We start from the raw sequence: 71,635 nt of genomic DNA, 5'->3' as shown, positions 1-71,635 counted from the left end.
AATAATAATCGGAAAGGGTAAATTACAATGTAATCTTTGTAGTTTAGTGAAACATACACATTAGTCCATTTATGTTTAAAAGCTACCTATCTAGTCTTTGTAATTTTAAAAAACCAAAAAACTAGTCTCTGCTATGAGAAATACAGCTAGAATTCTTTTATTTCATTCACATTTTAGTTCCTATAACGTCATGCAGTCCAAAAATTTAGTCCATGTAGGTTAAAAGCATACAAGAAGTTAGTTCCTAACTAAGTTACATAGTAGTGGCCGCTTAACTGTATTTCTCATGGTGGGGACTAATTAGTTTTTTTTTTTTTTGTTACAAGGACTAAATAGGTGACTTCTGACTAAATTATAATTTATATAAAAAGTTCGGTTCTTTATAAGGAGTCAATTATGCCATTGTGTGCATGGAATGTAGTCTGGAATTATTATAACTATTTTGATAGCCTAAGTACCCTGTTTAGTTATCCTAGCACTTGAATGCCTGCACACTGATAATGAGGACACACATGTGCAAGGGTCTTCGCTTTTTTTTTTCTTCTTCTTCTTTTTCCCTCTCCCCTTTGTTGCTGCAAAAATATTGGTCAGTGTTCCATCAGCATATGTCAATTTTGTCATATGCTTATTCAAATTTTAGGGGTTTTTTTTCTGAAAAGATTATGTCAAATGAAAAGGTTATAGATTTACAGGACTAACTGGAATACCCAAAAGAATGATTGATATGCAAATGACTAGGACATTAAAAACTTGTTGAAGAATGATAGGTAGGAATATACTTTGATTATACTTTAAGAGTGTAAGTGTCTATTTCTTTGGCAATTTTCAAATGTATTGCCAATAAATTAGTGCTAAAGCTTTGCTTGAGTCAACATTGTGATGAATTGATGGAAGTGGCAACTGTATATGGTTTTGACTAGTTGACGTTAGTATAGTATCCTTTCGTTTTTCCAAAAATAGTGTTGTACTTGGGTGTTAGAATAAATATGTGAATGCAATTTTTGGTTGATGTTTTCTGCAGGCTCTTTGATTCAGTTGTGCTTGTTACACTATGCTTGTCATTGTATAGAACTAACTAAATAGATCATTCCTGCCTTTAGCATCCATCATAATATTTCTAAGTTCTGTGATTTATTAAAAGTTCTTTTTAGAAAAGGTTCCCCAGTACTTTGGATCAATGTTAACCCACCATGAATAGATTTGTGTTTCTGAATTTCATTATCTCTATTGAGATGAAAGTTTGTGTTTATTTTTAAGCAGTATTTCTTATTTAATTATCAGTGTGCTGCCTTACTCAGGAATCCATTATTGCATAAAGTCAAGATGTGTTAGTACTTACAGTCTGCATCTGTTTTGATCCAGTATTCCCCATTTCCATTGATGTTACTTCCACTCAGACCATACTGGAAATCGTTCTTGTAGCGTTGTATCCTTTCCATTGACTTCGATTCTGTAAGAAATTTTCTGTTATCTTCATTCTCGCTTGCTAAGTCTGCATTGTGACCCAGAGCCTTAATATTCTCTTTATGGAACTCAATGAACTCTTCTTCGGCTAAAGAGTTTTCAGGATGCACTTGTCTATGTAACATTCTTAGTACCTGCATGCCAAATTTGAGCAAAATCAGAACTCTTGTGGAAAATGTGTCATTTAATATATTTTATGCAATATTGAAAGTTTATACTCATAGTTCAGGATCCCATTGACAACATATTTTTATGGTGGTGAATTTGTTGCCTACTGGAGTTTTTTGTTTAAAAGTATACTGGTTGATCATGAATACAGGTTACCAGATGGTCTTGATTGGTGATTAAGAAAATTTCTTGAGACAAGTATTTTGTAATTTAAGATGTAGCCTATGCACATAGATGATGCTTTTCAACAGGTACGTAATGTACTCAACCCTTAATTTCTTTTTCTTGCACAGATCCCTTGGGTTAAGTTGAAAAAGAAATCTGCACCATCCTATTCTTGTGCTTGAAAACCAGTTGGCCAGATATTCTGGCAGCATGCTTCAAAGAAAACAAATCAGTATTCAGCCTATTCAACTGTTGGTCATGAGAATATAGCAATATTGGTCACAGAATTATAGATAGACTCGCCGGGTCCGTGATTACGTTTTCTGAGGAACCTAGAGCTGGTAAACTCACCTTATTAAGCTTTTTCTTGGTTGAAACAGAACTGGCAGCTTCATTAGTGGATGGAGGAGCAGGACTCCTTGAAGGATGAAACTTTCTTAGTATTTTTTTGATGAGATGTTTAGCAGATTTATGTGCTTGCTTGGCATGCATTTCTCGTTTCCCTTCAGTTTCGGCAGAAGTTTCATCTGTAAGCTTTTTCCTTTGAAACACCTCCCCAGGTGATGCTTTTTCCTTTTCTAATTCGACTGTTGTTTCTGGCAGTTCTCTCAATGAACCAAATAGATATCCTTGAAGTGGACATGGTGCAACCTTTACATAATCATCAGCTTTGGCTCCCTTCATTTGCATGCCTCCGAGTGTAATAGTGCTAATGCAACTGTTCCTTCCCAATGATTCATTGCAATCTTCTTTGGCTTCAGCTTCAGTGTCAAGAAACTTTCTTGTTTCGTCTTTGAGGACTTTCAAGTCATTATCTGTCACCTCTATTTTTTCATCCGCTATGTTCTCCAAAGACCTGGGAAATGTTGGTGTTGCTGGCTCACTGGTGCCGTATTCTGAACCGAGTGTTCCAATTGCAAGAAAACCATGAAAAAGGTCGGGTATGACCATGGATGTTTCATCTTCACAATTACCTTCTGCTTTCTTGGCTTCAACTTCAGATAAATTATTTTCACGTGCCTCATGTCTGGAGTCAAACCTTGGTCTTATATGGGACACTTGGTCATCAAGAGGTGTCTTTGCTGAAAGGCAAGCACAATAGTTCCCTGAAGCAGGAGTAATGAGAAAAATTAAGGCAACATGGAAGAACATTTTAATTGGCTTTTTGGGCATGCAGTTATAATAGATTTCTATACTTGAAAATGCAAACATGTACGATCTTATAAGTGTCATACCAAATTCCATTAATTGGATGAGGCAAGCCTCAGATGAATGAACAATGTAGGTTAGAGAATCATTGACTTGTGCAACAGTGTGGTAGTACTGCATACAGCACATTATTTGAATTACAAGGTGGATGCTATATTTGTTCTGATCTACCTATTTCTAGCATGCTCACCGAAGACAGTTTCAGTTGCACTATAAGGACAAGAGATCTTCTGGTCTCAAGACTCGATTAATGTTGGAAAATCTTAAAAAAGTCAGATGCAACACTTGTACTGAGCTGCTTACTCTTTCTCTAGCCTTCTACTTTATTTTATTTTGGCTAAGCTGAAAAAACTAGACAAGTGAAATGATTTGATAATAAAGCTAATGTTTTCATAAACTAATTTCGCGTGGACAGGAACAGCTGGTTCTATGGCAACAGGATACAAGCAGGCTCAGGCAGTCTTGGTATATCTTTAAAGTTGAGATGTTTCTGCCACAAAATGATCTGCCTGAGACTCAATATTTTGAGTGTCGGTTTTGCCAATTGATGTGATGGTAGGTAAATGATGCTCAGGGAAGTTTTGTGTTTTTATCTGACAATTTATGTATAAGTAGAAGAAGAAGAAGAAGAGGAGGAGGAGAGTTGGAATACCTATTTTAAAGTCCTTGAATGGCTCAATGTTAGTATCCCGTATTTTATTGTGCATCCAACCTAGAAACTGCAAAAATGAAATATAGAGATGAAGTTGAAAGATCATTGATATTTGTTCTATTTTAAATTTGGTAAGAGCATGGAGTATGGACTCACCCTCATTTTGATCTGTCTGAAGGTTTTGATATTGCGAGTCACAAGAGCGATTTGATAGACTTAGGTAATAAATATGCAGGGTAAGCAGGACCTTAAAAGAAGATATTAGGGTCACTAAAGAGCATAAGATTCTGGATTTTTTTAATCATGATTGTTCAATGAGTTGGAAGTCAGTGGATGCTAGGAGGGATATTTTGGCTCCTGTTAGAGAGAAACATTTAGATAGAAACAAGCTTCTTGTTGGCTGTTCTTTGTCAAGCTTAAATCAATTAGAAGGATTTGGGATTAGTTATGAGACCCTCAAACCCAAGTTGGGTTGAAAATTTTGCTTGCATGCTTGAGGTGGTTCTATGTATACTTAAATCAATTGGATGCACATTAACCACGAATCAAAATAGGTGCAATTTGTTTTCACATGCATCCATTATGTTGGCCATATATTAATGATATGTGCATCTTTTTATGGATTCATACGTTGAATGAGAGTGGACATATGAACACAATCAAATCTCCATAAATATTAACTCTCTCTCTCTCTCTCCCCATATAAATGTGTGTTGTGTGTGTGTGTGTGTATTGCTTCATGACTTTTTTGCACATGGTAATTTGTGAAATGTAGAAGGGCACCATTGCTTGTAGGACCAAAAAATGTTGTGGGTGAAATGTGATTACATTATAATTGTTGTGGGTCAAAAAGTGATTACATTATAAGTTATGCTCTACATGGATCCCAAAGGGAAACGATGAATTCTTTTAGCTCTTTAGCAAATGCTTTTGGTTGAGATACTTCTAACTGAATGATTCTTATCTAGTACCAATTACCACTGTGCTTCTTTTAGCTCTTCGGCAAATGCTTTTGGTTGAGATGCTTCTAACTGAATGATTCTTATCTAGTACCAAATACCACTGTGCTTCTTTTAGCTCTTCAGCAAATGCTTCTGCTTGAGATACTTCTAACTGAATGATTCTCATCTGGAACACAATTACCACTGTGCTTGCGACATGAAATATCTGTGCTAATAGTACTGAAAGATTAGGCTGGGCCATTGTGTATTGATCTTTAGAAGTGGTTTGTAACTTTTTAGCTATTCTCTTATTCATATTATTTTTGACATTATTATTATTAATCACCACTGTGGCATCAGTATAATATTAAAGTTACTCTATTTATAACCCAAGTCCACGAGTTTAATCCACATGAACAGCCTCTTTGAATTAGGGTTTAGGGTTTGTGAAGCAAGGCTAAGGTGGCATACATCAACCGTTCCCGGGGTTCACAAATGTTGGATGGCTAGCGAGTCGCACCTTTTTTTTTGTTTTCATTAATCACCATTCTTGCTTACCCTACTAGCTCTCTTATTTTGTGAAATTTATGTTTCTTCTGTGTGTTTTTTGTTGTGTTGTGGGTAATTTTGTTTCACTACGGAGGATATATATCTGAAGTGAGAGATGTACAGTTGACAGCAATTTTTTGCACTTCTCACAAAGAGACTGTGTTCATTGCAATGTGCCAAAAACATTGAGCTGTGATTTGTTGATGGTCACTTGTCAGGGAAGCACAAACTTGATGCAGGCTTATTGTGACATCATTAGTGACTTTAGTTGAACTTTTCAGATTGCATCAATCATCTTTTTCTGTTCAAACATTATTAGCGCAACCTGACAGAGTTGCTGGCTTTTTTTTTTTTTGGTCTGCAAGTTGCTGGCTCTGCTATCTTAGCATATACCCCACAAATATCTACCTTACTGTATGATGAATAGCTGGATGATGTTGATGCTCTGTTGACAAAATTCAGGAGGCAATCTTCGATTATGTATGACATTAGTCCATATGGGTTTGGCTAAGAGTGTGTAATCGAGCCAAATTAAACTGAAAAAATGGGTTTAGTTCGGTTATAATTGATTGGTTTTCCCCAAAATCAACATGAATCAATTCACATCGAAAAATTTAATCGTTTCTCCCAGTTTACACAAGTGTGTATATATATAATTACCAAAACTACAACATTTTGAATTGGACTTGTAAAATCTTTATCGTTCAGTTTTTTGGAATTGGACTTGTAAAATCCTTTTGGTTAACTGAAACAAATAGAGAAATTGAGAATTTTTCAAGTTAAAAACTGAATCAAACCACCGAAAATTGAATTAATATCTATTTAATTTGATTTTTAAGTTTTAGGTTCTAATGTCTGTTTGACGTTAACAACTGGGAGATTCATTACAAGCATCACACTGAAAAGTGCTGAAATTATTGTGGAATATGATTGAAATGGTAACAGTATGTCTGATCATGACAGCTTATCTATGCTTTTCTTTTCTTTTCTTTTTTTTGGTTATTTGTTTAGCTGCTGAAAGTATCATTTATCTCTAGACTCTTTTTTCTTTATATACAAAAAATCTCTCTGACACTTTCATCTTAATTTAATCAATATTTTAATAATGAAATTTAAAAAAGTATACTTTGCAATTGCTTTGATGTAGACATTAATAATTAGAATTTGAAGTAAATAACAAGACATGAAATAAGGTTTAAAGGCCAAACAGCTTGATGTACTGTTACATTCTCTAAATTTGTGTACTGTTGTTGTAAATTACCCATTAAACAGCTTGTCCCCATTGGTTCCTTGAAAACATAATACCTGAGGCAGGCTTTTGCTAAATAAAAGCCTCAAACAGGTGGATGTTCTCAACTACGAAACAAATGAAATTTTACCATAGGCAAAATAAAATTTCATACCAAAAACAAATACTAGAGGTGTAAGCTTGTGGGGCATGTGTTTAGCACGTGCAGATAATGACTTCTCATTGGCACAAAGGTAACTATTACCAATCTCATCAGTCTCTTCTTTATGTTTAGCTTTGTAATGCTTTCCAAATATATATGTCCATTTTGTTCAATAGTATTCACCAAATTTAAAGCCATTTACCCTTTGTATGTACTATTTTCAAATAGTGATACCCTTTTTCAGATCCTTCAATTTTAAATTTTTATCTTTTTGATTTTTATTTTTGCTGTTTATGATATTTTTAATGCTCAAAAAATTAATAATTAATAAAAAATATTTTGTTAATCAATCATTTGACGTCTCTCTGATGTATTCTGGTTAGTCATATGCTCATTAGTTCTTTTTGTATGATTTTGCTCTTTGATTTTGTTCCCTTGAGTCATTCATATGCTTGTTAAAAGTTAATAATGGTTTGGACTATGTAAGAAAAATAATTAATAGAAAATAGTTTCTATTAATCTATTTTTTAAGAATTTTTTTAATAAAGAAGTTATTTTCTGGATTTTAATAATTTTTTTTCTTGAATTTTCCTTTAAAAATATTTTTTGTACTACCTTTCAATTATTTAATGCTTTATTTGTTTACAGAAAAGAAAATCACTTATAGCTAGAAAATGTTTTTTTATGAAAAATATCTGACATGAAAAAGATTTTCCAAAAAAACTAATTTCTTTTCAATTTGATTGTAGTGTTAAAAAATAAACAAATATTAATATAGTAGCATCAATACTTTTAAAATACAAATGATTTTATTTAAAAAATAATAATTTTCCTTAATTTCGTTTTATTAAAAAATATTTTACATTGATAATTTTTTTGAATGGTTAGATATTAAAAAATTAAAATTTTTTTTATAAAATAAATGGATTCTAAAGCTAAATAATCCAAGATATTTATATCCTTTCATTATCCCTTACTCTGTGACAAACTATGGCGGATTGGTGATGGTATAGCATGAAATTTAAGTCAGGGTTTAATTTTAATTTTTCAGTAAAATTATTAATTTTATTTTTTTTATTAATATAGATATTAAAAATAAAGTTTTTAAGTTGAGAGTCAAAATAATAAAAAAAATTTTACATAGATAAAATTTTATAAATTGAATGAATTTTTTTCATTTATTTATTTTTAATTTGAATAATTTAATTTATTATCCACATAAATACTATTTAATTTTATCTATATTAATAATTTATTTTTAAAAAAATTTAATCCAACTCATAACTTATTAAACTCATTTTTTATTTATTATTTTTATATCTAAATAATTTATAAAAATATTAAATAATTTAATCATTACTCATAGATTTTTTTAAAAAAATTCAAAATTTATTTTTTATAAATTTAAATAATTTAATATATAATTTTAATTGCATAAATAAAAATAATTATTATTAAAAAGTGATTGTAAAAAATGAATATGAATAATTTAGCTTATAAATATTTTTTAAAAAAAGAAAAATATTAATATACTTAAAGTTAAAATATGAAAAATTAAAAGTAATTTTTTTAGATTGAAATAAAATGAAATAATTTATTATTATAAAAATAATATTTACCTTTGTGATTTTGTTTAAAAAAATGACTATATAAATTTTTGAGTTTTTAGAAATTTATTAGTTATCTTTATATTAAAATTATACGAGTAGAAATATTTTTATATTTTATAAAATTAAATTATTTATCAATTTATTAATAAAATATTATCAGTAAATTTATTTAATTTTTAATAAAAAATTAAATAATATGAATATTTAAATTTATACATACTAAATAATATATATATTTAAAATTATATAAATTAAAAATATAAAAAATCTTCTTCGCCATAAACTTTCTTTGCGTTTTCTTCTTCGCCACGGCAACTCGTCCTCCTCCGGCGCCGGCCTTGGCCGGTCTGGAAATCCGATCTTACGCTGTGGTTTTGAAAGATGAAAATTCCACTCCTATTGATCGGTCTTTTGAATCGATGAAATCCGTTTCACTAACTTCTAAAAAACCATCTCGGTTTAAAGGTGCTCCTTCAATTTCATTCTCTCTTGATGAGATTGATTTCTTGGTGGAAGATTTTAAATATGCTTTGATTGGTTATTTTGATTCTGGTCGTCCTAATATGAAAACCTTGCAAAAGTGTTTCGATTCTGTTGGTTTTTCAGGACCTTTTAAATTGGGTCTCTTAGATTCTAAACATATTCTTATTCACTTTGTTAGAGAAGATGATTATCATCGCTGTTGGCTTCGACAGACTTGGTATTTTTTGGGATTCTCGATGCGGGTCTCTAAATGGACCCCAAACTTTCGCCCTAATATGGATTGCCCAATAATTCCTATTTGGATTACTCTTGAGGGGCTTCCCATTCATTTCTTTAAGAAGGAAGCTTTGTTTCCTATAGCTAATCTTATTGGGAATCCTTTAAAGGTGGATGCTGCCACATCAACAAGATGTCGTCCTTCGGCGGCTCGAGTATGTGTTGAACTTGATTTGTCTAAAGATTTAGAACCTAGAATTTGGATTGATGATTGTTATGGGGTTTTTTCCAGCACATTCTATATGAAAACTTGCCGGATTATTGTTTGTCATGCTGTAGGTTGGGGCATAAAACACAATCTTGTATTTCGGTGCATAATCATCCAGAGGACATCATAAAGGTCGATGAGGCTCAGGTTAAACCACCAGCAAAAATTTGGGTTCCTAAAGGAAAAAATCAATGTTGAGTCTAATCCTGCAGAAAATGAACTGAAACATGCTGCAGTAGATACAACCGAGGGTAATATTGTGGACAATAAAGCTGGTTCTCAGATTGCATCCCCATTACTTGTTGCGGGAATTAATTCATTGGCTTCTGTTCATAATGATCCTATTGTCATCTCTGATACTTTGAACACCTCTATGAATTATCGGACTAGTTTGACGAATGAAGCTCCTTTGCCTTCTAGCTCTGAGATTGACTCTTTAATTGCAGCGGGGAAAATGATTGCTGATTCTATAAAGACACTTTCTGATCATGCCGACTACACTTCGGAGGTTGAGTTGACTGCGTATCATTCGGATAACAATTTGCCCATCAAGTTTGAGAACCATAGCTGTGAAGAGTGGCAGGAGATTAGCAATAATTTAACTAAGAGGATTAACTTGCTAACTATTCCAACAAATTCAGAGAGACCCATAGAAGCGGGCTTCACCATTGTCCGTAAGAAGAAGTCTAAACAGAAAAAGCTTCCATCATCTGCTGGTCTTCGATGATCAACTCGCACTTCAACTGTTCCAAAAAAGTTTTCTCAATGAATGTTCTGAGTTGGAATTTGCGAGGTATAAATTCTTCCTTTTCTCGTCTTCATAAGCTGTGTATTGATAATCAACTTGTTATTCTTATTATCTTAGAGCCTATGGTTGATCAGAATACTAAGATTTCTTGGGCTTCAAAGTTGGGTTTTTCTGATGTTTTTTCCTTCTTTGGATAATAAGATATGGATTATGTGGAGAGCTTCTTTTGTTTCTCTGTCTGGCTTTCATGATGTGTCACAAATGCTTACTTGCACTGTTCGCTACCTTTCGCTTTCCCTCTCACTTACGCTGGTAGCTGTTTATGGTTACCACACTCGAGAGGCTCGCTTGTCTCTTTGGAGAAATCTTTGTGATTTGGCAGAGCAAATTTCTGGGCCTTGGTTGGTAGGCGGGGATTTTAATGTGATAAAAAATTTATCTGAATATAAAGGGAATGGTACTCCTAATTTAAATGGCATGCAAGATTTTAGTACCTGCTCTGATAGTTGTGAACTGATTGATATTCCCTTTACTGGATGCTCTTTTACTTGGACTGGAGTTCGCAGAAATGGGCGTGTCTGGAAGAGGCTTGATCGTTTTCTTGCAAATGTTTCTTTTTATGACTTTTTTGATGACATTGCTTTGAGACATTTGGGGAAATCTACTTCAGACCATTCTCCGTTATTATTAAAATGCAAGGCTACATCATTCAATGCGCCAAAAACTTTTAAATTTCAGCCTATGTGGTTGTCACATGAGTCCTTTATTCCGCTAGTTAAGGATAACTGGTCTTCTTCTTTTCATGGAGGTGGCATGAGAGCTTTATTCATTAAATTAAAAAAATTAAAATTTGCCATTCGTACTTGGAACTCGGAGGTGTTTGGTAACATTTTTGATAACATCTCCAAGGCAGAAAAATATGCGGAGGAGGCTGAAAATGCTTTTCATAAGGATCCTTCATCGATAAATAGGACTACTTGGAATAAAAGACAAGCTGATTTAATTTAAAAATTGAATTTCGAGGAGACATTTTGGAGGCAAAAATCGCGTATTAAGTGGCTCAGCGAAGGGGATGCTAGTACAAAATTTTTTCATAACTATGTAAAAGTCACTCGGAGGATGCACAGGATTGCTGAAATTAAAAATTCTCATGGGATCTGGATCTCTGAGCAAGCGGAAATTGGTCAAGAGGCAGTGAACTTTTACTCGGCTCTTTTTGATTGTGAGCCTTCAAGGAATATTGATAGAATGACTGACTTTCTTCCAACAATTGTTTCCGTTAAGCAAAATTCTATGTTGGAGCAGGTTCCTACAGATTCTGAAATTAAGTCGGCAGTTTGGCAGCTAGATCCAAACAGCTCTCCAGATCCGGACGGGTTTGATGGTGCTTTCTTTCGAGCATGTTGGGATATAGTAGGATGGGATGTTTGTAGTGCAATTAAAGAGTTTTATTTGGTGTTCCTATTCCGAAGGCTCTTAGCAGTGCTCGTATTGTTCTTATCCCTAAGGTGGATAATCCGGATTCGTTCAGTAAATTTAGGCCAATTTGTCTTGCTACCTTTATTAGTAAGGTTTGTACCAGAATTCTAGCTAATAGGTTATCTTCTTTCTTAGGTGAGCTTATTTCGCTTGAACAAGCTGGATTTATGAAGGGAAGGTCCATTCATTCTCATATTCTTTTAGCTAATGAGATGGTTCATGAGATTGATAGGACGACAAGAGGTCACAATTTGGCGATTAAATTAGATATGGCAAAGGCATTTGATCGAGTCTCTTGGGAGTATATCAAAGTTGTGCTACTTAAATTCGGTTTCTCTAATCAGGTAGTGGAATTAATCATGTCTAATTTGGCAGCTACTCGGTTATCGGTAATGGTTAATGGCATCAATTATGGATTCTTTCAACCATTGCGCGGAGTGAAACAAGGTGACCCGCTTTCTCCTCTTCTCTTTATCCTAGCCTCAGAATGCTTTACTAGAGGTCTTAAACAACTTATTCATCAAGGGAAAATATTGCCTTATAAGCTTGGCAGGAATTGTCCAATTGTGTCTCAGCTATCTTTTGCTGATGATCTTCTTATCTTTATAAATGGAGATGACAAAAGCATTCGTAATTTCAGGAACTTTTTGCTTGATTATCAGACAGCTTCGGGCCAATTAATTAATTTTGAAAAGTGTTCCTTTTATTGTACCAAAAAGGCGACTCCAGCCACTATTTCAAAATTTGAACAATTGTTGGGTATCAAGAGAAAATCGTTACCTTTTATCTACCTTGGGGCTCCTATTTACCAAGGGATAAATCGGGCAATTTATTGCAAGGAGCTGCTTCAGAAAGTTGATGCTAAATTAATGGGGTGGACAAAAAAATTTCTTTCTCCTGGGGGTCGATTAATTTTGATCAAGCATGTTTTAAACTCTATCCCTATACACACCATGGGATCTATGCTCTTGCCGAAATCTATTATGAACTCTCTGGAGGGCAAATTTGCAGATTTTTTCTGAAACTCAACATCGGCGCAACCAAAGCATCATTGGGTAAGGTACTCGGAATTCTGTCTGCCTAAGGAGGAGGGGGGTCTTGGATTACGCTCCCTACTCTCTCTACAAGAAGCTTATTCTCTGAAAATGTGGTGGTTGTACCTTTCGAAAGATTCTCTTTGGTCTGCTTATATGCACAGTAAGTATCATCGGCAAGGAGAGATGATATATAAATCACCGGATTCTTGTTCTTGGAAGCGCATCTGCCATGCAAGTTCAATTGGTGCTGAGTTAATTGAAATTGAAAATGGAACGATGAGATGGAAAAATAGTCATATGGGTAATTTCACGTTAGCTGCAGCATATAGCGAAGTTCGACAGCGTCGAGGAGCTTCTTTATCTCATCGAATGATTTGGGACAATAGTATACCACTGAAGTTCTCAATCCTAGTTTGGAAAATATTGAGAAATGTCATTCCTTTGCCATCTCAACTGCAAAAACTTGGTATACAGACCGCATCAGCTTGCCCCTTTTGTCAATCGGCAGAAGCTTCGGTCAACCATGTTTTTTATCTCTGTAACCCTGTTCAGCAGATTTGGAAAGTGTTTGGTTCTTATGTGCTGCCTGATATATCGACTAAAGGTACCTTGAGCTAGGGCTCATGACTTGGTGGCTATCTTTTTCACAAAATTCTTTTGCAGGCCGAATTTGTAGATTGGTACCAGTGGTAATTTTGTTCTATATTTGGCAAGCTTACTGCGACATAACCTGGGGAGATACTGCTATTTTCTTTCTAGCAATTAAGCATCAGATTGCCACTTTTATACTTAATTGGGGAATAGCTAATTCAACGAAGAAATTTGCTCGACCATTTCCACAATTGTCAGATATTCTTCCTGATGGATTCGGTTTGCAGAATTTGAAGCCCATGCTGGTTTATTGGAAAAAACCAGCAACTGGTTTTTTGAAACTTAATATCGATGCTTCCTTCACTCCTTCTTTCTTGTCAGGAGGTGCAATTATAAGAGATGAATTTAGTTCCTTTGTTGCAGCTATCTCATTTCCTTTAGAGGCAACTAACGCTCTTGCTGCAGAGATGTGTGCTTTGAAAGTTAGTTTGGAGTGGTGTCATAGCCAACAATTATTTAATTTGCAAGTGGAAACAGACTCAATGGCCTTAATATCAGCTCTGAACTGCTCATCCTCAACAACGAACAAGACGATTGAAGATATTAGACTACTTATTAATTCTTTTTCGATCCATCATAATTTCAGAGAGGGCAACAAGGCGGCTCATTATTTGGCTCTTTTGAGCAGATTATCCAGGAGATCTATTTGTTTTTTTTCCTTTAAATCTCTGCCTCAGTTGTTGAAATGCATTGTACTTTCTGACTGTATGGGTACGCCCTACATTCGTTTCAAATAAATAAAAAATAATGGTGGCCTGCCCACCTTCACAAAAAAAAAAAATAAATTTTCATAAAAAAAAATATAAATATAAATATTCAATATAGATTAATATAATTTCTAAATAAAAGTAAACTATTAAAGTTTTTTAAAAATTTAAAAACTTAATAATAATTTTTTTATTTATTTAAAATTAAAAAAAATTACTTAAATGCTAAATAATTAAAAATTTTCAGGACCGTCCCTTGGTCCCCTTTGATCCGTCAATGCCCTTCCTCTTAACCATCTCACCTCCCTGCGCAAAAAGCTATAAATCATTTCCTGTTTTTATATATAATAATAAACATTTAAGCTCCATTTATTTAAAAAATAATAATTGTTATAAAATAAGTTACGAGCTATCACTTCAAAATAAGATCATAAAATTAGAGGACATGTAGTTCTATCCTAGTAATGGAAAATCCAAATACAGTAATACTCGATTCCTTATCAAAATTATTTCTATTAAAAAAATATCGAATTTGCACATAAAATTATTGTCAACGGATATCATCTAGTAAATTTTCATTATGTCTGTAATTACAAAATTTTCGGTGAAATTTCTGATTAATTAGCCAATAATATTTTTTATCAATCAGCCAGCTGAATTTTTAATAAATATTATAATTAATTTAATTTTCTTATAATATAAGAATTATAAATCATAAAGACAAAGAGATCCAATACAGATACAATTAATTTTGAATTCTAAACCATTTATTATATTCTTTTTTTTTCAGCTTACTGACTTACTTAAATATCGGAATGATTAACGTAGGCACCATCCACCCCATTTTCTCTTTCTTACGGGTTGGCTAATTACAATATAATTATGTTTCGGCTACCTCATTTATTTTTATTTTTATTATAATTTTAAAAATAAAAATTAATAAATTTATATATAATAATACTAGTAAGATTTTTTAATAAATAAAATGATTATATTTTAGATTTAATTAAGAAAATATTTTTCATTATTAAATTTTTTAAAAGTGTTGAATGTAAAAAATAAAAAATAATATTTTATGTGAAACAAACGAATGCTTCATTTTTAAAATATAATAATTTAGATTAAATAATCAAAAACTAAAATACAATGCTTTACCACAATGAAAATGATTAAATTGATGAGAAAATATTTCTTTTTATTTATATGTTTCTTTTTTTTTTTTTAATTTTTAAACTCACATTAATGAATTTCTCAATTCTTTTTTACTTATTCCATTAAATAAATTCTTCAATATGGTTATTGAAAATTTGAACAGCACAATAATATGTACTTACAAAAAATTATAAATCACTCCATTTAATAATTTAATATAGTTGATCAAACTAACTGGTAATCAGAATCGTGTTATTCACTGCTCAAATAAAAAAAAAAATTCATCAAAACCTTTATGGTAAATCATTGTTAAATTCTTAAATTTTATTAAAATTTAATTATTTAATTCATATTTTTAAATTAAATGAAAATATCATTATATTGTTAATTGAATTTTTAGTCCTTATATATCAAAACAATGTTAGTTAACTTTATAAAGATTTAGATAATATAAATAGTTAAAATCGAAGAGATTGAATTATATAGATTGTTAAAAACTTAAATCAATTAAATAATATGAAAATATAAATGATATTGTTTGCACCATATTTATTTGATATAAACCTATAAAATAAAAAATAATATCGGGTGGGTTGGCTTATCTATCTCTCCGATATTTAATTTATGAGTAAATTATAAAATTGGCTTTTAGAGAGAATAGTATATCTGGTTATGGAGGCCGTATACTTTTTTTTTATATAGTGTGGGATAACCGGTTTCTCACCTTCCGGGTTGGGGCGAGGCCCATAGGGACAGAACATACCTCGAAATAGGCTTCAAGCCCGGAGCGCCCTTCGGCAGGCCTGTCTAACTGCTTTCGCCCGGATTCCAGTACAAGCAATAGGTTGAGTCGCCAAAAAGTCCAAGCCCGAAAAGCAGAAATTCGGCTATGTGATCTGACAAGAGAAACACAGCAAGTCCAGTCACTTCGCAGCCCTGTCCACTTGCGCGCCGATGGAAATTAAATGGCCGCCTGACATGGAGAGGGTCTCTATGGTATCCATACGTACGGATCAGTGTGACAGAAAAGGTAGCAGAGATACCGTTACATGTCGCTATCGGACAAAGGAGAAATGGCATAAAGAAAGAGGCACACCTTCTTCTAAGGATAAACTTACACACACTAAAAAAATCTATTTTCTGAATTTCAGAATATCAGTGTATAAAGTAGAATTTGGATATAATATATAATCTTATAAAAGATAGAATAAAAAATTCTGAATAAGATAAAATATGAAATTTTATTAAATAAAAATAATATTTTGATATGGATAATATTGTATTGTGATTAGTATAATATTTAATTCGTATTTATCATTTCATCACTATTTAATGGTCAAACATTAATCAATGTATGGTTGCTAAGATTTTTTTGAAAATCAAGTATTGCTATTTAGCAATTAAAATATTTGATTATTAAAATTAGTCATTATTTTATTATTATTTTATAGTATATATCACCTTATTCAAAGTTATAAAATATTTAAATAATTAATGTAATTTAAATTATTAATATTTAAATTTAATATATTTTAATATTGAACAATCTCCTTTACAATAATCGAAGTTTTAGGTTTGATACCAAATCATTACCAAATCATTTCCATTCATAAACTTTTCATTTTACGAGAATTTGATGATAAATCACGTTAATGATGCTTTGAGTTTTTAAGGCTCTAGTAATGATTTGCTTAAATTTTTTTTTTTCTAACGAATTTGCCACCATCTTGCAATAAGATACTGTGCATACAAAATTAAATAAATTATTATATTCTCATATAATATTTATATTTTTTAAAATTAATTTTTTGTAATTTAAATATAAAATTAAAAAAAATCGATGAAATTAAAATTTATACTTTAAATTCCATTTATAATAATAAAATATTATTTTTAATAATATCAATATTTTTATATAATAAAATTTCATGTTTATAATTTTAAAAATAATTTATTATATTTATATATTTAAAAATTTTTTATATTAATTAAAATATTAAATTTTTAATATTTTAAATTATAAAAATAATATTTTATTGTTAAAAATAATATTATATTATATTAAAATATATTTAACCCAATATAAAAATTTAATTAGACTTATTTCCATATTAAAATTTTGTATAACTCTTAGTTCCGAAAGGTACAGGGCTATTCACAGAATTACAAGAACAACCCTGTCTTTGTAGCCAAAAAGTCGCAAATATTCGTTCGGAACATGGCAATCCGCGTAGCCAAACAGTTGGCTTATAGATGGGCAGCATAACGAAGCGATACCATCGACTACCTTGGAGAGAAAAAACATAGAAAATAGCCGAGTGAAGAACGAAGAAAGACTGAAGAGAAAGGAAAATGGGAGGAGGAATGGAGGCTAACAAGAATCGGTTCATAGAAGAGTGGAGCTCTGCTCGAGAGAATCTCGAGTACAACTTTCGCTGGACTCGTCGCAACTTCGCCCTTGTTGGCCTTTTCGGAATAGCAGTTCCCATCTTCATCTACAAGGGCATCGTCAAAGAATTCGTAAGTCCTCTTTTCTCTCGCTCTTCCCACTTATAATCTATAATTTCAATTATCTACGATCCTTCTTGCTAATTTATTTCGATTTAGTTGAACCCAGATTGTAATAGTGATGCATACCCATTTTGATTTGGTTTTATTAATTAGCTTCTGGTATGATCTGTGAAATGAGTATTATTGTGCTTAATTTTCTCGTTTTGATTTTGTTCTTGAAATCTGTTAGTGTGGTTCTTTTCGGGGATAAGAGAACACTTCGACTTTGATTTTAGAGTATTAGGTTAGAAACGAGTAGGCTTGCATTTGATAATTTGGATGCTTCCTGCATGGTTTTTAGTCATTGTTCCTGATTTTTTTTATTGGCTTAGTTCTGGGACGATTAGTAAGCCAGGTGAATTAATCATTCAGTTTCTACAAAAATATTTCAGTTGAAGTTTCTTTCTTCAGAAACAGTAATAAGATTCAGAACTTTGTTTTTTTGGTTGTTGTTTTGATAATTAGTTGGAGTCCTTCATTTACAAGAATCATATAGGTTTTTGCTGGAGATTATTGTACATTGGATTGCATTAATTTGTTTGTAACTGTGTACTCCGTTTGAAAGCAAGATGCCTTTGATTTTGATAGTGAAACTGAAATACTCATCTTTTTTGGAAGCAGAAAAAATTTGGTTTTTTTTTTCTTTTGGTTTTTGTGGTCTCCAGATGCTTGTAAATTATGTATATATGTATATTTTCTGATTATGTTGGTTTTATGAGCATGATTAGGTTCTACGTACTGACCACTAGTAATGGACCTCATTAAATATCATATTTGCTGCTTTACTTTTTTTTTTTTTTTTAAATGTAATTAGATTTCAAAATTCTAAGCTACTTTTATTTTGCTGGTAAAATTTTACATTGGTTTAGCTTATTGGAGTATTTGTGAGACTACTTAAGGTAAGAAGTAAATTGAAAGCAAGATGCCTTTCATTTTATGGATGGAACTGAAGTACTAAAATATTTTTTAGACGCAGAATTTTTTTTTTTTTTTTGGGTTTTTGTGATTTCCAGATGCTTGTCAATTATTGTTTTTCTCACTAGGTTCGTTTTGTGAGCATTGGTAGGTGATGCAATCTGGGTACTGTTTCTGACCTGGTATACTACCATATTTGCTAGTTTACCCTTTTTTATCTAACTAGCTTTCAAAATCTTAAGATAGTTATTATTTTGTTGGTAAAATTTTACATTGGCTTAGCACTATGGAATATCTCTGGGACTAAAAAGAAGTAAATCCTATTGAAATGTATGCTTATTTGTCCTCTCTGACTGATGATTTTTTAAAAGCAAGATACCTTCATTTTGATAGTGAAAATGAAATTCTAAAAAATTCTTAGAAGCAGAAGAAATTTGACGTCCTTTTGGTTTTTGTGGTTTCCAGATGCTTGTAAATTATTGTTTTTTTATTGTGTTTGGTGAGCATGAGTAGGTTTTGCATTCTGGGATCTAATAAGATCTTTTTAAATGATTGCTACCTTTTTCTGTCTGACTAGATTGCAAAAATTTAAAGATAGTTTTATTTTGTTGGTAAAATTTTACATTGGCTTAGCACACTCCACAAATTATATCTCATTGTGCTTATGTGTCCTGGTTAATACTCATATTGGTGGAAAAAAAGGATTTTGTTGTCAATTTTATATGTCTTACACACTTCGACCTTAATTCAATAGAATGTGGAGAAACATACTCATAGCTTGGTTTTTGAGTAGGGAATTGGGGGAGTAGGTTCGAACCTACTCAGGTGAATAATATATCTTTAATCACTGTATTAAGTCAGGCTAGGCTTTAATAGCTTGGTTGATTACTTGTAGAATAGTTTATTGTTATCATAATTTATTTGGCTGTAGAGACGCATAGATTCTTGGTCTTAGTTGATTATTTTGTAGTTCCTTTGATATTGTGAATCCTCCCATTGTTGAGAAGTGATTTGCAGTTCTTCCTTATTTTGTTTGTTAAACTTGTTAACTATGTTGAGATATTCGTTATATGTAATGGCAGAATATGCAAGATGAAGATGCAGGCAGGCCATACAGGAAATTCCTTTGAACTTTCTTCTTTAAATTGTTAGTGTGTGGATAATAATTGCCCCTGAAGTAAAACTTTAGGACCTCTTCTACCATATCTGGGAATTGCTTGATTTTGTTTGTTGATCAATGGTATTGCGTTTCCTAAGAAGTCTCTTTCAATTGCACCCGAGGCAAAACGTTTTCAATTAGAACCTCTTTGTACCAAGTTGCTGAGAATGCTGAATGTTGTGTGGTTGTTGGCTTGGTTGTACTATAATCATGTTTGATTCGGCATGTCTGCTTTGATAGGGCTGTCTGAACATAGGAAAATTGATAACCCATTTCGCCTATTCCTGATGCCAAAATCTCCAGGTTGAGTTATTTCAAATATTTCAGTTTGATTATTTAGCTTTTGTTTATTTAAAATGAATCTTTACCAACCATTTGAACGAACATAATTTGATTTTTTTTTCTTTTAATTTTTCCGGTGGTGAATTTTTTTTTTTTTGGTCTGTCTTGTTAGTTGATAATTATTGAGCATCACCTAAAGTTTAAGATCAGCCTAGGTTAATTAACATTAACAACTCAGTAAACATAATGAACTCAAATTCTATCCATAAACCCGAACTTGGTGACCAAGCAACCGAACATCCCCTAACCTAACTTGGTAACTGATGATCTGAGATCCAATGGAATAGGGTTTTACAAGGGTTTTGTATTACTGAATAAGGCCTTTTTTCCTGAGGAGGGGACTCCTCTTTTATACATTGTCTTGCTTGCCGGTGGCGTGTGAAGGTCTCTCCAGGATTGGGCCACGCGTCTCTGCCATGCGGATTCGGAGGTACTAGGGTATCAGCCGCCTGCTCCATGCGTAACGGCCTCTGATTCTCCTCGTGCGTACGTTCGAGCGGATCTGCCAGGCTGTCTGGTGAATATTATTCCGGATCCTGGGCTGGGCTGAGAGTTGGGCCGGATGCTAAGCCTGAGTGGGGAGGGTCTGCTTCGTGCGGGCCGGGCCGGCTTGAGTGAGGAAGATGGGCCGAGCCCGGCCTTGAAGGTTGGATGAGCCAGGCTTGTTATGTACATCAGGTGCGTGGGCCCCTACGTCGTGGGCCTTGGGCTGTGGTCAAGCCCCTGGTCCGGGGTGAAGGAATCCAGCGGTCATCATCTGCCCCTTCACCTTCTCGGCCGTTATTGCTCCAACTGCCGAGGGGGTGAATATCAAGAACTATTATGATCGCGTCTGTTCGGGTTCAGGTGCCTTAATAACATCCTTTCATCTTTCAGTCGTTGCGCAGTTTCTGAATTCTATCTGCTCTTTCCTCTTTCTGTCTTTTCTCTATTTTTCTTGTCCTCTGCCGCCTTTACTTTCTTGTCATCATTATCTGGACATCTCCTTTCTTTCCTTTTCTGTGAATATCTTTTAGAAATCTGACACCATTAGCTTAGAGTCTAGTGTAGTTCTGCCCCGTGCTAAGTCCTCAGGCTCCGAGTATATATCAGCGCCAGCTTTTCTTCATTCTTGAGCCTTCTGTTGAAGCGAGAAATTCTTGTTTTATCTGTGGCAGGTCTATCCGACGCCTTCTTCAAACAGGTTGTCTTGTGCCCCAGAGGTTTGCCTTGATTGTGCTCTTATCATCTTAAGGGAGAACTGTTTCTGACTTGTCCCTGTTTTGAAACTTTTTGCAGCTCCTGAGATAAATATGGGTCAGTTTAAAATTCTTGGAAATTTGATGTTACCTCTAAGGCGTCTGGAGGGTGCATTGAAGATCTTTCGGGTATGGCAGGCGAAGGGCGGGACCATTCAGCAAGCTGCTGAAACTGCTTTACCCAGGTCGTCTGGTCGGCCTCCTCCTCTGCTTGTTGTCCGGGCTCTAGAGAAGTTCTGGACTGTTAAGGGGTTCGCTCTAACTTCGCCTTTTTCCGCAGAGAAACATGGAATTTCCTCGATGCCCCTGTTGTCCTCTTTTGATATAAATGGTAGTGGCGCCGGCGCTCAGCTTGTTGTTCTTTTTGGTGTGAAGTACCAGTATTATTATTCCCTTTGGTGTGAAGTACCAGTATTACGTGAGACTGGGATCTGCTGCACTCAGTCAGGTCTCCAGCGATTTTTTCGAATGTGTACTTCGCGATCTCTTCGGGGCCATAGCCTTGAAGACTTATGTTTTTCATGTGTGATGCACGGCCGGCATACCATATCTGAGTTTGTTCGAATGTACCGTGCATCACATTTGGGTAACCGGACGTTCGCCCAGGGGAACAGTGAGAAATGCTTATGGGAATCAACTTGTTTAGTTCCCCTGTAATAGCGAGACAGATCTTGGCCTTTTCTGAAAAATTCTCATTCCGAGCTACGAGAAGTCCTCCGAGCTGAAGACTAGAATAGTAGAGTAGGTAATAGTCGTAGATGAGGAAGTATCTGGATATGTAAATTCTTTAAGGATAGTCTTTCATCCCGTAGTGTAGGCCTTTGTAACGTGCTGTAATGTGCTTTTCTTTTAATGAAGCTCTTGTTCTGCTCTCATGCTTAAGCTGTTCTTCTTTTATCATGTGTGAAATACTTTAGATTGCTCGCCTTATAATTTTAACCAACTGAGCTCTGTCCTGCTTTTTCCCGAGCTAATCTAACCTATCTGCGAGCTCCGATGAGTTGAACTCCGGATCCACTTAGTCAACTGGGCTTCCAAGTTTTCGAATTGGACTGTCTGACCGACCTGTGAGCTCGGTCTTTACTTCGATGAATTGAGCTTTGAGTCTCCTTCATCCGATCGGGCTCTCAGGTCATGTTGTCCGAGCTGAATTGACCGACCTGAGAGTTCTGTCTTTGCTTAGTGAAATGAGCTCTGAGTTTCCTTTAGCTGGCCGAGCTCTCAAGTCATGCTGTCTGAGCTGGACTAATCCGACCTCTAAGCTCGGCTTTTGATGAGTTGAACTCTAAGCTCTCAGCTTTGTATGACACCGAGGTGCTTTTGGCGCCTCTTTCCGATCTCCCACCCTTTGTTTAGTAGCGGTAAATCAAATCTTATAACTTTTTAAGTGATGCGCAAGTCTGATCTTTATCATGCTCCCATTTGCTTGTACTTTTGAGTCTTTTCATGACTTGCCTCTCTGTTTCCTCGGCATTTACCATAGGGATGGTAAAGTAGTAGGCTGCATTTACCATAGGGATGGTAAAGTAGTAGGCTGCATTTACCATAGGGATGGTAAAGTAGTAGGTTAAGTTGCTCTGACTGATGAGTTGGGCCTGTATTATGTGAATGGCGAATGGGCTTTTAAATGATGGACTGTCATCGTATACTTGGCCCTTGATAGATGTAGAGAAGCCCAGCGATCATCCTTTTGCCCCTTTACCGTCTGGCCGGTTATTTCCTAATCGTCGAGAGGGTAAACTTCGAGAACAATTAATGATCGCGCTGCTCCAAGACAAAACTGTTCAGTATCAGCTCTTTGCCTCATAATAGCCTTTCTTTCTTTCTTTTCGAATTCCTTCTGTCTTTTGAAGAACTAGCTCTTGGTTGCTCTCTGTCTTCCTGCAATTCCTTCTACGTCTCTTTTTTCATCCCATCGTGTTCTCAGGTACACTTCCTTGTTCTTCCATGGCAAGTTTAAAGCTTCCTGATGTTTTTGACCTTGAGTCGCATATTACCCCTTCCAACATAACTAATCACATTTCCCGGAGGCTTTTAGACACTCCGTTGTATCTTATTCGAGCACCTCTTCCGAATGAGAGGATAGTTCTTCCTTACCCTTGCCCACCTGGTTTAGTGGATCCCCAAGAGGTTCGTAGCATAGTGTTTTTCCTGAAGCAGAGAGAATTTGGTCTACCGCTTCCTTTTACCCCTTTCTTTGTTGAGGTGTTTGAATACTTTGGGGTAACTCCTCGAATGTTATCCCCAAATTCCATTTTGTTCATGTCCTGTTTCGAGTCTATCTGTTTGGGTTGGGGTTTCGCCCCTACGGCCTGTCTGTTTGTCACTTTTTTCCGCCTGGTTAGGGCGAAGCAAAACTTCTATTACTTTTCCCCCCGTAATGGGCTGTCTCTTCTTACGGGCTACAAGGATTCTATAAAGGGATGGGTAGAGAATTTCCTTGTGGCGGAGTTGAAATTAGGGTCCTGCCGATCATGGGATGTGGACCTAAGGTGGGGGGAGATCTTTCCGGGCTGCAACGATCTGCCCGAATTGAGTCTCATTGAGCAGGTCGGGCTGCTTCGACTGACTTCCGTTGAGAGGAAGTATGATGTCAAGAAGTGTATGTTTGCGTCCAACCTTAGGGATATCCGGGACACGGGTATAGTGCTTTGTCCGGCTATTCTGTTTCTTCTTTGCTCATGATATCAGGAAGTATGCTGACTCTTTATAACTTCTTGTTTCTTGCAGCTTCTGAGGTTAGAATGGAGGGCATCAAATTCCCCAAGAATTTTGACCTGTCTCGGGAGAACATGCATGCCATTTTTGACGCCTTTGGGGATGGGCGTTCTGTAACTGAGATTGCTGCAGAGCTGGCTCAGGCCGCTTCCTCCAAGAAGATCAGCCGACCTCCCGTCAAAGCCTCTTCTCGAACCTCCAAGCCGAGCTCTCGCCGCACCCAACCAGCTCGGTCATCTAGCCATGGTGGGTCGAGCTCGACCTCGACGCCTGCTGAAGGGTTTAGATCCGTTCCAGCCTCCTTAGAGGTCGTGAGGGAAGCTTCCCTAGCTGTCTTGGAGCAGACTCAAGCTACTGAACAAGTGGGGCAGGGTGCCGTTCATTCTACTGAGGAGGTGTTAGGGGGGAAATTTAAGTCCCCTGTTGAAGATAAGGAGATCGCTGGGACAGGGATGGAGATCATCCTCCTAGAGGATCAAAGCCCGAAGGTTTCTGGTGAAGGTGCCCCTGCTCCTGTGAGGACTGAACCCGAGGGATCTGAGGGTGTCCCCTCTAAGGCTGGGGGCAAGCGTCCGACCCCTGCTGGAACGCCTGTCCCATCTCCTGCTCGGAAGAAATCCCGGACTGCTACGGGTCCTTCCGCACCTCTTCCTCCCATGGAGAAAGGGAAGGGTGTTTCTGCTGTTCCTTCGTCGTCCCCTACTGACAACATTCTGGACTTGTCAAGCCTTTCCTCGGAGTCTCCGGCCTCCGCTGTTGCTGCACTTCTCCGGGAACGGATGTTCGGCGGGATTACAGAGGCTTCGGATCCTCGTCTTCTGGCCCTGACTGGTCACTTGGCCAGTTCTACCAAGGAGCAGGTGTCCTTCCAATCTCGCTCTCGTGAGGAGCTCGGATCCACGATTGGAGAAATGCTGCTGATGGTAAGTTATTTTTTCACCTCTCTTTGAGTTTGCTTTGTTTCTTTTCTTGACAATTGTTCTTCCGTACTAGGTGTTAGGCCTGGTTATGGAGGTGGATGCCCGTGACCTCTCTCTCCGGGAGTTCGTGGACCGCCGGATCGAGGAAGCGCGTCGCGATGAGAACCTGACTGCCACCAGCGACGCGAGGGGCCACCTGGCAGCCGCCCGGGAGCAGGTCCAGTCTCTCCGAGTGGAGTTGCATGCTGCCCTGGAGGCCTCTAAAAGAGCTGAGGACAAAGCAGTTGAGGCGGCAGAGCATAGCAAATCCCTGGAGTCAGAGCTGTCTCGTACTCGCAGAGTTCTCCAGGAGTCTGATGAGAGGGCAGCTGAAGTGGAAACTCGTTGTGTAGAGGTTGTAAAACAGCTGTCCTCTATGACGACGGCCCTTCAGGAGAGGGATGAGGCTGTAAGCCAAAGGGCTGAGGTCCAGCGCCAACATGAGGCCTTAAAGGCTGATTTTGAGGGGCTTCAAGCTCACCTGAGTGAGGTGAAGGCTCAGAAGGAAAGTGCCCTAGCCCGGGTGGAGGTCCTTGAGCAGGAATTGGGCACAAGTTCTGAACGTATCAAAGATCTGTCTTCATCGGCTGAAGAGTTCAAGCTTCGCCAACAACAGCTGAAGAATGAAGTCAGGGCTTTGGAACGTAAATGTTTAGCCCTGCTTGAGGTGGTAAAGTATGCGGAAGGGAAGGCTCAGCTGAAGCGTGAACAGTATATAGCGGAGTATCAGGAGTCTGATGAGCTGAAGGTTAAAATTGATCAGGCCTGTGAAGCTCATCTTCAGGACTACAAAGACTCTTCTGAGTTTAAGGAATTTGTGGCTGAGGCTTGTGAAGAACACCTTGATGAGTATAAAGCTTCTGGTGAGATGAAAAAGGCTATCCTTGATAAGGCCTACCGCATGTATGTAACTGGCTACAATCGCGGTTTAAGAGAAGCTAGACAGGCTCCTGATGTTCCTTTGGCCGAGCTTCGTAGGCGCGAAGTGGACTCAGATGGCGAGTCAGTGCTATACGGGGAGGATGATTGCCTTTGCCCCGAGGAGATTCTCGGAGGAACATAGACCGGCATCTGAGTCTTCGTCAGAGGAATCTGAGGTAGGGTCGGAGGAAGATGATCTTGATTCTGAGAAAGACGGCCTCCACCCTAGGTCAGAAGTGGCCCCTACTATTAATGTTGAGAGCTCTGGCCCCAGGGACACCGAGCTTCCTTCGGGATGGCTGTAAATAGAGATAATGCAGGGCGAGGGTGTACTTACTGATGTAGTCCTTTAAGGACTGATTTATCCTCCTTCCTCGCCGGAGAAATAAATTGTAATAGTCAGTAATGCAATATTAGTTTCTTTATTGTTTTTCATATTTCTTGACATTTATCTCTACTCTTCGTATTTGTGATGTAAACTATATATTTTCATTCAGAAGCTCTGAATTAAGCTTGCGAGCTCAGCTCTTAGCTGATGATTTGGGAGATCAAGTCTCGTACGTTTTTAATGACAACTATCATGTCAGTTTTTGGCTTTTAGTCCTGCTTTCTGCGTTGTGACTTCGTATATTTGTTTCAGATAAACTGATTTAGGCTTTGATTATAGCCTTTTTTATCCTTCTAAGGATATCTTCATTTATGAGTCCTGCTATGGAGGGAGCTCGGCCGTTCTCTTTGGCCTTCGTATCTGGATCCTTTAAGGATATAAGTCTACCCGAGTTGAGAGCTCAGTCTTGGGCCTTTGCTAACATCAGTCCGAGCTGGGAGCTCGACCTTGAGTGTCGTAAGAATATAAGTCTGTTCGAGCTGGGAGCCTTTGCTAACATGTCAGTGTTTTTTTTTTTTTTTTTTTTTTTTTTTTTTGTTTCCAGGAGATCTTACGGGATCCTGTTTTTTCTTTGAATTTCCGGGACGACCTCGGGGCCTCGCCGGTAGTTTTTGTTTCCAGGAGATCTTACGGGATCCTGTTTTTTCTTTGAATTTCCGGGACGACCTCGGGGCCTCGCCGGTAGTTTTTGTTTCCAGGAGATCTTACGGGATCCTGTTTTTTCTTTGAATTTCCGGGACGACCTCGGGGCCTCGCCGGTTTGTTTGTACAAAATTCAGGCTCATTGGCCTTACTGTCGCTTCGTCATCTCAGCTGGTTTTTGTGCCTAGCTGAGGTCTTGTTTGCGAGGGATCTTTCTGAGCCCTGTTCTTTTCTTTATCAAAAAATGTTTTTTCACACAGATAATCATATTGTATAAACAATTTTCATTTATTCACATTTGTCAAAATACGATGTTTTTTCTTTACAAATATTTCAAGGAAAATACCTTTTTAAGTGCTGGATGTTCCAAGCATGGGGCTCGGGGTTTCCTTGCATATCTTCAATTCGGTATACCCCGGGCTTAACCACTTTTGTCACCTTGAATGGACCTTCCCAGGTCGGTGCTAGTTTGCCTGCGGCTGCTCTTTTTCCAGTAGCTTCCAGGTTTCTTAAAGTCAGGTCTCCCACCTTCAAGCTTCTTTCTCTGACCTTTTGATTGTAATATCTTGCTGCGCGTTGTTGATAAGCAGCAGTTCGGACTTGGGCTTCTTCCCTAACTTCTTCAAGAGCATCTAGGTTGCTCCTTAATTTGTCCCCATTAGCGTTCTCACTAACGAATTGAACTCGATGAGTGGGGATCTGCAATTCAACTGGGACTACAGCCTCTGTGCCGTAAGCAAGTGCAAATGGGGTTTCTTGAGTGGGCACTCTGGGAGTGGTTCGGAGTGCCCATAGAGTGCTATTGAGCTCTTCTGCCCAATTCTCCTTTGCGCCATTCAGTCGTTTCTTTAATCCTTGAAGGATAGCTCTATTAGTGACTTCCGTTTGGCCATTAGTCTGAGGATGAGCCACGGAGGAGAACTTATGCCATATGCCCATGTTCGTCGTGAAGGCTCTGAAAGTGCTGCAGTCAAATTGTCTGCCGTTGTCTGAGATAAGTACTCTTGGTATGCCAAATCTGCAGATGATATGTCCCCATACGAAATCTATCATCTTGCGAGCTGTGATTGTGGCTATTGCTTCTGCCTCTGGCCATTTCGAAAAATATTCCACAGCCACCACTACGAATCTTCTTTGCCCCGTAGTCTTGGGGAAAGGTCCCAGGATGTCAATTCCCCATTGTGAGAAAGGCCATGGACTGGATATGCTTGCTTGAGGAGTGGCAGGGGTCCTGATGGCATTAGCAAATCTCTGACATACGTCACACCTCCGGACAAACTCTTCTGCTTCTTTTTTAACAGTGGGCCAGTAGTATCCTTGCCTGAATATTTTATTAGCTAATGTCCCCGCTCCCTCGTGAGCCCCACATAGGCCTCTATGTATTTTCTCCATTACCTTTGCAGCTTCTTCCGGACTCACACACCGGAGCCATGGGCTGGATTTCCCTTTTCTGTATAAAGTTCCCCTTATTACTTGGTAATTGGCAGCTCGAGCTGCTATCTTTTTGGCTTCAACTTTATCTTCGGGGAGTTCGCCCTTTTCCAAGTATCTCAAGTATGGAGTCATCCAAGTTGGGCTCTGCTCCACCTGCAGTACTGTGTTTATCTTCTTGAAAGCAGGTGTGCTGACATGCTGTATGTAGACTTCATCAGGGAGCTGCTCTATCTCTTCTTTGGTCAGCCGACTAAGCAGGTCTGCCTCCTCATTTTCATCTCGAGGTATCCTCTGAAATTTCGTAATAACTCCTCGGCTCGTGAGGTCGGCTTCCACAGTTTTTACTTTATCAAGATAACTCTGCATGATGGGATCTCTGGCCTGATATATTCCCGTCACCTGGTTGATCACCAGCTGAGAGTCACTATTTACTTCGAGGTCGGTTACCCCTATCTCCAAAGCTACCAACATTCCGTTCACCAAGGCTTCATATTCGGCCACATTATTAGAAGTTTTGAATTCTAGCCGTAAGGCATAACATACTTTAAAGCCCTCCGGCCCCTTAAGTATTATCCCAGCGCCACTGCTCTCAGAGCCTGATGCTCCGTCTACGTATAGCTTCCAGCTGGACTCTTGGGAAAGCTCTCCCTCTCCTTCTTTGTTTGGTATCTCCGAGGATGATCCTTCCTTCTCCGAGGATGATCCTTCCTTCTCCTCGTTGAATGAGCATTCTGCTATGAAATCAGCCAGCGCTTGAGATTTTATAGCTGTCCGAGGTCGGTACTCCAGACAGTAAGGGCTGATTTCCACGGACCATGCTAACATCCGTCCTGAAGTTTCCACGGACCATGCTAACATCCGTCCTGAAGTTTCCGGCCTACGTAGGATCTTCTTTAACGGTTGGTCCGTCATCACAACTCCTTGGTGGCCTTCCAGATAAATTTTGAATTTCCGGACTGCTAACAACAAGGCATATGCCAATTTTTCAATGTTCGAGTATCTGACCTCAGTGTCTCTGAGTACCTTGCTGACGTAGAAAACAAGTTTCTGCTCCCCTTCTTCCACTCTTACTAGTACTGCGCTGACTGCTTGCTCTGAGGCTGCCAAGTATATCAAGAGTTCTTCCCCTTTTATGGGGCTGCTGAGCACGTGAGGCGAGCTGAGGTATTCCTTAAGCTCTGTGAAGGCTTTTTGGCAGTCTTCTGTCCATTCAAAATTCGGGACCTTCCTCAATTTTTTGAAGAATGGCAAACACTTTTCTGCTGACCTTGACATAAATCGATGAAGTGCCACTACTCTCCCGGTTAATCTCTAGACGTCCCTTATACAGGTCGGCTCTGGCATATTCAATATGGCTTCCACTTTCTCCGGATTGGGCTCAATGCCTTTTCCACTCACCATGTACCCCAAGAACTTTCCTCCCCTGATGAAGAAAGCACACTTTGCTGGATTCAACTTCATCCTGTATTGATCTAACACCCCAAATATCTCCCTTAAATCCGTTATGTGTTGTTGAAAAGTTGAACTTTTAACCACCATGTCATCCACATATACTTCTACATTCCTACCAATCTGGTTCTTAAAGATTTTATTCATTAATCGTTGGTAAGTTGCCCCAGCGTTTCTTAATCCAAAGGGCATAGCTCTGTAGCAGTAAGTCCCGTCTTCAGTTATAAATGAGGTCTTCTCCTCATCCGTCTTTTCCATTGGGATTTGGTGGTAACCAGACATAGCATCCAAAGAAGACATATAATCAAAACCGGCCGTTGAGTCAACCATCTTATTAATATCGGGTAGGGGGTAACAATCTTTAGGGCAGGTCTTGTTCAGGTCGGTAAAATCTATACACATCCTGTATTTGCCATTGGCTTTTTTGACTAACACAGGATTTGCCAACCAGTGTGGGTACATAACCTCCCTAATAAAGCCTGCTTCTTCTAGCTTTTGCACTTCTTCTTGGGTAGCCTGCTGCTTTTCTCTTCCCACTACTCTCTTCTTTTGCTTTACTGGTCTGGCCTCGGGGAGGACATTCAATTGGTGTGTCATTACTTTGGGGTCAATTCCCGGCATGTCTGAGGGCTTCCATGCGAAGGTCGGCGAGTGACTTCGGATCAGGGCCATGGCTTCACCTTTTTGTTCTTTGGTGAGGCCGGCATTGAGACTGAAGATCTTACTCGTTTCTTCTTCTGATAGGGAGAAGGTCTCCAGCTCTCCAACGGGCTCTGTCCGGGCTTCCTTTGTCTCATCCCTGACCTCCAAAACTTCCGAATCAAGCGCTTCTCCGGTTGAGTTCGGTTCCGTCACTGTGACCAAGTATACTGCCCTTGCTTCCTCCTGGCTTCCCCGGACCATTCCCACTCCTCCTTCCGTTGGGAACTTGAGTGCCAGATACCTGATGCTAGTGACAGCTTCGAAGCTGAACAACGCCGGCCTCCCCAAAATCGCATTGTAGCTCAGTGGGAGTTTGACCACCAAAAACACCTCATGATGGGTGCGAGCTTTGGGTGCTTCTCCCAAGGTAAGGGCCAGCTTCACCTTCCCTTCTACAAGTACCGGTGCTCCTCCGATCCCTTTGATGGGTGACTGGTCCCGAACCAGCTGTTCCTCTGGGATTCCCATCTGCTGGAACACCCGATATGGCAATAAGTTGACCTTACTCCCATCATCCACCAGAACCTTCTTCACCCGAAAATTATGAATGACTGCTTCAATGACAAGCGCGTCATCATGGGGCATCTGAATGCCCTGTGCATCCTCCGAAGAGAAAGCGATGGTCATGGGAGAGTGTTCAACGATCTGCATTACCTCGCCATTACTGGTCTCCCCTTCCCGGTTTCTCTTCTTTCCTCGACGGTTCATCCGTCCTCCAGTTCCTCCAACAATCATATTAATAGTCCCACTGGACCCATCATTCACTGGTCCTGCTCCAGTTCTCCTGGGCATCTGGGCTGCCGGACCGGGTTGAGGCCTCTGCCCCTCCGGTTTCTTCACAAAATTTTTGAGATGCCCCCTTTTTATCAATCTTTCAATCTCCGCGATTAACTGAAAACAGTTATTTGTATCGTGGCCATGCGTCCGATGGTACTGACAATACTTGTCAGGATTCCTCTGATCTGCTTCCGACTTCAAAGGTTGGGGCCACTGGAGAAACTCTTTATTTTGGACAGCCATGAGCACCTCGGCTCTAGACGCATTTAATGGAGTCGGTTTCTCCGGGATCCAAGGAGGGAGCACTCTTGGTTCGAGAACCCGAGGAGGAGGAGGCCTTTGATCCCTTCTTTCCCAGGCCTGCTTGTACGGCTCAGGCCTCTTTCCACGCTTCTTCTCGTGTTTCTCCGACCTTCCCTCCTCCGGGGCTTTTTCTTTTCCTTCCACCCCTTTAGCAAATCTACTCGTTACTAAGGCGTCATCCTGCCTTATATACTTTTCCGCCCTCTTCATCAACTCGGCCAGTGAGGTCGGAGGTTTCCTGCTCAGAGAACCAAAGAACTCGGCAGAGGTTGTTCCCTTTTGCATGGCCTCTACCGCCCTTCCTTCGTCAAGCTCGGGAATCTGCAGGGCCTCCGTATTGAAACGGGCGACATACTCTCTGAGGGATTCACCAGTTTTTTGTCTCACTGTTTCCAGATAGCTCGTCTTCCTATCTGCAGGCACCCCGGCTACGAACCGGCTAATGAAGCGGGTGGCCAGATCTCCAAAACTTTTAATGCTTCCGGCCTCCAGGCTGTTGAACCATGCCCTCGCTGGTCCCGAGAGCATTGTTGGGAACACCTTGCACATCAGAGCATCCGACAGAGTTTGTAACTCCATGAAGGTCTTATAGTTCATGACATGTTCTCTCGGGTTGCCAGCCCCATTATAGGCCGCCATCGGCGGCATCATAAACTTTTTGGGAACGGTCTCCTGCTGCATTAACTTTGAGAAGGGAGAAGAAGTAGGCAAGGAGGTTTGACTCTGATCTTTCTTACCTAGCTCGGCTAGGAGCTGCTCCTTCAACCTTTTCAGCTTTTGGTTCATTTCCTCGTCTGCCGGGCTGGATCTTTTGCCCAAACTACATTCTTCCTCCTCTGTTTCAGTTCCCGTTTCTCTGGTTGTTTCGGTAGAATAATCGTTCACCTCTTCATTTTCTATCAACTCTCTTGCCCTTCTCCCATGAATTCGGGCCTCCGGTTTTTCCTCTTCTCTGGTATTGTGGTTGTTAGTTCGGAGGCGGGCAGAGGTAGGTTGGGGTTCATCGGTTCTGGGTTCCTCCACTACTGGGAGTGCGTTTACTGGGGTGCTAAGTCCCCTTTGTTGCATTATCTGCCCCAACCAGTGAGCAGTGGTTTGTAGCTGGAGAGTCATGGTTTGAATGTCTTGGTTAGACAGGGTCATGGTGGGAGTATTCCCTGCCAGGCTTGGCGAGGGATTAAGAGAAATAGGTGTTTGGTTATTCAACGTTGTAGGGCTAGAAAAGGAGAACTGCTGCCCATCTTGGGCAGAGCTCAAGTCATTTGGAATATTAAGGTTACTGTCTTGGTGGTTTGCCATCGTGGATCTCAGTGGGTTTTGAAAGTGAAAACTCCGGTGATGAAAAGATCTCCTTCGTTTCCCACAGACGGCGCCAATTGATGATCTGAGATCCAATGGAATAGGGTTTTACAAGGGTTTTGTATTACTGAATAAGGCCTTTTTTTCTGAGGAGGGGACTCCTCTTTTATACATTGTCTTGCTTGCCGGTGGCGTGTGAAGGTCTCTCCAGGATTGGGCCATGCGTCTCTGCCATGCGGATTCGGAGGTACTAGGGTATCAGCCGCCTGCTCCATGCGTAACGGCCTCTGATTCTCCTCGTGCGTACGTTCGAGCGGATCTGCCAGGCTGTCTGGTGAATATTATTCCGGATCCTGGGCTGGGCTGAGAGTTGGGCCGGATGCTAAGCCTGAGTGGGGAGGGTCTGCTTCGTGCGGGCCGGGCCGGCTTGAGTGAGGAAGATGGGCCGAGCCCGGCCTTGAAGGTTGGATGAGCCAGGCTTGTTATGTACATCAGGTGCGTGGGCCCCTACGTCGTGGGTCTTGGGCTGTGGTCAAGCCCCTGGTCCGGGGTGAAGGAATCCAGCGGTCATCAGTAACCAAACATCCTCCAAACCTTCTCTCCATGTGTAATCCTGAAACCTTAATCCTATGATGGCCTTTGGATATGTCCAAGAATTCTTAGAATGAGAACGTGTCAAATTCCAACAATACCAACTAATAACCCACTAGCTATCCTTTGGGCCTATTTCTCCATGTAGATAAGATCATTGACTAGCATGCGCCCATTTCTAGGGCTTTGAGATCTTAGGTTAGGTGGCACCTCCTCTAATAATGAACCTAGGCTTGGTCCACTTGCTAATCCTTATAGACCTTTTTACCCTTTTAAACTTATTAATAAAATTACTATTTAATTTTTATAATAACCAAACTTATTAATAAATTTTTATAATAAATTTTATAATAACCAAAATTACCCTTTTAAACATTATTGAGTTCAACGCCAAAGTGATTATTAAAAACTACCAACCACCTCAATTCCATTTGTTTTGCAGGGAGTTGATTTCATTTTTTTTCGCAAGTCAGACTTAAGATGATATCAGTATCTTACTGTTATAAACCGTTAAATTGATGTACTGCAAATTTTAAATTCCTTATAAGAAGGGGGCAGGTAATTCCCTCAAGGCTCAAGCACCTCCACACTAAAATGATTCACGCGGCAGAGATTGTGACATATATGGAATCTATATATCCTTCCAAATTTTGATTTACGGTTTTTTTTTATTTAAAAATTAAAAATATTTTTAACTTTTAAATTTTAGAACTAAATTAAAAAATATTCCTCCCATCCACTTTGCTTTTTCACGCACAAAAAAAATATATTAATTTTTTAAATATGTTCGAGATATTTTAGAAAGTTTTTTTAAAATAAAATAAAATTAAATAGGATTATTGATATAACATAATAATTGTCTGAATTAAACCATTGTCTAAAGACATGGTTATGTGATAAAAGTCTAATCAGATGATACACAGTCTCACCCATGGAAAAACCCATGGAAAAAAAGACTCAGAAGTTTTTTGTTGTTCACTCTTTCAACAATACAGCGAGAATTTACGGAAAGTTACCGTTAGATAATACAATCCAGTAGATCTCTATTAAATCTACAATTGCGGAATCTCTTATCTATTAACCAGTATTAGTTGGATTTTCAGGAGATTTCATAATCAAATCCACTTTCTTACAGTATAAAAACTGATTAACATAGAAATCAAAGTACACATTCTTATACAATTACTCTTGAGTTCTAAGTAGTTCTTTACACTCGCTCATTTTTTCAATTTACTGACTTGAGTGTCGAAGTGGCTGCTGTAGGCGTCAACCACTACACACTCTCTTTCTTGCAGATTGACCAATCCAGCACAATTTCGCTTCAGCCACATCATTTGGTTCTATTATTGAAAAATCTCCATTGAATTCTCTGTGTTCAATTAGAGTAAAAACCGGTCTCCCATTCACTTTCTTCTAAAAAGGATCCTTCTTCCCTTTCTATTCTCTAAATGGCTGACAATTCACGAACTGTTACTAAGTCTGCTACCAACAAGGGAACTATCATTTCCTCTACTCCTAGCAGTGGATAAAACACACCCTTAGTGGTTAATGAGGCTTATCTGAACAATTTAAATAATGAGCAAATGCTCCAATACATAAAAAGGTTGCAGGCCACTCTCAAGCAGTATAAAGCTCGAGAGGAGGCCTCATTTCATGGCTCCTAGGGTAAGGGAGGAAGCTTCCATCGACACTCCAAAAACTCGGGCAGAAGCGATCTAAACACAATCCAAAGGGAAGGCCAAGCTGGAGGAAGAGGAATCATCGGACGAAGCTCCAAAGGACGTCGACTGGAAGCTGATATGGGCCGTGGAAAGGTACCAGAAGGAACAGGAGGAGGACTATAGCCTGGACGATGCCTCTCCCTATCAGAAGAGATCCTAGCAGAGAAATATGACAGAACAATAGATCACATGAGTCACCTGACAATCTTTAGAACAACAATGCAACTTTAAAACGTCAATGATTTTGTGTTGTGCCGAGTGTTCCCATCCACACTCATAGGTTTGGTTCATAAATAGTACCAACATTTAAGTCCAGGTTCAATTTAAAACTTTACACAATTTGCTACGTTATTTAAGTCTAAATTTATTACTTGCATACCTCCTAAAAAACTCTCTTCTGACTTGCGAAAGATCCGCCAAGAAGAGGGCGAGCCTTTAAGGAGGTTTATCTCATGTTTTAATGCAGAAGCAATATAGCTAGAAGAATTAAATCATGAGATAGCATGCGAAGTATTGAAAAAAGGAATGCACAATATCAATTTCATGGATTCTCTAATCAAGAACCCAACCGCTACTTACCAACAGCTAATGGACAAAGTCTAGAAGTACATAAGGTTGGATGATGAAGTTTAAGAATTGAGAGAAGACATGAGGACAAGTCAAAAGAAAAACCAAAAGGCAAAGAGGCGAGGGTATGAAGGAGACCGCAGAAGTTACCCAGTCTCCCGAAGAAGGGACAACCAAGGTAAGTATAAGAATTACACTCCACTGAATGACTTACAGACATATATTTTTAATGTGGATTAGGAAAAACGATAAAGCAGTCAGATGACCTTCCAAACTCAACCCTGAGAAAGCTGAAAGGTGAGATAGGACCAAGTATTACCATTTCCATGAAGACCACAAACAAACAACGGAGGACGGAAGCTGAAAGACGAAATCGAGAGATTAATAAGAGACGACATACTTTGAAAGTTTGCTAGAAAGAATACAGAAGAGATGAGGCCTGAACATGTGGTAACAACTCTTGAAGCCACCCTGACAGTGAACCTGTAGTGGTCATACATGTGATTGCAGGAGGACCCAGCGATGGTAAGGGAAAAAATAAATGCATGGCAGAAGACGTCCTAGCAGTTGAGTAGGAATTATGGGCCAAGTAGGAGGTACGGTTCAGACCTACAAACAAGACGATAGGATTTTTTCAAAATGACCCGCTGGTTATCAGCATTCGACTGAACAGGTATGAGGTGAGACGAGTCTTGGTTGATACAGGTAGTACCGTTAATCTCCTCACCTTGGATGTCTTTAATAAGTTAAGTTTAGATAAAAATAATCTTGTTAAAGTATCCTACACATTAGTGGGGTTAGGAGATAAGACGGCGGCAGTACTGGGCACCATCAACATCTCCCTTATGTTGGATGATGAGTAACACAAGCGGGAATTGTATGCGGAGTTTGCGGTGGTAGACATCCCGCTTGTGTAAGATGTGATATTCGGTCTCCTAGTCTTAAACTATTATGGTGTAGTTATTAACATGGATGCTATGTGTCTTAAGTTACCAGCTACAGGGGGACTAAGCCATTGTTCGAGATAACCAGAAGTCAGCCTAAGAATACTACAAGCACTCCACAAAAAGTCTCTGAAAAGCGACCATGCCTATCAGTCTGTTGGAAAAACCAGACTTCCACATAAAATCAGAACCAGTAGATGTTGTGGAGGAGGTCCAGTTAGGCATAGATAAAAAGTTACGATTCGAAACTGCGTTAAATGGTAAAATAATGAATCGTTTAATAGAATTACTAAAATGCAGAGTGACCACTTTTGCTTAGTCTCTAGAAGATGTAATAAGTGTGGACCCAACTCTTATTACCCATAAGTTATCTATTGATAAAATAATAAAATCGGTACAACAGAAGAAAAGAAAATTTACACCGAAGAGGCAGTAGGTGATTAAAGAGGAGATTAATAAATTGTTAAGTGTAGGATTAATAAAAGAGGTCCAATATCCTACATGGCTCGCCAATGTAGTACTGGTTAAGAAGGCAAACGGGAAATGGAGGATGTGCATAGACTTTATTGACTTGAACAAAGTATGCCCAAAGGATCATTATCCACTCCCATCTATTGACAGGTTAATAGACTCTACTTCGGGTTATGTAGTGATTTTCTTTTTGATACTATTTCAGATTACCACCAGATCATGATGGACGCTAAAAATGTAGAAAAGACCACTTTTATCACCGATGTAGGATTTTTTTTTTTATTACAAAGTGATGTTGTTTGGACTAAAGAATGCAATGGCGACTTATCAAAGGCTAGTGACAGACATCTTTAAAGACGTGGTGGGGACAACAATTAAGGTATACGTGGATGACATGGTGGTAAGGAGCCGATTTTTAGAAAATCATCCAAACGATATCTAGCAGGTTTTTGACATACTGGATAAGGCAGGTATGACACTTAATCCTGAAAAATGCACATTTGGGATAAAAGCTGAAAAGTTTTTAGAGTATATAGTATCAGAAAGAGGTATAAAAGCAAATCTTGAAAAAATTAATGGCATCTAAAATATGGAGACTCCTAAAACCATAAACGACGTACAAAAGTTGAATGGGCGGGTTACAACTCTTGGCCGGTTTATATCATGCTCGGTCAGAAGGTGCCTCCCGTTTTTTAAAGTCTTAAAAGGCAAAAATAAATTTATTTAGGAGGAAGAGTGTATAGAGACATTTAAAAATTTTAAAACTTTTTTATCATCTCTCCCTTTGCTAAACTCGCCCGTCGAATGCAAGGTTTTATTTTTGTACTTATTTGTGACATAGAAAACTGTAAGTTCGATGCTAGTTCAAGAGGACAAAGGAGAATAAAACCTAGTCTATTACAGCAGCCAAGTCTTGAAGGGGGCAAAATTGAACTATCCCCTCTTGAGAAATTGGTATTTACAGTCTTGTGTCTGCCACGAAATTGCGTTTCTACTTTGAGTCACATATCATAAAGGTCAGAACAGATTATCCTTTGCAAAAAGATACTACACAGTGAAAACTACATTAAATTGAAGAGACTTTATTAATAGAAATGCTTTCTCTACGTATAAAATTACATAGTGAAAACTACATAAAGTAACTACGTATTTATAAAAATTTGATTTTTTTTATAGAGAAATAGAACTCTGGTTATTAGAAATTTTTAAATATATTTTATCAATTCAAAGTACACGTGTGAAATGTGATGTTAATTACAGTAAAAAAACAAATTATATTATGAAATAGGTCTCTTTCAAATATTATTCTATGTATAGGATTGAAGGGTGAATGGAGTGGAGTGGTGGTGTCCATGAAAAAGATGAGATTCCCATTAACTTGGAGCTACCACCAATCAGCCCTTTCAGTGTTTAAGAAATCATTTTTAAATATTTAAATTAAATATGTGAATATTATTATTATTATTATTATTATTATTATTAAACTCTTTCAAAATATGAAATAATGCATAAAATAAATACAAACATGATCTTATCATAAATTATAATTAAAATTAAAAAAAAATGTTACACAATCCCAACTGTTCAATGAATGAATAAGAGATTTCATAGTACTTTTATTATTATTATTATTATTATTATTATTATTATTATTCATTTAGCTGATTTTGTTAAGGAGAAAAAAAAAAAAAAAACTCTAATATTGCTTGCTGATATGTTTGCTAAGTGGACACTGAAGGAACCACAGTTTGGTTGAGAGGTATGTGTATCGAGAGAGAGAGGTCTCTGATTTCTGATCATAATAATTGGAAAATAAATTTAATTAAATTTTTATATTTTTTCAAGGGTCAAAATAAATTTAATTTAAAATTTTAAACTAATTAAATTTTATATTTTTATTAAAAGTCAAATAGTTCCTAACATAATTTAATATTTTTTAATAATAAAATATTAATTTTTATAATTTTAAAAAATAAAAAATTTAGTATTTAATTATCATAAAAATATAAAAATATAATAAATAATTTTTAAAATTATAAAAATAATATTTTATCATATAAAAATAATATTTTATTATTAAAAAATAATAATATATTAAATAATGGTATATATTGCCCTATATAATAATAAGAAGGGATAGTAGTAAAAAAATCTGAACTAATATACTTAAATTATAAAAATTAATTAACGTACACTAAATTAATCATTTAACTTTATTTATACCCATTAAATTTAACTTAAATATCACATTATTATTGAAGTTAGCATAAAAAATAATATTTTAATATAACTTAAAATAAATAATTATAAAAAATTTTTAAACTTTATTAATTTTAATAATTATATCCTAAATTTTTTAGAAGTATAATAATATTATTTTTTAGTAAATTAAAATTTATGATTTTTCTTATTTAAAAAATTTATTATATTTATTCTGATTAGATTAAAAATAAATAATTAATTTAATAAATTTAAAATGATTAAATTCAGTAGAGAAGATATAAATTGTAGATATAAACTATATAATATATGTACTTCCTATTTGTTTAAGGCCCGATAGGTTAGGGTGATCAGTATTCGGTTCAAATTGAAAAAATCGATTGAATCGAATTGATTTAAAAATTTAGTTCAATTTTATATACATTTCAGTTTGGTTCGATTTTTAATTTCAGAAATTTCGGTTATTTCAATTCGGTTTGATTTTGATCAGAAAAAATCAAAAAAATTAAACCGAACTTTTTTCAATAATATAGAGAAATTAAATCATATTAAAATTAAAATATTTTAATTAAATTTTAAAATATTAAAAAATAAAGTGTAAAAAAATTAAAAAATTATTAAAAATTAAAATCGATCAAACCAAACTGAATCGAACTGAATTAGATCGGTTTGATTTAATTTGATTTCTGATTAAAATCAATTCGATTCAATTTTTATAAATATTAAAATTTTAATTTTTGATTTTTAATTTATTTGATTCGATTTAATTTTAAACCGAACCGACCGAATGTTCACCCCTGAATAGATTGATCCAAGCTTATCCATAATGGCAAATAAGTCTTCAAAAAATAACTTATGTAAATGGGAAAGTGTATACATTTCATTTTCCCATTTAAGTTTTGAATTCATTCGACCGTTGTTTGGAGGATAATGATAATTTCAACGTCATCAATCTAAGTTTGAAAGAGGTGTGGGGGCCTCCCTTGTCTCCATGATGGGAACAACAAATGACTACTAAAGCAATAACCAACGCACACGTATCCACCTCCCCACTCCCATCATAATTATCATCTCCCCACCAAATCAAATTTCTAAACATTCTCTGTCCCATAAAAAGTCTTATTAAATTAATATAATTTTAATTTATATTTCGATGTAGACTTATCTGTATATGCGTATTTGAATTGTCACATACATATAATTTTTTTAAAGTTTTTTTTTTTTTTTTTAAAGGGTAGTAAAGCCATATGAGCGTTGTTAGTGAAGTGATTGGGTAATAGAAGAAGAAATTTAATGCAATTAGTGGAAGTCAATGGAGTGGAGTGTTACCACAAGAGTTGGAAGTCTATCATCTATGATTTTGATGTGCTTCTCATATTATTATTATATAGGAATTAATTGGAAGGAAGAGGGAGAAGGTTTGCTTTGATAATTCAAAGTGTTAATCACTCTCTTGTTATGTCATCCCACACCTTTTTCTTTTGAAAAAATTATATATATTATTTTATAATAAAAATATAATTATACATTAATATATAATATAATAGAAATTTAGACATAATAAATCACTTTCAAGGTAGGATTGAAAATTGGGCATCTTATGTCATAGGATAAATTCAAGGGAACTGCTGTCTTTTTCTTGAGCTATCAATAGGCTTCCACTCAAACTAGTGGACTGATTGGTTTGAGAGGTTACCCATTTGCCACAAGTTTCCTTACCATGCTTTCCATGAAATTATTAGATAGGAAAATTGATGTATAATATTGCTTTTGTTTTTTCATAAACTTCATCTGCAAAATTAATTACTTTTAATACTCTTCTAAAAATGATATTTTCATGAATTATAATACTCTTATAATAATAATAATAATAATAATAATAATAATAATATATGTAATATGCTACTTAATCTATACAGTACTATATCAACTATTAAATTTAAAAATTTATTTATTGACTAAAATTACATAACGTTATACAAATTAAAAGAATTGAATTAAAATATAAATATATATGTAAACATCGGATTTTTAGGGCAATTGGCCAAAAAATTACTATTAAAGTTTATTCATTTTTATAATTATAATTCACATTTTGAGAAGTTGAAGCAGTTTTTTTTTTTTCTGTCGAAGAGTTGAAGCAGTTGATAAGTGGATGTTTTGTAAGATTAACAAAGTACTGTGAGAATCCTTTTGGAAATGGATTGAACACCCATGAAAGATCCTTTCTCCAATCCAAACAAAATGCAAATTCAAATCTCAACCCCACCCTCTCCAGTAGAAACCATATTCCTTTTTTTATTATATATTGTATTTATTATTTTTTGTCTTACTTTAATTAATTATACTCCATTAATTTACTACTAATTATGTGAAGAAGGATGGGCAAAGAGTGAGATAGAAGCAACTCTTGAGCCTTGTGTCTACTCAAGGGGCATCCAGGATTCAAATAGCAGAAGCAACGCATGGGCACACTTTTGAGTTCCTTGCAAGAGATGGCACCATAAATTGTTGTTGCAATAATGCCATGCAAAGGAGAAGATAATAATAAATTAAGCATATGATTCATGGAACGTGAGAATTAAGAGTGTAACTTTTGTCTTATATCCTTTGACTTCATGTCCTAGTCTGAAATGGTGAAATTGGCAACTGAAAACAACACCAGCTGAGGTGAAAATTATGGTTATGAAGTGAAGTGTAGTACCCATGTGTGAAATTTCAAACTTGGAAAGGAAAGGGAGAGAGAAAAGGTGAAAAATATAGTGGAGGGAAGATGGAAATTATTGATTTTATTTGTCCTCTTGAGTCTTTTCTTGCCAAAAACAGTGAAAACTCATGAAAGTGTTGGACATTTCAGGTCATCTTCTTCAATCAAAGAGGACCCATCATTTTTTTTAAAGCTTAGTTTGCCTCTCTTCCTGCTCATGGATCCCAAGGGCTCAAACTCAAAGAACCCACATGAACTACCTAGCTTTTTGACCCAACCTCCTCAAACCCTACAACAGCACCAAAACCAAAGCCAACAACAGCCACAGAAGGCAAGCATGGGAGAGAACAAACCAGCAGAAATAAAAGATTTCCAGATTGTAATTGCAGATAAAGAAGATCAAAAGAAGCAGTTAGCACCAAAAAGAAGCTCAAACAAGGACAGACACACAAAGGTTGAAGGTAGAGGAAGGAGAGTAAGGATGCCAGCTCTTTGTGCAGCAAGAATCTTTCAATTGACCAGAGAATTGGGTCACAAATCTGATGGGGAAACAATTCAGTGGCTGTTACAGCAAGCAGAGCCTTCCATAATTGCTGCAACTGGGACAGGAACAATACCAGCCTCAGCCTTGGCAGCTACTGGTGGATCAGTTTCACAGCAAGGAACCTCTGTATCAGCTGGATTGCACCAAAAAATTGATGAATCAGGTGGGTCCAGCAGTAGGACCATCTGGCCAATGCTATGTGGCAATTTATCTAGACCCCATCATGTGGCAACAACAGGATTATGGCCCCCATTAGGTGGGTTTGGGTTCCAGACATCATCTACAACTGGTCCACCAACAACAAATTTGGGGAATGAGAGTTCTAGTTATTTGCAAAAAATTGAGTTTCCTGGGTTTGAATTGCCAGGAAATAATATGGGTCCTGTGAATTTTACCTCAATTTTGGCTGGAAGTAACCAGCAGCTACCTGGCTTGGAGCTTGGTCTGTCACAGGATGGCCATATTGGGGTTTTGAACCCACAGACTTTGAGTCAGATTTACCAGCAAATGGGGCAGGCTAGAGTGCACCAGCAACAGCAACAGCACCAGCACCAGCAGCTGCACCAGCAGCAGAATCTTGCTGAGGATGATTCTCAAGGTTCAGAACAGTAATAGCAGTTCAGTTTAGGCATGCTTGTTGATTTTGGAAAGGTTTGTGTTGTATAATTGGTGAAAAAATGTGAAGAGGAAAAAAAAAATTACAAAAGGAAGTTCAATAGGAACTGGATTTGGTTTGGCTCTTACTCTCCCCTTCATCACCCACATCTCCATATACAGGTGCTTGTTTATGGTTCTTGATTTTTGTTCTGAGAGTGCTATTATGGAGGTTGAACTGCTGTAATGATTCTTTTTGGTGTGCAATGTGCAGGTGGAATTGTGCACAGCCAAATAATTTGGATTTGGGATTTTCTTATCCAACTCAGAAAGGTTTGTTATTTATAATATAAGGCGTTTTTAATTATTTTGTTCTTACCTTGCTTTGGAAATTACAAGTCGTTTATTTGCGAAAATGGAAAATATCTTTTATGAAAAATGTGTGCTTGAAATTTTCCAATAGTAAACAGTAAGTCAGAAAGATGTTCTTACAGACCAAGTAAATCTGTTATTGAAATCCACTTAGCTTTCCTGTCTTGTAAAGCTCGTCAGACATTCATCTTTGTCTTAAACATCTGAGTTTGCAAAATCAATTAATTGTAAGTTGTCATTTAAGTGAATAATAATGTCTCAAGTCTCAAGATGTTTCATTGGTATATGGCCAGGAGATTGTGGTGTAGAGTTCCCTGTATTTGAAGCATGACATCTTGACATGGAGTATCAAGTGGAAGCAAAATTCTGGATACCCATTTGATCTTTGGTAGAACTTTTGTGTGTATGTTTGATTTTCAGAATTCCATTTCATTATGATTGATGTTCCAGTGGATATTTCATGGCATATACATAATATACTTTGTCCTAATTATTTCTTGTGTACCAGAATATTTTTATCATAATAAAAAAATTTTAAATGTTTGCTTCTCTTTTTTTATGATATTATGGTAATAAAAAATAAAAGTAAATCGGGACCACTGAAAAAAATTCTCTCAAACATCTAAATTGATAAAATTAATAACAGAAATGGGAGGAGATCTAAAATATTAACACGAGAAAATTATATCTCTCGAATATTTGAATATTATTCATTTCTATATATCTTAGTCTCTTTAATGATGCAACGTAATAACTCTAGGGTCGTTGTCGAATCAATCTCAAACTGTACTCGCCGACTATCATGTATTCAAACCATACACAATCTATATAATAAATCAATCAACTCAGCTTGCAAGTTTAATACATTAGGAATCATGGTGATTGATTTCTTGTCCATGCAAGAATAGATGATTTCAAATTTGTGCTTTGCTTTATCTCTTAACTTTTAGGACATAAGGTTAATGCCATTACTCAATTTTAAGGTCATTAATTGCCAACACTGCAATAAATAGACAAGCCAATAGCTTGTTCCACAAAAGCCCATCTCTCCATTTTTATAAGCCCACAATTAAGTGTTCCCCCTCTTCACATGTAAGAACTCCATTCTTCCTCTTGCAATCTCCTTACTTTTCTTTTGAAAAAATTAGTATCTAATCTATGTCATATAAGAAAATTTATTAGTTAATTTTTTAATTTTAAAAAATATATTAAAATATTATTAAAATTTTAATATATTTATTAACTAATCATTATATTAATTTTAAATTTTAAATATTACAGAAAAATATAAAATATTTTCAATATAAAGAAATTAATTAGTACATATTTTTATAACATTAAAAAATTAATTTTAACTCTCAAGTAGAATACTAATTCAACACTTTTTTCTAAATTATACTAATATTTAAAGTAGATTTTAAAAAAATTAATAATATATAAATTAAATATTTGATTGTCTAATCTAACTTATTAAGTGGTTAAAAAATATATAATTTATCAAAAATTATAAATTTATTCTTTATTTCTCTATCTCTTAAAAAAATTAATAAATTAAATAATTATAAAAAATTTATATTTTTTATTTTATTATAATTTTATTCTAAAATCTTAAATTATTATTAATTTTATTTTAAAATTTATTTATCTGATAATTAATGTGATAATTCTATTAATTTTTAACTGTATAAGAAATAATTTTAAAATATTAAAATTTAATTAATAAAAAATAAAAAATAAAATATAAATTTTTTTTAACCATTAGCTGTTTTAAATATTAATATTTTAATTAAATTAAACTATTAAATACTGCCATAAAAATTATTATCAGTATAGCCTTTAGTCAAATTATATTTCTTTTTATCAAATCAAATTAGCATCATCATGGAACTATTGGGAAATGCGGAGAATCCAATCGCAATGTTGAGTTGAGTTGTGAGACAGTGAGTTCGATAATGAGCAAATTATTAATATGGATAGGTTTATCCGAAAATATTAAAAAAATATTTTTTAATATTTAAAAATTTTAATTAATTTATCTGATTAAAAAATATCTTAAGGATAAATTATTTTTTATAAATAAATTGAACTTAAGTTTCTCAATTATAAGAAAATTTATTAATTTATTATTATTATTTTAAAATCGTTTAATTTAATTATTTTATAAAAATTATTAATACACTTATTTTAATCTTGATGGGAAGTGTGTCATGAATATTTAAATTATATCAATTAAATAATATGTATAAATAAAATTATAAGAATAAATAATATAAATATTTAAATTTATTGAAATGATTAAAAAGTTTAATTATATAAAATTCTAAATTGTAATTGAATAATTTTAAAATAAAGATAAATTAATTTTTTTTTTGTAAGAATCCGAGAGTGATTTTTCTATGAATAATTGGGTGACGTTTTACTATGGATTTAGTAAGAAATTAAAATATAATTAATTAATAATAATAATTTAATGTTAAAACAATTATACTTGGCTTGCATTCCCTTTATCCAGATAAAGGTATGCTTATCCTTATGCAAATTGACACTGGATTCCCTTTTTTTTTTTAATTATTAAAATGTAAATAATTATTTGATTTAAAAAAAGTAAATAAATTATTTATTTTTTTTACTTTTTTACATCGTAGATTTTGTTATTTCAAATTAATTTATTTTGTATTATTAATTTTAAAACTTTATTATTTATCAACAAATTATTAAATACATGAATAAGTAATATTTTAATATAGACCTACTTCAAACAGTTAAAATTTTTAAACTTAAAATAATTACAGGAAATTTAGGAAAAGTGAAATATTAATCTTTAAAAAAATACAATATGATGTAAAAAAAACAAAAAGAAAAAAAGAAAGCAAATATCTGAATGATCAGACGCACAGAAAATATCTACAAAAGTAGGTGGGGCCCACACATTTTAGTTGGACTTTTCTTCCTCTAGAGTGACACCTATCCATTTTATAGTGGGTAATGGGCCCCACCATCCCTCCTGGGCGGCTCTTCTATTTCCCTCCACCTAGTTGTGGGTTGGATTTCAAATGGAATAGAATCTTATTGAAAATATAATTTTAAAAATATTAAAAATTAAATTATATTAATTATTAAAATATAGAAAATTTGTTAAATATATAAGGAAAAATAAATAATTTTAATATTTCATTATACTCTTTTTACTTGATAATGATAAAGACAGGTTTAAATGATAACTTAAACAGATAGTTATTACTATGTACCATAAAATTATATCCGTAAAAAGTCAAATTTACTCTAAATTATATAATAGAGGTTAAAAATATTTTTTTTTTTTCAAATTTACTTTTAAATTATCACTAAAATATAAAATTAAACAGATTAAATAAAATATAACTCGTATTTTAATATTATAATTTATCGATGAATTTAGATTAAATTTAAAATTTAATATAATTAGCCTTTGATATATAATTTAAGAGTAAATTTAGTATCATTTAAAATTAATTCAATTCGATTTTTACATAAATTTTTAATTTTTAATTTATTTAATTTAATTCGATTTTAAACTTAACAATTCTCACCTCTATAAATAAATTTACATTAAAAATTGAAATTTTATATATCTAGCTTTTTGATATATAGTTTAGAGGTAAAATTATGTCGGAAAGTGTCATGTGTTGTTGCATAGGAAAGGGGCAATAGGAGGGGAAACCTAATCTCAATTAATTTTGTATTTGGATTTTTGCAAAGTGTGCAGCTTTGTCGGTTCTGATGGTGCATTTTTTCAAACAGTTGATAGGCACATCAGAAAATTGAGTTGTCTAGCTAGTATTACGTTGTAGAGAACTCCACGTTTATAGCTTCTATATCACTCTTGTATTTATCTTAATACAGATAGATAATGCTCAACTTCTTCTGTATGGATAAATTTATTTTTTATAAAAAAATATCCTTTTTATTTTAATATTTTTTACAACTAAAATTCATAAAATTTATTTTTACGCTATAATTAATATATTTAAAAATATTTTTTTTCAATAATAATTTTAACAGTAATACTAAATAAATAAATAGTTTTTTATTGTTGTTTAAAATAAAGTAAGTTTATAAATTAAACTATATAGAAATTATATATTTTATATTATAAATTAATAAAAGTGATTATTTGATGAAAAATATATTAAATTAATGGAAATAAAATTTTCAATTATATAAATTTATTTTTTATAAATTAATATAATAAAATTAGATTAAATTAATAATATCGTTATTAATTAGAAGTATATTTTATTTTATTATTTAAAGAATATGTTATTATCTTTATATCTTAAAGTTTTTAAGTTTTTCTTTTATATTGTAAAATAAGTTTAGTCCATTATCAAAATAAGATAATATTGTTAAAATATATTTTGTATATAAAAAAAAATTGATAATTGAATTGTGAGAAATCAGAGAGAAAAAAGAAAAAAAAAATCTTTTATTGATCTTATGAAAAATGAACGCTACCCCCTTCACAAAACAGAAGGAAGTCTTATATAGTGTCCAAGGCAAATAACGCTAATAGTCCTTCTTAGTTTAGTACAGGACATACAAAGGCAAAGCAAGTAAAACAGTAATTAATTAAGAATTATACATAATTACATTAACTATTACAATTCAATATTTCAATTCTCAATCTCCCTTTCTCAAGTTGAAGCTGGTAAGGAAAAGCAAATTCAACTTGCAAGATAAGAGCTGATGACTGTCTGCAGGAATTGCCTTGATGAAGAGATATGCTAACTGATGTTGAGTAGGAAGATGATTGGTGCTAATGAATCCTTGCTGAAGTCTCTCTCGGATTATAGGGCAATCTATGTCGATATGCTTGATTCTCTCATGGAATACTAGGTTTGCAGCTATGTGAATTGCAGTCTTGCTAACACAATGAAGTTGAATGGGCAGAAGTATAGGTACGTGCAAATCTCTAAGTATATATATAATCGAAAGGAGTTCACAATGTTAGCCATAGCTCTATATTTTGCCTCAGCAGATGACGTAGAGACACTCCTTTATTTTTTAGTCTTCCAAGAGATGAGGGAAGATTCCAAAAAAATATAAATTCTAGAAAGAAACCTCCTGGAGTATCTACAAGATGCTCAATCTGAATCATAGTAAGATGTGAGAGTTAAATCATCAGTAATAGGATAATAGATACCCTGATGCAAGGAACCTTTTACTTATCTCAGGACATATAAAGCAGCCTGCCAATGAGATATGCAAGGCATGTTCATAAATTAACTAAGATATTGCACAACATAGTTAATATCAAACCTGGTCAGATTAATATAGAGGAGCCTACCAAGCAACCTTCTATAGACATCAGGTTTATGCAAAAGATCTCCACTTTCTAAGTTTAAATGCAACCCTTGTGGCAGAGGAAAGGATGTTGTTTATATTGGAACATACCAACAACCTTCAAGACATCTCCAACGAACTTGGTTTAGCTAATGATAGTAGCCTCATAGGATCTTGCTATCTCAAAGCCTAAGAAATACTTCAAAGGACTTAAGTCCTTGATCGTAAACTTAGAATCCAAAGCTTGTTTACAGTGATTCAATTTATCAATAGAATTCCCAGTGAAGATCACATCATCAACATAAATCAGAAGGGCTACAAACACATCATTGGCAATATGTTTAACAAAAAGATAATGATCATGAGATTATTGAGTAAATGCTAAGGATTAGAGAATTCAATATTCCATTTTAAGACTGTATAAGGACCTTTTAAGCAAATAAACTTGCCCAGGTATAGCCTTTTTATACTCTTAGGGTGGTGTCATATATATTTCCTCATTAAGTAACCATGTAAAATGGCATTATTGATGTCCAATTACAAAAGATGCCATTATTTTGAAGTGGCAAAAGCAATAAAGGTTCTCACAATGGTCAAATTTTGCCACTGGAGAAAACCTGTCTTTGTAATCCAGCCCCTCTATTTGGTTGTAATCTTTAGTAATCAAATGGGCTTTGAACCTATCAATCTCACCAGAAGATTTGAATTTAACTTTATAAACCCATTTACAACCTATGACTTTCTTTCCTTTAAGTAAGTCCGTGAGTTTCCAAGTATGATTTTACTCTAATGCTAAGAGTTCATATTCTATAGCTTCTATCCAACAGGTGTAACGACCCGAAAATCCGAACCGCTACTGGCGCTAGGATCCAGATCGGCATAAGGCCGCCGGGAACCGTAGCAAGCCTGACATAACCTGTAATCCTGCTTAATCCCATACATGATCCACAATACTCATAAACCTGTAAACATTTCCATATAACAACCAAGCTCAACCTGTACATAAACATAAACATAACATAAACCTCCACTGGAGCCCTCATCAAAATGCTCCAATGGGGTATCTCATCATACATAAGCTTGGCTGAAACATAACCTCATATCTCATATCATAAAGACCATGTACATACAAGTGGGATTAACAATCTGTATTGGTCAAGCACAACTCTATCCTCAATATTCAAATTACATAACATAACTTAAAACTCTTTTACATTACATCATAATACATTTTCATGTCCACAATCTAACTATTACATGAAAACATTTTATGAAAACGTGGTTTTACCCTTCTAGAGGTCTCCGACATCCGACATTCCACCGGACGGTAGGAATTCCGATACCGGAGTCTAGCCGGGTATTACATTCTCCCCCCCTTAAGAACATTCGTCCCCGAATGTTCCTCGACTAGTACATAGCATAACAAACAACATAACATACATACATATAAAACACATAGGGACTAACCTTAAAAGAGGTGGGGATATTGCTGGAGCATGGACTCCCGTGTCTCCCAGGTACATTCCTCCAAATTGTGGTGGTTCCACAGGACTTTCACCATCGGGATTTTCTTGTTTCTTAACTTTCTGATCTGGGTGTCTATGATCCGCACTGGCTGTTCAACATAGGTGAGATCCTCTTGGACCTCCACATCAGGCTCACTAAGAACCTTGCTCGGATCTAACACAAACTTCCTCAACATTGAAACATGGAAAACCGGATGGATTCTTGCCATCGAAGCAGGTAAATCCAGCTTGTACGACACATTCCCAATCTTTTGCAAGATTTCAAAGGGTCCGATGTATCGTGGGGCTAGTTTACCTTTCTTTCCGAAGCGAACCACTCCCTTCATTGGAGACACCTTGAGCAATACTAGATCCCCCTCCTGAAACTCTACTAGTCTTCTGCGGATGTCTGCATAACTCTTCTGTCTGCTTGCAGCAGTCTTGATTCTCTCTCTGATGATGGGTACCACCCTGCTGGTGATCTCAACTAACTCAGGCCCTGCTAAAGCCTTCTCTCCAACTTCCTCCCAGCAAACAGGGGACCTGCACTTCCTTCCATACAAAGCTTCATATGGAGCCATCCCGATGCTAGCATGATGACTGTTATTGTAGGCAAACTCCACCAAAGGTAGATGCTGCCTCCAAGAACCGCCAAAGTCCAGCACACACATTCTCAGCATATCTTCTATGGTCTAGATGGTCCTCTCTGACTGTCCGTCTGTCTGTGGATGGAAGGCAGTGCTAAAATCCAACCTAGTACCCATGGCATTCTGCAGACTCCGCCAAAACCTGGAGGTGAACTGGGGCCCTCTATCTGACACTATTGAAACAGGAACCCCATGCAGCCTGACGATCTCATCCACATACACCTGCGCCAACTTGTCCACAGAGTAGCCACTCCTGACAGGAATGAAGTGAGCAGATTTAGTGAGTCTGTCCACAATCACCCATATGGAGTCCACTCTGTTGGACGCCGCTGGTAACCCCACTACGAAATCCATAGCTATATTTTCCCATTTCCATTCTGGAATAGGTAGCGGGTTAAGCATTCCAGCCGGCTTCTGATGTTCCAGCTTCACCCTCTGACATACTTCGCAGGCGAACACAAACTGTGCCACTTCTTTCTTCATCGCTGGCCACCAATAAACTCTCTTCAGATCTTGATACATCTTGGTGGCTCCGGGGTGAATGCTGTATCTTGCATTATGAGCCTCTCTCATAATGTCTCCTTTTAGCCCAATGTCATCTGGTACACATAGTCTGCTCCCATAGCGGAGGATCCCCTTACTGTCGAATCTGAACTCACTATCATTGCCTGACTGAACAGTCCTGGCAATCTTCACTAACTCCGGGTCCTCATGCTGTTTCTGAGCCACCTGCTCCAGAAACACGGGTATCACTCTCATCTGTGCAATCAAAGCACCTGTACCAAACAACTCTAACTGTAGACCTTCATCCATGAGCTTGTAAAATTCCTTCACCACTGGTCTCCTCTCTGTCGTGATGTGGGATAGACTGCCTAGTGACTTCCGGCTTAGGGCGTCTGCCACAATATTCGCCTTACCCGGATGATACTGAATCTTGCAATCATAGTCACTCAGCAGCTCTACCCATCTCCTCTACCTCAAGTTCAGATCTCTCTGGCTCAAGATGTGCTGCAGGCTCTTATGATCTGTAAAGATCTCACATTTCACCCCATAGAGGTAGTGCCTCCACATCTTGAGTGCAAAGATTACTGCTGCCATCTGAAGATCGTGTGTGGGGTAATTCAACTCATGCCTCTTCAGCTGTCTAGAAGCATAAGCGATCACCTTGCCATTCTGCATCAACACACAACCCAAACCTACTCTGGATGCATCACAGAACACTGTGAAGTCCTCATTGCTAATTGGCAGAGCTAACACTGGTGCTGAAGTCAACCTCTTCTTAAGCTCTTCGAAACTCTCTTCACACTGGTCGGTCCACAGAAACTTCTGATTCTTCCTGGTCAATCTGGTTAGAGGAGCTGCAATCTTTGAGAAGTCCTGAACGAACCTCCTGTAATAACCAGCCAAACCCAAGAAACTTCTAATCTCCGTCACTGAAGTGGGTCTAGGCCAGTTAGCCACAGTTTCTGTCTTCTTGGGGTCTACCTCAATACCATTCTCTGACACTACATGCCCCAAGAACGAAATGCTCCTCAGCCAGAACTCACATTTAGAGAACTTGGCATACAAGCCATGTTCCCTCAAGGTCTGCAGAACTATCCTCAGATGATGGGCATGCTCCTTTGCATTCCTGGAATACACTAAGATATCATCTATAAAGACAATAACAAAGTGGTCTAGGTACTGTCTAAACACTCTGTTCATGAGGTCCATGAATGCTGCAGGGGCGTTGGTCAGCCCGAACGGCATCACAAGGAACTCATAGTGCCCATATCTGGTCCTGAAAGCTGTCTTCGGCACATCCTCTTCTCTGATCCTCAGCTGATGATACCCAGATCTCAGATCTATTTTGGAGAAACAACCCGCTCCTACTAGCTGGTCGAATAGATCATCGATCTTTGGCAATGGGTACTTATTCTTGGTAGTGACTTTGTTCAACTGCCTGTAGTCGATACAAAGTCTAAGGGATCCATCCTTCTTTCTCACAAACAGCACTGGAGCACCCCAAGGTGAGGTACTCGGTCGGATGAAACCCTTGTCTACCAATTCTTGCAACTGTTCTTTCAACTCTTTCAACTCAGCTGGGGCCATCCTGTAGGGAGGGATAGAGATCGGTCTCATTCCAGGCATTAACTCTATCTCAAACTCTATCTCCCTAGCAGGTGGTAAACCTGGAAGATCGTCTGGGAACACGTCTAAGAACTCTCTGACCACTGGCACTGAGGCGGGCTCTCCAACCTGACTGTCTAGCTCTCTCACGTGAGCTAGATAACCCTGACAACCCCTCCTGAGCAGCCTACGAGCCTGTAGGGCCGATATCATACCTCTAGGTGTACCCCTTTTGTCTCCTCTGAAGACGACTTCTGACCCATCCTGACATCTGAACTTAACTACCTTGTCCCTGCAGTCCAAGGTAGCACCATGGGTAGATAACCAGTCCATCCCTAGAATGACGTCAAAATCAGTCAACTCTAGAACCACAAGGTCGGCGGACATGCATCTTCCCTCCACAAAAACTGGACTACATTGGCAGACTGACTCTGCCAATGACGGGTCACACTTGGGTCCACTGACCCATAGGGGACACTCTAACTCAGAGACCATCAACCCTAACCTCTGCACGGCTCTCGGAGCGATGAAAGAATGAGATGCACCAGGGTCCATCAATGCATACACATCAGAACAACCAATGATGAGATTACCTGCCACCACGGTGTTGGATGTGTTCGCCTCTTGCTGTGTCATTGTGAAGATCCTCGCTGGAGCTGACGGACCTTCACCTCTGAAACCCGCTGAAGAAGAGGCTGCTCCTCTCCCTCTACCTCTGCCACTGGCTTGAGTTGGTGCTGGAGCTACTGGCTGAGCTACACTGCCTGAACCTGTCTGCTGGGACTGTGCCATAACAGCTGCTCTAGGACAATCCCGAGCCATATGTCCCTCTTGCCCACATCTGAAGCAGGCTCTGGACCCATAGAGGCACACTCCCCTGTGTGGCTTACCACACTTCACACATGCTACATTGTCTGCACCTGAGCTCGAGCCACTTCCTAATCCCAGACCTGACTTGATCTTGCTCCAGAACTTGTTCTTCTTCTGCTTCTTGGTGGTACTGCTCCACCTCTTACTACTTGAACTTAAGGAAGAAGGATCCACTCTTCCCCTACCTGGGGTTATGGAACCGGAAGGCTGTGCCACTGACTGCTTGACCTTTCCCTCGATGATAGCACTAGCCTCCATTCTCCTAGCCATGTCGACTATGGTGTGAAAACTTTCTCTATCTGCTGACTGTACCAAGAAGGAATACCTGGGATGGAGCTTCATGATATACCTCCTCGACTTCTTCTGGTCTGTGCTAAGTTCCTGCCCAGCAAATGGCAGCAACTCCATAAACCTGTCAGTATATTCGTCTACACTCATGTCATCAGTCTGCCTCAACTGCTCGAATTCTATTATCTTCAATTCCCTTGAACTATCAGGGAAAGCCCATCCTGCAAACTCATTTGCGAAATCCTCCCATGGAAGACTGTCCACCCTCGGTTTGATGTAGTTCTTGAACCACTCACGGGCCTTCTTGCATTTTAGGGTGAACCCAGCCATCTGAATGGCTCTACTGTCATCCGCCCCTATCTCGTCTGTTATCATTTTGACCCTTTCCAGATACGCAAATGGGTCATCACCACTATCATATTGGGGAGCACCCAGCTTCATGTAGTCGGTCATCTTGACCTTGCTCCCTCTGGATGAGCTAGGGTTAGGAGGTTGAGTAACTGGGGCTGCGGGTTCTGTAGGTGGTGGAGGTGGGGCAACATTTTCTGTGGTAGGGTTTTCTGGATTTGGGTGATAGGGTGGTGGTGGATACATAGGATACTGTGGGTATGGTGTATGGTGGGTATGGCATCTGTGTGGTGTAAGGGCTAAAACTAGGGTAATCCGACGTGCCTCCCATCGAATACCCGGGGTGTTGCGAGAAATGTGGGTAGGGGGGTGGCTGAACAAATCCCGAGGCCTGAGTGCCTCCTTGGGACTCTCCCATTCCCTCTTCTGACATACTCATCCCCAAACTGCCATCCCTCCTCTGGTCCACATCCATGTCATCTCCCACTTCTTCTGACATACCACCTTGAATTGTTCCTCGTACTGATCTGCTTCTTCCCAGATCTAAAGACCTTCTAGGGTCTCTCACTGCTCGGTCCCTGTTGGACCTGCTAGACATTGCCCTAGGCAATGCTGGAGGACGGGCGCTCGTGCCCTCATCCTCAGGTGGCACTCCAGTCAATCGCGCAGATCGACGAGTTCCTCTCATCCTATTCTCTGAAAAACAGCTCATAACAAGCAAACATTAGCATCATATGGTTCATGTGGGCACACATGAACCCTCATCACATACATCACATAGCATATCATATCATCAATGCACATGCATAAAGTCATGGCATTTCACATCATCATGCAAGACAGGACTCCACATCCTATCCTAGTGGACATGATCTTTCCTATTGTGCTTGACCTTCTATAACATCTATGAGCCCAACACTCTAGGTCCGACCATATGAACCTAGGGCTCTGATACCATTCTGTAACGACCCGAAAATCCGGACCGCTACCGGCGCTAGGATCCAGATCGGCATAAGGCCGCTGGGAACCGTAGCAAGCCTGACATAACCTGTAATCCTGCTTAATCCCATACATGATCCACAATACTCATAAACCTGTAAACATTTCCATATAACAACCAAGCTCAACCTGTACATAAACATAAACATAACATAAACCTCCACTGGAGCCCTCATCAAAATGCTCCAATGGGGTATCTCATCATACATAAGCTTGGCTGAAACATAACCTCATATCTCATATCATAAAGACCATGTACATACAAGTGGGATTAACAATCTGTATTGGTCAAGCACAACTCTATCCTCAATATTCAAATTACATAACATAACTTAAAACTCTTTTACATTACATCATAATACATTTTCATGTCCACAATCTAACTATTACATGAAAACATTTTATGAAAACGTGGTTTTACCCTTCTAGAGGTCTCCGACATCCGACATTCCACCGGACGGTAGGAATTCCGATACCGGAGTCTAGCCGGGTATTACAACAGGCATCTTTAGATGCTTGAGCATAAGTACAAGGCTCAAGTACCTTAGAAACATGGCAAATGTAATTAATATATGAGGGACAGAAAGAGAAAGAAGCAGAATGACTGGCAGGAACAACATAGTCCTGCATTCAAACAGGAGGATGTGAGGTTCTGGCAGACCTCCTAGGGAGAGACAGGTCCTTTTGATTGGAGTTAAGGGTAATAAAGCTAATGGACTGAGAGTCTTAGTCTATAATAGACAGGGGAATGATAACATCTTCCAAAGCAACATGGAAAAGTGTACTCATGGAACATGACATCTCTGCTAACAAAAAAGGATTTTTCAGCTAAATTATACAATTTATAAGCTTTATGCCTCTCAGCATAACCACCCTGAATTGCCTTAATGGCTTTGGTGTTGAACTTATGTTTATGTTTGACTATATGAATAGCATAATAGAGACAACCATATTTTCTGAGATGGGTATATTGAGGTGGATAATCATATAGCCTTTTATAAGGGCTTTGCTAATTAAATTTTGAACAATCAGTTTATTTATGAGGTAAGTGACAGCGAGAATGCACTCAGACCAAAAAATTTTTAGGGACATTAGACTGAATTTTTAAGGATCTAGCTATGTCAGGAATGTATTTGTGTTTTCTTTCTACAATCTCATTCTATTAGAGAGTGTAGGAATATAATTTTTGGTGAATGATGCCCTTATTAGTGAGCATAGTAGTGCATTATTGACTGATAAACTCACACCCATTATCAGTCCTAATAGTTTTGATTGAAACTCCAAATTGAGTTTCAATCATTTTTATGTATTTGCAAAGAGCATCAAAGCTGTCCTTTAAGATGCATCATAAAGGTCCACGCTACCCTTGTGTGGTCATCAATAATAGTGAGAAAGTATTTAGCACCAGTGATGGATGCTTTTTTATAGGGACCCCATATGTCAATATGGATCAAGTCAAAAGGTTTTTGAGCTATGCTATTGCTAAGGAGAAAAGGAAGTCTGGACTGTTTAGCTAAGAGACAAATTCTATAATTGGTGGTAGATGTGTCCTTAATGTCCAAGCCTTTAATTTGCTTCAGCTTTCCAATGGAAGCATGGCCTAGTCTATCATGCATGTCAACAGCAAACATAACATATTGATGTAAACTTTCTTTATTAATAGCATTTATAGAAAGTATGATATTTACAAATGGCTTCAAAAAGGGAGCAATATTCAAAACGGGAGCAATATTCAAAACATCATATAAACAGGTATGAATCTCAGTAGGAGCGAAACTCAATTGGTTGAGTCTATACAGACCTCCCTCTTTCTTTGCCACAAAAACCACTATCTTAATCAGAGAGTTCTGTATAATGCAATAATTAAGGCATATTATGATATTGTAAATAAAGCTATTCACTAGCTTACTAACAGATAGGAGGTTGTAATGGAACTTAGGAACATAGAGAACACTATTCAGAGTAAAGCATTAAATAAATTCACATGTCTAGAATGAGATACTCGCACTGTAGTTCCATCAAGGACTGAGACAAGCATGGATTTATGCAACCATTCAAAAGAGATGAATAATGTCTTATTGTAGGACATATGGTCAGTGGCACCAATATCTAAAATCCAGCTAGTGTCATTATACAACTTAATAATACAAGCATTGGTTGAATTTGACTTACCAATAAAATTCATGAAATGAGGATCACAAGCACATCCAAAATGTGTAGAAATACTTGCAGTGAAGGCTAAATTTCCTTTCATTAACTTAGTGACTTTTTGTTGTAAAGGACTTAAGTATGTTCATCTATCTTTGTGGCTGTATTAGGAAGTTCTAGAGGGTTATCCTCTTCAGTGTTGGACCCTTCAACTGCAGCTACCATTCTTGGACCTTTATGTCCTTTGGTTGATTGTCCACCAATCTTAGTTTTAGGCTTATACTAATCAGGATAGCCTATCAATTTAAAATAGCATTTCCTTGTGTGCCCATCCATATTAAAATAAATGCAGTGACCCTTTTTGTGTTAATTTTTTTTTCCTTGTCCCTGCCCTTGTGCTCTGTTAAGAAGCACAAAGGAGTCTACATTTTCTTTCATAGCCCCTAGAACTTCCCTCTTAGACTCAAATTTGACGACCATTGAATAAGCCTTGTTAACGGATGGCAGGGGGTCCATCCCAAGGAGTTGAACCCTCATTGATCCAAACACATCATTAAGCCCCATCAGAAATTGTATGAGCTTGTTTCTATTTGTTATCTCGACTATAGCCTTAGAATCCCCACAAGTACAGGGAGGTAGGGTCTCCATGGACCTTAGCTTGTCCCAGAGCCTCTTCAACTTAGTGAAGTAGACTGACATATATTCATTCTCCTGACTAATAAGAGATATTTTCCTATTCAGTTGATAGATCATAGGTCCATTGCACTCACCAAACCTCTCTGAGATCTTTAGCCAGAGATTCTTGCAGATGTGGTGTAGATAAAACTATCGACTAACTCTTGGGATATTGAGTTTAAGATCCAAGATGTGACCATGAAATCACATCTTTTTCATTGTTCATAAATCTCAGAACCTTTTCCAGGTATCGAAACTAAAATCCTAACTTCTGCTTGGCTCCTAGAGCTATTTTAATAACCCTACTCCAAGATCAGAAGTTAGTTCCCATTAAAGGTGCGAAACCAAGACCATATTTGGATAATCAGACGATTGGAGGCTAAACAAATCTCCGATTCCTTATACGCTAGCTTGTCCTTTGTCGGCAACCATCACATATGTTTGATCCTTGCTATTGTTTCCACATTTCGGCATGCTTCTCTCCGAACACAAGCATGACATGAATTTCGGATGACAAGGATGAGGAATCGATGGGTTCAAACTCTAAACTATGATATCATGCGAGAAACAGTCTTTTATTGATCTTATAAAAAATGAATATTATACCATTCACAAAACAGAGGGAAGCCTTATACAGTATCGAAGGCAATAACGCTAATAGTCCTCCTTAGTTTAACAAAAACTAATTAACAATTAAACATAATTACACTAACAATTACAACTCAACATTCCAATACTCAACAAGGATCAACTAATATACCTCCTTAAAATAAAAATAATAAAACCATAAAATAATCGTAAAATGATTTGTTTCCAATATAAAATTTAATAGATTTAATGATTCAGGTAAATTTGGCCATTTAACCTAACTATGGTTTTATTTAAAATAATTTATTTTAAAAAATAATTTAAATTAATTTTGGTTTCAATTTGTTTTAAAATAATTATTTAAATTTTAAAATTTTTTTATTTTAATAAAATTAGTAAAAAAATTAAATAAGTTTTTGTGAATAACATCATTTTACATATTTCATTTTAATATAAATACTATTTTAAAAATAATAAATAAATTTTATTTTAAAAATTTATTATTATCAAATTAACAGCAATATTAATATTATTTATTATAATAAAATTTTATTGCGAGTTAAGAGCTCTTTTGCAAGTAAAAAGAAAAAACTGAAAATAAAATACTTTTTTTATAAAAAAATTCCAGCTGTACCTCTTGAAAAGTAGCAACACTAGCGACCCTTAGCAGTTTCAACAGGTCGCCTACCAAAAGTCACAGTCCCCGATGGCGCAGGCATTGCCGCCAAAACCACCGGCAGAAGCAACCACCAGCGCTCTACTCTACACGTGCCCAATTGCCACGTCACTTCTCTTGTAACCGTACGGATACCCATGCTGGTTGCAGCAACAGAAATTTTACTTTTTTGAATATATTGATTTTAATTTCAAAAAATGAATTAAAATAAATCAACTTAATGATATTTAAAAAAAATAATTTAACGGTGAAATAAAATAAATTAAACTCAACTAATTTTTTTAAATAAAATTAAAATACTTTTTTTTGTGCAATAAACAAAAAATGTAAATCAGTCCCTGGAATTTTTTAAAGTATAAATAATCAAATTTAATATTCATGGTTAAATAAAACCATGAATTTTATTTATAAATTTAAAATAAGTACTTTTAATAATAAAAAATTAATTTTATAATTTTCAAATATCAAAATGATTTATTATTCTTAATTGAAATAAATTAAAAACATAAATATACTAAATAAATTTTAATATTTTAAAGAAAAAGATTTTATTATTAAATATAAAATTCGGAGTTTGATTTCCCAAAAAAAGTTGGTCTTGTTTTAGGGCTGATTTAGACTCTAGCCAACAAAAATCACCATGAAAGTTTGCACAATCCGTCACATATCGGCTGGATATAACTGCTGTCTCAGTCGATGAACAACTGACACGTCTAATTAACCTGGTTAAAACGGTGACTCGTTACTGGTTCCCGTGTTTCCTAAACGGCTAAAGCCCCCTACTTTACTTATTTTAATTGGATTACCTTTTGTCCTCTCTCTCTCTCTATCTCTCTCTCTCTCTTCCTTTTTCCTTGGATATTGGAGGAGGCATAGCATAATTCTACTGTTCCTTCTGGCTTGTGGGTTATCTTTAGAATTGTTTTCTGGTGTTGGGTTTCACAACTGTGTATTGAGGGATTTCAAGCCATGGATGATGAGTATGCGAAGCTTATCAGAAGGATGAACCCACCAAGGTATTATGACTTTCTTTTTTCCTTTTCATGGAGTTAAAGTTTTTTCTCTGGATTGTGTTTTGGGTTTGGTTCCAGATGTGGGTTTTAAGTTTGTTTTTACTTTTGATTTTTTTGGGTTTGTAATCTTGGAGGGTCTATGGAGTATGAATTCTATTCCTTGCTTGAAATATGGGTTTATACAGAAGTTTGTGCTCTTTGCAAGTCATCAATTCTTTATTTATTTGCTCTGCTCGATAGTCTTCTTCGTCGCTTTGATTTTTCTGTTTTTGGTCTAATTTTATCGCTGAGAAATTTAGAGTAAAAGAGAAGAAAAATCAAGGGAAAATAAAACTAAATTTGATTATTTTTTTATTACTTAATTGAATTAGCCTTTGAAACTAATCCATCCAAGTTAAGTTTTCAATTTTCTCGAGTCATCATCCAGAAGATTTTACATATTCTTTTACTTGCTTTTCTTTTCTTTTTGACTTTCATGGCAAGCCAATTAAACAGTCCCTCTCAATTTTAGCAACTTTGAGTCTAATGAATTCTCCCCTTTCCCTCTCTGTTGTTTATACCATAGAAAGTTTAATTTAATTGATTGTTCTTGCAGAGTTGTGATCGACAATGATGCTTGTGAGCATGCCACTGTTATCCAGGTACAGCTTCACTCTCTCATAAGATTGATCTTGGTTTACCATAACTAAGTGCACTAGCTGATGCATTTTTTGGGGGTTAGTAAGTAAGTTCCTTGAATTTTTCGAGTTAATTGGCAAGTTAAGTTATCTGGGATTGGCTAAATTAGCAATATGAATATGCTTATGGTCATCACTTTTCAATCAATTTGTTGAATTTCTCTGATTGTGTTTACTTACATTAACCATTGATTGTTTTTGTAGGTTGACAGTGTCAACAAGCATGGGATACTTCTTGAAGTCATACAAGTACTTACTGACATGAACCTTGTAATAACAAAAGCATATATATCTTCTGATGGTGGATGGTTTATGGATGGTGAGATTTCCTCTTAAATCGCTCAGAATGTAGGAAAAAGAAAATCGAAGAGCTTTTCAATTTATTGTTTCTCATACATGTTTTTTTCTCTTGGTTTTTGTCAGTGTTTAATGTGATCGGCCAAGATGGTAAAAAAATCAGAGACAAGGAAGTCATGGGATATATTCAGAGAGTAAGGACTTATCCACCTCCGTTGCTTTTTTTTTTTTCCTCATGAACTGCATCAACTTAGTTGATATGCTGACTCATTTTACGTATTAACTCTGTATCCTGCAGAGAATCGAAAGCAATGCGAGCTTTTTTCCTTCATTGAGAGGGTCAGTCGGGGTGATGCCATCCGAAGAACATACCTCAATTGAACTCACTGGTACTGACAGGCCTGGCTTGTTCTCTGAAGTATGTGCAGTTCTGGCCGACCTTCACTGCAATGTGGTGAATGCTGAAATTTGGACCCATAATGCTAGGGCTGCAGCAGTAGTTCATGTCACAGATGATTCTACAGGATGTGCAATTAAAGATCCAAAGCGACTCTCAACGATAAAGGAATTGCTTTGCAATGTTCTCAAAGGAAATAATGATTTGAAGGTTGCAAAAATGACTCTTTCACCTCCTGGGATTACTAGTAGGGAGAGAAGATTGCATCAGATCATGTTTGCTGATAGGGACTATGAAAGAGTTGAAAGGGCTGGACTTGGGAGGCATGATGATGAGAGCTCAAGACCCCATGTTACTGTGTTGAACATCGAGAAAGATTACTCTGTGATCACTATGAGATCGAAGGATCGCCCTAAACTGTTGTTCGATATTGTTTGCACTTTAACAGACATGGAGTATGTCGTGTTTCATGGAATGGTCAACACAGGAAGGATGGAAGCTTATCAGGTAAGATAGTGAAGCTACCATTAATAATCAACTCTGGAATTATCTCTGGAAATTCCTTGGACCATCTTAAATACTGCAGAAATTTATTGGTTGCTGAGCTTGTGAATTGAAAAAATTTACTATTCACTTCTTCTGGAGTGGCATAATAATCATTAATCTTATTCATAGACCAACATTTACTTCCATCTCAGGAAGGAATATCTATTTTTATCTATCAGAACTTTATATGCGTACTTTGAATCGATGTTAGTTGTTGTAACTGTTTTTCTCTTTCTCTTTCATTAAGCAGAAATATTCCATTTGGTTGTAGGAATTCTACATTCGACATGTTGATGGACTGCCTATAAGCTCAGATGCTGAGCGAGATCGTGTAATACAGTGTCTTGAAGCTGCCATTGAAAGGAGAGCATCTGAGGTATGCACTATGCATAGACTCTCCCATTTGATTTATAAGCTTCAATCAAAGTTGGCCCAGTGTATTGACATATGATACTTTGGTCATTCAAGGGTCTTGAGCTAGAACTATGCACAGAGGACCGAGTTGGACTTCTCTCGGACATTACCAGGATATTCAGAGAAAACAGTTTATGCATCAAGAGAGCAGAAATCTCAACAAAAGGCGGTAAAGCGAAAGACACATTCTATGTCACAGACGTAACTGGTAACCCAGTCGACCCCAAGATTATCGACTCAATCTGCCAACAGATTGGGCAAACCAAGTTGCAAGTAAAACATAACTCAACTTTTTCATCAAAGCCTCCACAAGAAACAACCATGGGGTATCTATTTGGAAACCTCTTCAAAGCTCGAACATTTCAGAATTTCAAGTTGATCAAATCCTACTCATAAATTTCTTGTGTAAATTCTCATCAGAATACATCTGTAAATAAAATATTAGATGTATAAACTCCAGAAGTAAACATAGGAATGAAGAAACAATGTGAAAGGCAGCCTCTGCCCTCTGCAGCTGAGAGGGTTAGTGTTACTATCATGATATACTTGTAGTGATTTAGCTCAAGATCCACTAGACATAAGGTGGATGTTATTGCACACGGTTTGTACAAAAGCTATTTAGTTTGTACAGATAGTTTAGATCAATGAAAAAAATTAGTGTGAATAATAGATATAATGTTTGGTGCTTTTTTTTTTTCCGTGTTCTAACTGCACAATTTATCTTCTCCTCTATTTGGTTTGCCCTGCAGGTCGTAAGGTTAAAAAGATTAAAACTTCAAAATTCAAAACCTATTTAGATATTACAAAATTTGAACCATCACTTCTCTCCCTCACCCTTGTTTTCCCTCTTTTGTTACCTAAATTTTTACACTTCTCGTTGAGATTTTAACAATTTTAGCATTTAGAAATAATGACTTGAGTTTGATATTATGTTCTGATATTTAAAAAATAGAGTTTATAGTGGTTGTGTAAGCGAGAGGAAAACGTTTTTTCCATTTTATTCCTTTTTCCAGTTTGTTTGCTAGTGATGTCTAACGGCCTTTCTGCTATAGTGTCACCTATCTCTATCACTTATATTCGTAATTTTTTCAACGCGCATGCGGGCAGAACTGCGAAGTCTATTCTTCGAGTGAACTGAGACACACAATCTAGATCGGTGTGAGGTCTATTTGGCTTATTCTCCGAGTGGACTAAGACGTACAATCTAGACTGATTCACTTTAAAAAGATTTGGACCTGACTTTGCCTCTGAATGTAAAAGACCCGCCGGTCATAGAATCCAAAATATAAAGTTATCAACCACATCAACGCTCATCAAATGGAGCTATGTCGTTATTGTGACATAACCCAACTTAATCCTATTCATCCTTTATAGTACTAACGAATGGAAGCAAAGTCCTCTTTCGCTAAATTGGAAATTCTAAAGTGTATCTTTCAATAAAAAAACTCCTGGCCTTTTGCAGCGATCGGCTATCGTAAGCATTTTGCTCTTCTGATCATGAGATGAGACCTGCAAGCGAGATAGCTGCTCGGATAAGCGAAGCTCTGATTTCTGCGTCAAAGAAAGCAAACCCAGCCCTTTCATGGACGCCATCGCTCGAGCGCATTGTACACAGCCTCGGATGCCGGAGCTCACTGAGTCCCTCACTCGTTGCCCAAGTCATCGACCCTTGCCTCTTGACTCATCACTCTCTCGCACTCGGTTTCTTCAACTGGGCCTCTCAGCAACCTGGATTTACTCACACTTCACTTACTTATCAATCAATCCTTAAATCTCTCTCTCTTTCTCGTCAGTTCAATTCTATAGAGTCTATCTTAAAGCAAGTCAAAGCCCGAAAATTCTCCCTCGATTCTTCAACTCATCGCTTTGTCATTAATTCTTTAATTCAAGGGAGCAAGACCCAGAACGCATTTTTGCTTTTTACCGAGGTTAAATCACAAATTTTAGATATTGGGCCAGAGACATGTAACTCGCTTTTGGCTGCGCTGAGTTCTGTCGGGTGTTTTGAAAATGCACAAAGGGTTTATGATGAAATGACAACGCGAGGTGTTCCTTTTAGCACTATGGGTTTTGGCGTGTTTATATGGAGGTTTTGTAGAGATGCTTATTTGGCTAAGGTTTTGACTATGTTAAACCAAGTAAAAGAGGGTAATTCAATGATTAATGGGTCAGTTATTGCACTTTTGATTGTTCATGGTCTTTGTCAGGCTTCCAGGGTGGATGAGGCTTTGTGGATATTGAATGAACTGAGGATTAGAGACTGCAAACCAGATTTTATGGCATATAGGGTCGTGGCTGAAGCTTTTAGATCACTGGGGAGTGCGGCTGATGTGAATAAGGTTTTGAAGATGAAGAGGAAGCTAGGGGTGGCACCGAGGAGTAACGATTATGGAGAGTTCATTTTGATTTTGATTAAGGAAAGACTGATTTATGAAGCGAAAGAATTAGGTGAAATTATTGTGCACGGTAATTTCCCAATTGAAATTGATGTGCTGAATGCATTGATGGGATCAGTTTCCAGTATTGACCCTTCTGCTGCGGTGTTGTTTTTTCATTTCCTTATTGGAAAAGGAAGGTTACCAACTCTTTTAACCTTGAGCAACTTGGGCAGAAATCTTTGTAGGCATGGAAAGATTGATGAAATGCTGGAGGTGTACCATGTCTTGACTTCAAATGATTATTTCTCTGACATGGAGAGTTACAATGTGATATTCTCATTCTTTTGCAAGGTTGGGAGGGTAAGAGAGGCTTATGGGATCCTTCAGGAGATGAAGAAGAAAGGACTTGGCCCGGATATTGCGATGTATAATTCTTTAATTGAAGTGTGTTGTAGAGAAGATTTATTGCGTCCTGCTAAGAAGCTTTGGGACGAGATGTTTGCAATTGGATGTGGTGTGAATTTAAAAACTTACAATACTCTTATAGCAAAATTCTCAGAAATAGCCGAAGTGGAAGAGGCTTTAAGGCTTTTCAATCACATGTTGGAGAAAGGGATGGCACCTGATGCTACAACTTACGCATCCCTTCTCAAAGGACTTTGTCAAGATACCAAGTTTGATGCTGCCATTGAAATTTTCAATAAATCAATTAATCAGGATTTGGTGTTGGCACAAAGTATATTGAGCACATTCATTCTAAACCTGTGCACAAAAGGTATGCATATTACTTGTACCACCACATGTATTAACATTTCTATGATTAATTTGGCTGGCTAAAGTGACATATCTTTGTTTATCAATTTGTTAGATTGCTAAAGCCTTTAGTGTGAGTGTTCCTTGCTTACTGATGCACGCATGGCTATGTAGGTCAATTTCTTGTAGCTTCTGAGTTGCTCTGTGGCCTTGCCTATGACATAGGACATCCAGATTCCCATGTTGTTTTGCTAAAATGTTTAGCTGATGCTGAAGAGGTTCCGATTGCTGTTGAACATTTGAAACGGATTCAAGACATGTCTCCTTCAAAGTTACAAGTCATATTTACTGAGCTTTTGGCCTTGCTTTCTTGTTCTTCGAAACCAGAATCTATCTTGTTCTTGCTTCAATCCATGCGTGAACATTGTATGGATTCCAGTGGTGATTATTGGAAGCATGTTTGCAGAAAATCACATGTTTGATGGTAGCTAAGCTTGAGATGCAAAATTTGGCTGCTCAGAATGGACAATGGTGGCTCAGTTGGGAACTTTACTGTTTGTTTCTTCCCCACTGCTTTTCATATACCAAGGATAAAATATTCAAAATCGACTAGTCATCTGCATGTCAGAAGCCAGAAGGTAACGACCGTCAGAATAACTTGAAATTCAATCTTTGGATTTCTTTTTTCTGATTCTTCCTTTCAAGCATGCAACTTCCATGTACCACGTGCAGATCACAGGATCTGTTGAGGATTACTATATCATTCTCCTTTCAGTTGGCAGATCTTCTGCTTCATCTACTACTGTTCTACTACTCTCACAATCTTTCATTTATGGGATTGTTGTCTTGTTGCACTACCAATATTGTATTTTTTTCCATGAACTTTGATGAAGCCAACAAATCACCAACTATTCCCAATTCTTTATGATCATTCCACTCACCAAGCCCAGATAGAAGTGGTGATCCCTATCATGATGCCTTCCTACTATGACAAGTTCATAGCAGTTTTCCATTGATACAATTACTGAAGTAGTCACTGTCCCATCCATCGCCACCTCCTCTGTATACATTACTCTATAATTTCCTGCGGTAGCTTCATTATCAATCTTCCTTTCTGTGGCATTATCACCAGCAATACTTCCATTCTGAAGGAGCCATACCGTTGTCAGGTTGATACTGTGTTGTCTAGCCATCCGTGCCCCTATTGCCAGTGCCTCCCTATCATCATGTCCGCCCAAAAATAGAACAGCAACACGATATGAAGACTGGCTGGGATAAGAAGACGGCGCATGCAAGCTAGTCCTGAGTGCATTCAGAATCCCACGATCAACCAGGATTGCCGTTGAGCAAGGTGCCTTGTCAAGGACATTTTCATTTGCTACCTGAATGGCCCGTTTGTGGAAGGTTGCTACATCACTCGCTTGGAATCTCTTGTGAGAGGAACTATGATAAGGGAAGTCCTTTGTCTAGTGCAATTGTGCACACATCATCGTGCATTGTTTTAGATGGACAAATTGCAGTATAAGGGTGACCATGGTTGCTATCCTCAAAGTGTCTGAAGGCATTGATTACTTGTTCTGTGCTTTTGACCTTTCTAGAGGGCCTTTTACTCAGCTTGCGGGGGATTAGCAGGGGGTTTGCACGATCAACAGTCTCAATGAGGCGGAGGAGATAGACACATATAGGACTTCTTCTTATGGGATTTAAGACTTCAAGGAGTTTGATGGCAGCGGGAGCATTTTCATGTTCATGGATACAAACTAGCACTCGAAGTTCAAATTGGGTTTTAGGTTCATCATAGTTCTTCTCCTATAAACAGCCTACCTTCTTGAAGGATCATATAAGCATTTAATGATAAGGGATACGGTTCCTGTCACAAGCATCGTGGATAGGGCCATGATCACAAAGGCCTCATTGTCTATTGCCTGCACATCATTATGAATTCAATTCATCACATTGGTTAAGGCAACAGCCATTTATAATTATTTATAGCAGATACTGTTGTAACTCTTGCTTGCAATTAAGAATCTACAGGCAGTGAGAATTATTAGTTTTGACTATACCTTACTTCTCTTCATCATTTTAAACATGCCAAGCTCAAGTACACCTTGGGCATTCAATGACAAGGCCTAGTGAAGCAGCGTCCCTGAGGGAGTGAGGGGCATATTGTTGTAGCTGGAAACTAGAAATGTTCCCAAAAACTTGCCGATGAGGGCAATGAACTGTACTATCAGATAGTTCTTCAATTTAACGCTGAAGATATTGATTATCAACCCACATTTGACAAGGTAGATGGGCATAAATATCCAGTTGGTGAGAAGATCAAGCTTTTCAACTAGGGCTGAACCTATGGGAGGCCTTGCAGATATAGCAATCTCAAAAGCAAGAGGTCCAAAGTAAAGGTGCAAACCCAGTGACTGGTTAAGGAAGCCTGTGACAAACACTGCTACAAGCAGCCAGATTACATAGCTCTCTTTCAGTGGCCTTCCCTCTGGACTACGCCTCATCATCCACATCATGATTGGACGCATCACAGCATTTGTCAGAGTTTGAAATGCAGCATAATTGTCACCAGGCGATTGTTGCATGAGGACAGTAGCTGTTACTCTAAATCAATTATTACAAATATTAAACAAACAAGTTATTAAACTTAAATCATTACAATTTATTATATTAACGAAAATAATAATTTTAATTTTTTTACTTTTTCATAAAAATGTAACATTTATTATCTATTTTATATAAAATATATCAGCACAATCTCTTTTTCATATATTTTTTTACACATCTCTCTTCTCTATTTTCAAATAGCTTTGAATTTTTTTTTATTATTTTTTTAATATTTAGTATGAAATGCATATTGTATTACTCTCCAGTTAATTTAATGCCACTGCCATTCACTTGTTGAAATTTAATAAATTTTATTTTCTTAAAAATATAATTTTTTAATAGAATTTATTATTATCTATTAATAATATATAATAATAACTATTTGAATTCTTAATTTTCAGAATGCATGAGTTTATACTTAATTGCCAGGTTCTCTAATTCTTCAGCTGAAGTGATGGGTTTCTCTACATCTGACCATCTGCCTATCCTGCTTGTAGTTAAATGCTTTGTGGAACAGCGTCATGCTCACCGGTTTCATTTTGAGAATACGTGGCTACGTGAGACCGGTTGCCGGAATCTTATTTTTGATATTTGGCAGTCTTCTTCTAACATGGATGCTGCGGGTAAGCTTGAGGCTTGTCGTTCTGCTCTCAAATCTTGGGGTATAAATCTTCGTCTTAAGCACAAAGTGGAGATGGATGAGTGCCTTGCTATCATGTCCCGTTTACGTGGCTCTCGCCTACAGGAACATATAACTGAGTTTTTACGAGCTAAAGCCCGCTTCTTTCACCTCCTAAATCTCCGTGAGATCTTCTGGAAGCAGCGGGCCAAGCAATTTTGGCTTAAGGAGGGTGATGCTAATACTCGTTTTTTCCACCAGTCTGCCAGTGCTCGAAAAAGGAAAAACACGATTGTCAAACTGCTGGATGATTCAAATGTATGGCGGGACAGGAATTCGGGGTTGGAGGGTGTGATGACTGATTACTTTATGACTCTTTTTACTTCCCACAGTTGTAATTCTGAACATGTTTTGCAGTGTGTCCCGACGTTGGTATCACAGGAACATATAACTGAGTTTTTACGAGCTAAAGCCCGCTTCTTTCACCTCCTAAATCTCCGTGAGATCTTCTGGAAGCAGCGGGCCAAGCAATTTTGGCTTAAGGAGGGTGATGCTAATACTCGTTTTTTCCACCAGTCTGCCAGTGCTCGAAAAAGGAAAAACACGATTGTCAAACTGCTGGATGATTCAAATGTATGGCGGGACAGGAATTCGGGGTTGGAGGGTGTGATGACTGATTACTTTATGACTCTTTTTACTTCCCACAGTTGTAATTCTGAACATGTTTTGCAGTGTGTCCCGACGTTGGTATCACAGGATCATAATGCTTCTCTCTTAGCGCCATACAGTTGTGATGAGGTAAGGTCTGCAGCCTTTTCCATGAAAATTGATAAATCCCCTGGGTTAGATGGTTTCAATCCTGGTTTTTTCCAGCAGTATTGGGATATTATAGGAGATGATGTATCTAGTTTTTGCATTGAGTGTCTGCATTCCGGGTCTATTCCTCTAAAGTTGAATGAGACGGCTTTAGTTTTGATTCCAAAGAAGTTTGTGCCTGAGCGAATGAGCGACTTGCGTCCTATAGCCCTCTGCAATGTGGTCTATAAGATCATCACTAAGATGATAGTTAATCGGCTTAAGTCCCTTCTGCCCACCATCATCTCGGAGAGTCAGAGTGCTTTTATTGCTGATCGAAGTATTCAGGATAATATAATCTTAGCTTTTGAGGCCTTGTATGGTTTTAAAGTGCATCAAAGGAAAAAAGAGTTTTCTGGGGCCCTCAAAATGGATATCAGCAAGGCCTATGATAGACTTGAGTGGGGTTTCATTCGGGATATGCTTCTTCGGCTGGGTTTTGCGCAACAATGGGTTGCTTTGCTGTTCTCTTGTATCTCCACTGTTCGTTATTAGATCCTGCATGATAGCAAGGAGTTAGGCCCTATTGTTCCTACAAGGGGATTGAGGCAAGGAGACCCCTTATCGCCGTACTTGTTTATTCTTTGTGCTGAGGGGCTTTCCCGTCTCCTGCAAAATTGTATAAGCAGTGGAAGCCTTCATGGGTATAGGGTTTCTCAGGGTGGCCCGCAGATTTCTCACCTTTTTTTCGCAGATGATAGCTTGATCTTCTTCCGAGCAAGTGTTCAGGAGGCTTTGGAACTCAAGCGTATCCTTCGCATGTATGAAAATGCATCTGGACAGGTGATAAACCTTCAGAAATCATCTATCTCCTTTAGTAGGTACACTCCTGTGGCTCTTCGGGACTCTGTATGCTCAGTACTTCAGGTTGAGGAGAAACCAGATTTTGGAAATTATTTAGGACTTCCTTCTCATGTTGGAAATAATAAGAGGGAAGTGTTCAGTTTTGTTAAGGATAGATTGTGGAAAAGGCTGAATTCTTGAAAGCATCGGGCACTGTCTCAAGCAGGTAAGGAGGTTCTCTTGAAAACAGTCCTCCAAGCTTTGCCAAACTATGTGATGAGCTTATTTTTACTTCCTCGGACTCTTTGTGATGAACTGCAACGCATGATGACTAGATATTGGTGGAGTAAGGGGGCGGATCAAAATCGGGGTATTCATTGGCTGGGTTGGCACAGAATGGCAAAGCACAAATCTGATGGCGGGCTAGGTTTCAAAATTCTTCATAAGTTTAACTTGGCCATGCTTGGGAAGCAGGGCTGGCACATTATCAACAGGCCTCAGTCCTTAGTGGCTCGTGTCCTTAAGGCCCGCTATTTTTCGACACAATCTTTCTTTGAAGCTCCTTTGGGAAGTAACCCTAGTTTTTTGTGGCGCAGCATATGGGAAACTCGGGGTCTGATTCGAGCTGGGGCTTACTGGAGGATTGGGAATGGTCAGTCAGTTTCAGTCTGGGGGCAACCCTGGTTGAGAGAGCTGCCTGA

General features: G+C 37.1%; 5 protein-coding genes, 1 long non-coding RNA gene and 1 pseudogene across 14 annotated transcripts in view; 6 read left to right on the top strand and 1 right to left on the bottom strand.

The window, feature by feature from the left end:
• Window positions 1-5,503, top strand: part of LOC122723489 — an 11,304-nt gene extending 5,801 nt beyond the window's left edge. For 3 of the 7 annotated variants that reach the window (XR_006350394.1, XR_006350393.1, XR_006350392.1), the window contains 2 exons: window positions 1,363-2,326; window positions 2,401-5,503. This is a non-coding gene — a long non-coding RNA (uncharacterized LOC122723489). The remainder of the gene's footprint in view (window positions 1-1,362; window positions 2,327-2,400) is intronic. The other 4 variants (XR_006350396.1, XR_006350397.1, XR_006350398.1 and 1 more) reach the window with 3 other exon arrangements.
• A 4,622-nt stretch (window positions 5,504-10,125) lies between these two features.
• Window positions 10,126-10,872, top strand: LOC122723474. The gene has a single exon (XM_043955626.1). It carries the CDS (start codon window positions 10,126-10,128, stop codon window positions 10,870-10,872), a length of 747 nt encoding a protein of 248 aa, XP_043811561.1.
• A 6,268-nt stretch (window positions 10,873-17,140) lies between these two features.
• Window positions 17,141-19,849, top strand: LOC122723432. The gene is made up of 2 exons (XM_043955576.1): window positions 17,141-17,410; window positions 19,438-19,849. The coding sequence occupies exons 1-2, from the start codon at window positions 17,243-17,245 to the stop codon at window positions 19,483-19,485; spliced, it is 216 nt and encodes a 71-aa protein (XP_043811511.1). The 5' UTR covers window positions 17,141-17,242; the 3' UTR covers window positions 19,486-19,849.
• Window positions 19,850-41,734: 21,885 nt separating this feature from the next.
• Window positions 41,735-43,968, top strand: LOC110612963 (transcription factor TCP20). The gene is made up of 3 exons (XM_043955689.1): window positions 41,735-43,228; window positions 43,320-43,378; window positions 43,711-43,968. The coding sequence occupies exon 1, from the start codon at window positions 42,125-42,127 to the stop codon at window positions 43,061-43,063; it is 939 nt and encodes a 312-aa protein (XP_043811624.1). The 5' UTR covers window positions 41,735-42,124; the 3' UTR covers window positions 43,064-43,228; window positions 43,320-43,378; window positions 43,711-43,968.
• A 16,400-nt stretch (window positions 43,969-60,368) lies between these two features.
• LOC110612994 (ACT domain-containing protein ACR6) lies at window positions 60,369-63,629 on the top strand. Of its 2 annotated transcripts, XM_021753884.2 has the most exons (7): window positions 60,384-60,608; window positions 61,201-61,246; window positions 61,487-61,601; window positions 61,706-61,773; window positions 61,878-62,483; window positions 62,794-62,898; window positions 62,991-63,629. In XM_021753884.2, the coding sequence occupies exons 1-7, from the start codon at window positions 60,562-60,564 to the stop codon at window positions 63,330-63,332; spliced, it is 1,329 nt and encodes a 442-aa protein (XP_021609576.2). In that variant the 5' UTR covers window positions 60,384-60,561; the 3' UTR covers window positions 63,333-63,629. The 2 variants fall into 2 exon arrangements, with proteins under 2 accessions (XP_043811586.1, XP_021609576.2); XM_043955651.1 differs by lacking the exon at window positions 62,991-63,629 and having other exon boundaries at window positions 60,369-60,608; window positions 62,773-62,898.
• Window positions 63,630-64,220: 591 nt separating this feature from the next.
• LOC110612987 (pentatricopeptide repeat-containing protein At5g14080) lies at window positions 64,221-68,125 on the top strand. 2 transcript variants are annotated; one of them, XR_006350553.1, is made up of 3 exons: window positions 64,221-66,089; window positions 66,242-66,705; window positions 66,800-68,125. XR_006350553.1 is itself a non-coding variant. In XM_043956271.1 (2 exons), exons 1-2 carry the CDS (start codon window positions 64,439-64,441, stop codon window positions 66,547-66,549), a joined length of 1,959 nt encoding a protein of 652 aa, XP_043812206.1. In that variant the 5' UTR covers window positions 64,221-64,438; the 3' UTR covers window positions 66,550-68,125. The 2 variants fall into 2 exon arrangements, 1 of the variants encoding a protein (XP_043812206.1); XM_043956271.1 differs by having other exon boundaries at window positions 66,242-68,125.
• On the bottom strand, window positions 66,884-68,839 carry LOC110612624 (annotated as a pseudogene).
• Window positions 68,840-71,635: the final 2,796 nt, after the last annotated feature.

This window comes from Manihot esculenta, chromosome 4 (assembly GCF_001659605.2).
Source record: "Manihot esculenta cultivar AM560-2 chromosome 4, M.esculenta_v8, whole genome shotgun sequence".
Lineage (NCBI taxonomy): Eukaryota > Viridiplantae > Streptophyta > Magnoliopsida > Malpighiales > Euphorbiaceae > Manihot > Manihot esculenta.
Note: the sequence above shows the minus strand (reverse complement) of the source record. Positions and strands in the feature narration are given on the sequence as shown.

Coding starts and splice junctions, on each gene's coding strand:
- LOC122723474 (XM_043955626.1), top strand. CDS start 10,126: ATGCTTACTTGCACTGTTCGCTACCTTTCGCTTTCCCTCTCACTTACG.
- LOC122723432 (XM_043955576.1), top strand. CDS start 17,243: ATGGGAGGAGGAATGGAGGCTAACAAGAATCGGTTCATAGAAGAGTGG. Junction 17,411..19,437: donor AGGGCATCGTCAAAGAATTC/GTAAGTCCTCTT, acceptor ATGTAATGGCAG/AATATGCAAGATGAAGATGC.
- LOC110612963 (XM_043955689.1), top strand. CDS start 42,125: ATGGATCCCAAGGGCTCAAACTCAAAGAACCCACATGAACTACCTAGC.
- LOC110612994 (XM_021753884.2), top strand. CDS start 60,562: ATGGATGATGAGTATGCGAAGCTTATCAGAAGGATGAACCCACCAAG. Junction 60,609..61,200: donor AGAAGGATGAACCCACCAAG/GTATTATGACTT, acceptor TTGTTCTTGCAG/AGTTGTGATCGACAATGATG. Junction 62,899..62,990: donor TTGAAAGGAGAGCATCTGAG/GTATGCACTATG, acceptor TGGTCATTCAAG/GGTCTTGAGCTAGAACTATG.
- LOC110612987 (XM_043956271.1), top strand. CDS start 64,439: ATGAGACCTGCAAGCGAGATAGCTGCTCGGATAAGCGAAGCTCTGATT. Junction 66,090..66,241: donor TCTAAACCTGTGCACAAAAG/GTATGCATATTA, acceptor ATGGCTATGTAG/GTCAATTTCTTGTAGCTTCT.